Source organism: Bubalus bubalis, chromosome 10 (assembly GCF_019923935.1).
Source record: "Bubalus bubalis isolate 160015118507 breed Murrah chromosome 10, NDDB_SH_1, whole genome shotgun sequence".
Lineage (NCBI taxonomy): Eukaryota > Metazoa > Chordata > Mammalia > Artiodactyla > Bovidae > Bubalus > Bubalus bubalis.
In genome coordinates, this window is record NC_059166.1 from 79,235,694 (window position 1) to 79,307,782 (window position 72,089).

The window sequence follows — 72,089 nt, forward strand, 5'->3', positions numbered from 1 at the left end:
TTTTAGAATTTGGGGAGAGAGATAAAAGAATACAGGATCTTTTCTTCTAGTTGTGTGCAGAAAGGGGGATGTGTGAATTGGGGAGAGCAGGAGAGCCCTTTGACCCAGACCTTTATTCAGGAAGAGTGTCACATTATATTGCTTTCCTTCAACTAAAGTTATATGAATAATTACAGAGATACAATTTTAGGTAAAGAGTGCATCCTTTTATGGAAACATGCATTCTCCAATTAACTGCTCACCACTTTACATATGCATCAGTTTATCTACCCCCCAGCTTCCGATTATAAAGAAAACAGTCCAGAATTATTTGCTGCAGAATCGAGGTAGGTTTGAGTTGCTGCTATTGAAAATGCTTTAATATAGTAAAGTATAGTAAAATTAATATATAATATAGTAAAATATAGTAGCAGGCAAATGCGGTCACTGTCTACTTAATTTTCAAGATGTGGTTCTTAAATAAGCTATCTTTTTAAATAAGTGAGGATGGGGAGGAAGGGAGAAACAAACCTAGCAGCAGTTTCCACAGTGTTGCTGAACTCAGGTTGAGAAGGTGATATTTAAGTACATTGCCAGATTTTTTTAGCCAGTATGAGTCTGTTGTACCACAAAATTGGAACTGTTAGAAACTTTTCTCAAAAGCACACCTAAATGTAGTTTAAATCCATCTTTTGTCTTGTTTTGCATAAGTAAACCACATGCTAACACACCACACACTTTGAAGAGCACTATTCAAACATTACAAAGTCAGTTCCAAAGTCCAGACAATTTCCAGTTCCTCTGTCAGAAAGCAAATAACAACAAAAGACTTATTCCAAACATAAGTCAACCAGAACCTTGGAGAACCTTCACAGTGACTTGCATTACACAACTTCAGGAAATTTTGTGAATAACCCACAGTGGGGAGCACATAACCCTATAATACTCAGAACATATTGCCCAAGTTACACATGATGACAAGGTAAACATTTGCTTAAGAACTCCTTCAAAGGGGGAAGTGATATGAAATAACCAGGGGGTGCTCTTCCATCTCTGAAACCCCAAATTAGCTACAGCCTTGGCTGGACCCAACAGTCTTAAGGTCTGAGTGCTACAAATTATCTCTTCCCTTATTTCAAAGAAAACAAACTTTTCCACCAAAATACTTCCAATTGTTAACCTGCTGGAATGAAGGTAGGAGTTGAGTATGCATGAATGTTAAGTGCCATTATTTCTGATTCTTCTGTATTTCTTGGTATGTAAGCATTTGTCATCTGACTACTAGTGACTCTGTACATAGATACAATTTTTTTATGTATTAGTGCTTTTCTGCTGCAGAGTCCACAATGATTGATCACTTGTGGAGATTCGCAGCATGGATGCAATTCCCAGGTAATTGTTATAGTACCATAAAACCATGGTACACCAACTTCATTTTAGTAGTTTTACACTTAGTTATAACTCCGAATACAAGGGCCATTAAAGTTAAAATGTCCCTTGAGTTTCTTTCTAACATTACATTTATTCCAACCACTACAGATGGAAACAAAACAAAGATAATGTACTGAGCTTAAACATTCTGTCCCTGAATAGAGTAAAGCTATGGTGGTGAGACATTTTATCATAGTGCTTCAGGACTCATTCTTGCTGTGATAAATTGCCAAATGCACATTGGGTGCATAAAACAGGGAAGAGCTATTAATCTTATGTTGATAGTATGAACTAAAGTCCAGGAGAGAATCAGAGCTGTATGCACACAATAAGATACATAGAATGCATAATGTCAGGAATATTTCTGTGACAGTTTGAAAATATCGTTACTGATTCCCATAGCTGCACTCCTTGGAGGAAGAGGAAATCCATTACAGATTCTTGATGGAAGAAGTTTGTGGATAAGTAAGTGAATAAAGATGAAGCAGGAGAGGTTAGCTACTAGTGCTGTAAATGAAAATACAGTTTATTTTGAAACTTAAAGAATTTTGACCTGGTTTTAAATGTAGAAGAAATAAACATTTTATTTTCTATTGATACTTTGTTACATCTCAGGAAGCATTTTCTTTTTGGTAGATAAATAATTGGTACTTCAGTAGCTGGTCTTTTTGGGTTTCCCAGCTGTAGCTAGTGAACAACAGAATCTGCCTGCCAGTGCATGAGACATAAGAGATATGGGTTCGATCCCTGGGTTGGGAAGATCCCCTGGAGGAGGGCTTGGCAACTCATTCCAGTATTCTTGCCTGGAGAATCCCATGGACAGAGGAACCTGATAGGCTACAGTCCATAGGGTTGCAAAGAGTTGGACAAAAGTGAAGCAAATTAGCACGCACACATCTGACCTTTTTATGCTGATTGCTAATTCTGTGTTAATTGTTATTTATTGAGATTGACAAATAAATGTAATGCTGAAAAATGAATCAGCTATAGTAACTAATAAATCTACTTGGTAAGCATAGCAGCACACCAGCTTGGTACCAAGTCCTCTTGGAAGGACATGGATTATACAGGTAATAGACTATCTCTAAGGAGTCCCAAATGCATGAACCTGGAGATGGAGGTTCCCATAATCCCATGAAACAATTCTTTTGTAGCGGATTCATTTTGATATTTGGCAAAACTAATACAATTATGTAAAGTTAAAAAAAAAAAAGTTTTAAGAGTGACCCTTAAAATTATGAGGTCGAGACTTTGCCTTTTTCTCCTTGTAAGAAGATCCTTCATGGAAAATGGGTAAGTTTATGAGAAGAATACTGGAGGAGATTTTGCTAATACTCGAGCCTGAGGTCTACATTGTATGCACTTTAGGAATGAAGGAAAGATACTGGCCCCCAGTGCTGTCAGATTGGCCTTTTAGGTGAATTTATTGCTTTTGATTTTTATATGCTGTTCTGCTTCCCCTGAAACCTACACTGATTTATTCCAACCAATGTGGTCTGAATTCCATCCAACATTTTACTAATATTTATCAGTGCTAAACTCGGTATTGCTTGATAAGTCAAATTTGTTGCAAATCACTTCCAGTTGTACAAATACATTATTTACTGATAACTGGTAAAAGCTTCATGCTGACATTAAATGAGTCGACATACTCATGTAATTACCTGGGCTGGCAGTCTGGTTAAGTGTGATTATTCTGGAGAAAGAAAAATCAAAAGAATTATAGTATAATTCCATGAAAACTATAATTTTTGACAGTTATAAAGTAGGCATTTTCCAAAAATGTGTTTCATTTTATTGTAACAATCTTTATTTTTCTGTTTCTTTTTATAAAGTCCCTATAAATTGTCTGAAATTTGGATAGATAGATTTAAATATTTCAATCAGATCTTGGCAGCTGATGAACTGAACCTAGTTTCAAATGACCCACCCTCCAGTTTGAGTTCATGGGTTGTGCCACCAACCCCTAAAGATAAGGTTGAAACGACTCATTGCCAGGGGAAATGCTTGTGGCACAACTCCAGTTTGGAACAGAGACTGACAGTTGATTTAAGCTTGGGAGCAGAGGGAGAGAAGGAGCCAAACTCCACACTGAAGCTGGAATAAGGCTATCATAGTACTAAAACCGTTCTCCCAGATTCACTGGGTTGCTTTCAAATTGTGTATTGAATAAAAATAATGAGACCTCAGATCTGGTACTGATTTAATCCAGAAAGCCACCATTGAGCTTAGTGATGAGCAGTGGCCCTGCTGTTGTCTCTAACGCTGGTCATGACAGGGGTTCTGTCTGCTTAGGTTGAGCTGTCACAGAAGTCACTCAAAGGACTGAAGAGGTTGATAAGTCCTACTCTGGCATGTGAATCGTGTTTTAGGTGTCTCTATAAGGTCATGGGCAGGAAGCACTCCCTGTGCTAAGGCTAACACATCACACATAATGTGAGGTAGTGGTGGTTTAGTCGCTAAGTCGTGTCCAGCTCTTGTGATCCCATGGACTGTAGCCTGCCAGGCTCCTCTGACCATGGGATTCTCCAGGGTTTTGATTCCCTTCTCCAGAGAATCTTCCCGACCCAGAAATTGAAAAGGGTCTCCTGCATTGCAGGCAGATTCTTTACCAATGGAGCTGTGAGGGAAGCCCTCATCACATAATGTGTAGTAGGCACAAAATATTTCATTATTTAACAAGCATTTATTAAGCTTCTATTATGCACCAACTAGTATGTGGTGCAACTAGTATTCAGGGTAAACAAGTAGTGGCCTCCACAACACACTGTTGTAATAGTGGCTTTGCTGAAATTAAGGTAAGAAAAATGATTTTATAAAAAATTAATGATTTATGGATTTGTTTATTTTATTACTCCATCCATCTACAGACCACTTACACAACTATAATACTTATTAAATTTCAGTTAGTTCAGTCACTCAGTTGAGTCTAACTCTTTGCGATCCCACGGACTGCAGCATGTCCATCATCAACTCCTGGAGTTAGCTTAAACTCATGTCCATCGGATTGGTGATGTCATCCAACCATCTCATCCTCTGTCATCCCTTTCTCCTCCTGCCTTCAATCTTTCCCAGCATCAGGGTCTTTTCCAAGGAGTCAGTTCTTCATATCAGGTGGCCAAAGTATTAGAGTTTCAGCTTCAGCATCAATTCTTCCAATGAACATTCAGGACTGATTTCCTTTAGGATTGACTGGTTTGATCTCCTTGCACACCAAGGGACTCTCAAGAGTTATCTCCAACATCATAGTTCAAAAGCATCAATTCTTCAGCACTCAGCTTTCCTTAAGGTTCAATTCTCATATCCATACATGACTACTGGGAAAACCATAGCTTTGAGTAGACAGACCTTTGTCAGCAAAATAATGTCTCTGCTTTTTAATATGTTGTCCAGGTGGGTCATAGCTTTTCTTCCAAGGAGCAAGCGTCTTTTAATTTCATGACTGCACTCGTCATCTGCAGTGATTTTGGAGCCCAAGAAAATAAAATTTGTCAGTGTTTCAATTGTTTCCCCATCTATTTGCCATGAAGTGATAGGACCAGATGCCATGATCTTAGTTTTCTGAATGTTGAGTTTTAAGCCAACCTTTTCACTCTCCTCTTTCACTTTCATCAAGACGCTCTTTAGTTCTTCTTCGCTTTCTGCCATAAGGGTGGTGTCATCTGCATATCTGAGGTTACTGGTATTTCTCCCAGCAATCTTCATTCCAGCTTGTGCTTTGTCCAGCCCGGCATTTTGCATGATGTACTCTGCATATAAGTTAAATAAGCTGGGTGACAATATATAGCCTTGACTTACTCTTTCCCAATTTGGAACCAGTGTGTTGTTCCACGTCTATTTCTAACTGTTGCTTCTTGACCTGCATGCAGATTTCTCAGGAGGCAGGTAAGGAGGTCTGGCATTCCCATCTTTTGAAGAATTGCCCACAGTCTGTTGTGATCTACACAGTCAAAAGCTTTATCATAATCAATAAAACAGAAGTATATGTTTTTCTGGTATTCTCTTGCCTTTTCGATGATCCAACGGATGTTGGCAATTTGATCTGCGGTTCCTCTGCCTTTTCTAAATCCATCTTGAACATCTGGAAGTTCAAAACCTGACATGGAGAATTTTGAGCATTACTTTGCTTGCGTGTAATATGAGTGCAATTGTGTGGTACTTTGAACATTCTTTGGCATTGCCTTTCTTTGGAATTGGAATGAAACTGACCTTTTCCAGTCCTGTGGCCACTGCTGAATTTTCCAAATTTGCTGGCATATTGAGTGCAGCACTTTCACAGCATCATCTTTTAGAATTTGAAATAGCTCAACTGGAATTCCATCACCTCCACTAGCTTTTTTACATAGTGATGCTTCCTAAGGCCCACTTGATTTCACATTGTAGGATGTCTGGTTCTAGGTAAGTGATCACACCACCGTGGTTATATGGGTCATGAAGATCTTTTTTGTATAGTTCTGTGTATTGTTGCCACTTCTTAATATCTTCTGCTTTTGTTAGGTCCATACCATTTCTGCCCATTATCGTGCCCATCTTTGCATGAAATGTTCCCTTGGTATCTCTGATTTTCTTGAAGAGATCTCTAGTCTTTCCCATTCTATGCTTTTCCTCTGTTTCTTTGCATTGATCACTTAGGAAGGCTTTCTTATCTCTCCTTGCTATTCTTTGGAACTCTGCATTCAGATGGGTGTATCTTTCCTTTTCTCCTTTGCCTTTCACTTCTCTTCTTTTCTGAGCTCTTTGTAAGGCCTCCTCAAACAACCATTTTGCCTTTTTGCGTTTCTTTTTCCTGGGGGTGGTCTTGGTCCCTGCCTCCTGTACAATGTTTGAACCTTCATCCATAGTTCTTCAGGCACTCTGTCGATCAGCTCTCATCCCTTGAATCTATTTGTCCCTTCCACTGTATAATCGTAAGGGATTTGGTTTAGGTCATACCTTAATGGTCTAGTGGTTTTCCCTACTTTCTTCAATTTCAGTCTGAATTTTGCAATAAGGAGTTCATGATCTGAGCCACAGTCAGCTCCCGGTCTTGTTTTTGCTGACTCTATAGTTTCTCCATCTTTGGCTTCAAAGAATAAAATCAATCTGATTTCGGTGTTGACTATCTGGTGATGTCCATGTGTAGAGTGTTCTCTTGTGTTGTTGGAAGAGGGTGTTTGCTGTGACCAGTGAGTTCCTTGGCAAAACTCTGTTAGCCTTTGTCCTGCTTAATTTTACTCCAAGACCAAACTTGCCTGTTATTCCAGGTATTTCTTGACTTCCTACTTTTGCATTCCAGTCCCCTATGATGAAAAGGACATCTTTTTTGGGTGTTAGTTCTAGAATGTCTTTTAGGTCTTCATAGAACCATTCAACTTCACCTTCCGCATTACTGGTAGGTGTATAGTCTTGGATTACTATGATATTGAATTGTTTGCTTTGGAATCAAACAGATCATTCTGTTATTTTTGAGATTGTACCCAAGAACTGCACTTTAGACTTTTTTGCTGACTATGAGGGCTACTCCATTTCTTCTAAGGGCTTCTTGCTCACAGTAATAGATATAATGATCATCTGAATTAAACATGCCCATTCCAGTCCATTTTAGTTCACTGATTCCTAAAATGTCGATTTTCACTGTTGCTGTCTCCTATTTGACCACTTCTCATTTACCTTAATCCATGGACCTAACATTCCAAGTTCCTAAGCAATATTGTTCTTTACAGCATCAGACTTTACTTCTATCACCAGTCACATCCACTACTGGCATTGTTTTCGCTTTGGCTCCATCTCTTCATTCTTTATGGAATTATTTTTCCACTGTTGTCCAGGAGCATATTGGGTACCTACCGACCTGGGGAGTTCATTTTCAGTGTCCTATCTTTTTGCCTTTTCATACTGTTCATGGGGTTCTCAAGGGAATAATACTGAAGTGGTTTGCTATTCGCTTCTCCAGTGGTTCATGTATTGTCAGACCCTGACCCGTTCGTCTTGAGTGGCTCTACACTGCATGGCTCATAGTTTCTGAGTTAGACAAGGCTGTGCTCCCATGGGTGCACGGGACCTTTTGAAGGAGGTTGCCATTATCTTCCTTACTTCCACTGTAGTTTAGTCTCAGGTCAAACAACAGGGAGGGAACACATCCCTGCCCATCAACAGAAAATTGGATTAAAGATTTACTGAGCATGGCCCAGTCCATCAGAATCTGACCCAGTTTCCCCCACAGTCAGTCTCTCCCAACAGGAAACTTCCATAACCCTCTTATCCTTCAGAGGGTGACAGAATGAAACCCACAATCACAGAAAACTATTAAATTTAATTATACATTATTTTTCTTTCAGTTATATATGTAAAAAAATGTGGCTTTGTACATTTTCTCTCTGTTATAAAATTATATTCTATTTAAAAGTTGACTTGGTTTATAACTTTTAAATGTATAGACTATAGTGTGTTGGCTTCCATTTTTATTCTTGCTCTTGCCTTAGGGCTCCCAAATGTTGGCATTCACCAAGATAGCTAGTTATTTGGCGACAGACCTTACAGTGTTTCCAATATATTGTTTTCCATAAATTACTTCAAAATTGAAATGATTTAAGAAAAAAAAAATCTTACACTACTTTTTACTGCAGTTTTTCTAGTCCAGTTCTAATCTCTGTAAGGGTTGCCAGGGGTTATTGTGGGTGTAGAAAATTTGTCTGTCTGTCTGCACCCTCTCCTCCCCATCATTTCCCCCATTCACAGTTTCACTTCTAATCTTTTCTCTTGACTGAGCTTCCCATGCTCTATTCTACTGATTTTGCCCCAGGATCTTTCTCTCTGATTCACTCTTTGAATTGATGGGAAGTTGGCCAAGTTTTTTAATTTGGCGTCTCCTCAAAATACTGCATTTGGTACCATCTACTACACACTCTGGCTTCCCTGGTGGCTCAGCAGTAAAGAATCTGTCTACAATGCAGGAGCTGCAGTAGACGTAGGTTCAATCCCTGGCTTGGGAAGATCCCCTGGAGGAGGGCAGGGCAACCCACTCCAGTAGTCTTGCCTGGGGAATCCCATGGACAGAGGAGCCTGGCGGGTTATGCTCCATGGGTTCGCAAGGAGTCGGACACGACTGAAGCAACAGCAGAGAACTGCATACTCCTCCCATCTCCCCCTCGCCCCCTGCCATGATCATCATGATCATTGGTATCCACTTCCCATATTGGGAAGAAAGAGGTGAAGAGATAGTCTTGTAAGTAAGCTAATAAACTTCTATATAACCAGAAATTTAATTGGTAATATGTAAACATTATAAGAAATTGCAGTATAAATACATTCTTTTGAAATATAGAATTATATTAAAGGTTAACGTGATTTGGGAGCTTCCCCTGTGGCTCAGTGGTAAAGAATTTACCTGAAATTCAGGAGACACATTTTCCATCGCTGGGTCAGGGATTACTTCAGTTCAGTTCAGTTCAGTCACCCAGTCGTGTTGGACTCTTTGCAACCCCATGGAATGAAGCATGCCAAGCTTCCCTGTCCATCACCAACTCCCAGAGCTTAGTCAACTCATGTCTATTGAGTTCGTGATGCCATCCAACCATCTCATCCTCTGTCGTCCCCTTCTCCTCCTGCCTTCACTTTTTCCCAGCATCAGGGTCTTTTCCAATGAGTCAGTTCTTCACATCAGGTGGCCAAAGTACTGGAGTTTCAGCCTCAGCATCAGTCCTTCCAATGAATATTCAGGACTGATTTCCTTTAGGATTGACTGGTTGGATCTCCTTACAGTCCAAGGGATTCTCAAGAGTCTTCTCCGACACCACGGTTCAAAAGCATCAATTCTTCAGCGCTCAGCTTTCTTCATAGTCCAACTCTCACGTCCATACATGACCACTGGAAAAACCAAAGCTTTGACTAGACAGACCTTTGTTGGCAAAGTAATGTCTCTGCTTTTCAATATGCTGTCTAGGTTGGCCAAAACTTTTCTTCCAAGGAGCAAGCATCTTTTAATTTCATGGCTGTAGTCACCATCTGCAGTGATTTTGGAGCCCAAGAAAATAAAGTCTTACTGTTTCCCTATCTATTTGCCATGAACTGATGGGACTGGATGTCATGATCTTAGTTTTCTGAATATTGAGTTTAAGCCAACTTTTTCACTCTCCATTTTTCTGAATATTTGTAAGAATAAAATTTTATTTTTGGTCCATTTCTTTGGATCCATTCTTGTATACTGTGTCAGTGAGTTTACACATACGCCTGTATACCATTTTCTGCTATTTTAATGGTCTTATGCTTCAGGTAGGCAAGAGCCTTAAACAGATTGTATGCGTGTGTGCTCAGTTGCTCAGTCATGTCCAGCTCTTTGCAACCCTGTGACTGCAAGCCCACCAGCGTCCTCTGTCCATGGAATTTTCCAGGCAAGAATACTAGAGTGGGTTGCCATTTCCTCCTCCAGGGGATCTGCCTGATCCAGGGATTGAACCTGCATCTCCTGTGTCTCCTGCATTGGCAGGTAGATTCTTCAGCACAGAGCCACCTAGGAAACCCTTAAGCAGATTAGTGTTTACATTTTTTAATAGATTCGATAGCTGGACAGTGTACATCAAAGAATAATCCCCAAATTGACTGGCTTTCCCCTTTATTGTCAAATAATTTATTCTTTCATTCAATACTTTTATTTCCCCTAGTCAGTTTCTTGAAAGTCAATCCTAGGGTCACAGAGATGAATAAGACATGGCCTTGACACATTGTCTTGAAGAATTAATAGGCTGTAATAGTCATTATAGTGCATCTTGATAAGCACTATGGTTGGCATATAGATGAAGTGTGTAAAGCACAAAGGTGAGAAGCAACAAGATTTGAAATGACATTCTCCACTTGAATTAAGCCAAGCTTTTGGAATTTATGTAGTAACACTATTAAACATGACCACTAATTAAACAATTACTTACAATTTACTGTAGATAAATTACATCTTTTTTAAAAACGACTCAGTGATTTATTTAGAGATTTAGAGAAACGTAGCTAAGGAGGCTGCCCCGGTAGCTCAGCGGTATAGAATCCACCTGCAGTGCAGGAGACACAGGATATACGGATTCCCTGGGTTAGGAAGATCCCCTGGAGGAGGGCATGGCAACCCACTCCAGAATTCTTGCTGGAGAAATCCTATGGACAGAGGAACCTGGTGGGCTATGGTCCATGAGGTCACAAAGAGACGAACACAACTGTAGAAAATGGGCATGCATGTACAAGCTAAGGAACTCAGTGTCTTAACAAAAATAAATCCAAAGTATGATCACTTAATTTTAGTTATGAATTAAATAACTAATAAAATTGTTTTCTAGTTTTTATCCATATAAGTATACTCTAAACCTTTCTACTTTCTGCTAAAAACTCTATCCTAATTGTTGTTGTTGTTTGTTTGTTTTTGGTACTAACTTTCAGTGAACGCTACCAATATCTTTTTGGGACATGAAATCTATGTATCCCCCAGACCAGGCCACATCTTAGCAACTCCTCCAAATAAATGACAGTGAAAAAATGTCTAGAGTATGAAAAAGTGGTTAGAGGAATCAAATTTAAATGTAATGTACCTTGATTTTGCATACCTTAATACTGAGTGTACTTTGATTTTGGAAATTACATACAAATTTTACAGAAGAGAGTTTCTATTTTTAAACTTTGGTTTTCTAACTAAAATTAAAAACCTGTCCTAATAACTTTACCAGTTTAACCATATGATGTAACATATTAAATGCTTTTAAAGGCAATTAGTAGACTATCCTTAATGAGCATGCAAATTGAGAAAGCTAACATGTCCCTATCTGAGAGTTTTAAAGCTAACAGCATTACTGTATGGACAGATGCAAAGATGTGAATTAGTCAGTGTCATTAATTTGTTCAAGCAAGGAGTTAAGTGTCTTCCTAAATCAATGAGTAAGAGCCTTACAACTCTTCCAAGATTTACCTAAACTGTTTTGGGACTACCAATTATTAACAGGTATACTTGTCAGAATACCTAAATGAGTTTTCAAATAAAAGGGTAGACTTGATCTGGAATGGTAGTTCATATATCATTTAGAAGGGCCCTCCAAATTGCCCAGGTACTCTTTCCCAAGCGTCAAACATATTTGTTTCTTCCTTACTACTCCAATATAAACCTGAATTCTAGACATTATGAAGCATATTATCCAGACCCATCCTGACTTTTAGTAAAAAGAATTGAGTGTAAATAATATTTATTGTCATGTAGATGCCTTGGCTGAAGCTGCCTTAAAAAGACAGTTTCACTCTGCTTGTACAGCAATGTTTCACCTTCTACAGTAGCACACATGCATTATATAAAAGTACACTTGGACAAAGCCAAAAGGAAAGATGAAAGTGTAATTCACCAAGGGAAGAAATATATAAAGGAAGGTGACTAAACTGAGACTTTATACAACTGTTTATTTGTCATAAAACCATCCATGAGCTGAGATATAAGCATAAGCATTAAGTGAATGACAGTTGTTTTATTGTGTTTTCAACGTTTTTAGTTGTATCTTAAAAAATACCAGATGCTATCCACATGATGCCAAACATATGGCTTTTGGCTGTGCTCTTGTGATCTGTAGTAGATTGTTAAATAATGTACAGGGCAGGGGAAAAAAGCGATTTACAGATAGCCCTGGCCTGAGTGGCTTGCAGCTGGATCTAATTTCACTGAACTGATGGCCTCTTCCCTCCAGCACCTTCTATTTTATCAAATGCCACATATTGTTTTTTGAAGTGGTTCTTGTTGTCGTAGTGAATACCACAGATGGATAGCACACAGGACATTTGGTTGTCTGTTTTCTGACTAAGGTCAGGACCTACTGTTGTTCATGTTTGGGTGCAGGGCGTTTTTCTTGGGACGGCCCAAGACAACTAATGAGTTTCAGCTGTCTAAGAGGTAATGTATAAGACATTGCTCACTTGGTTGACGTACTTAAAGGCATTTGAATTCTTAGGCACTCTTGTGGTGTCTCCTAAGTGTGAAATTTCTTTGTGTTGTTTATGAAACTGACATGTCACCTGGAAAAACATGAAAAAGGTAAGAAGGAGAATAAATAAAGGTTAATAATTACTCAATTGCATTGTGATTGACTATATACTTCTCTGCCTCTGCTAGTAGATTTTAAGCTTCTTGAAGGCATACATATGCCTTATTCAATGCTGAATAGCCTGCACATAGCCCAGGGGCTGGTACGTAACAGGGGCTTAAATATTTGTTTAATGAATAGATGGAAAAGCAAGCATTCAAAGAATTTCCATATACTTGATAATTATGAAGGCAGAGGATTAGTATATGAATGGTAAGCTTGTAGATCTCATTCTGAAGTTTTCCCTAAACCCTATCATTTTAAGATTCATCTTTGTAGCTTTGTTTACATGATCTGTTTCTTTTAACTGTAGCATAATACTTGTGTGTGCATTTGCTACATTTTACCTGTCAGTCTCTAACCCATAGGAGCCAAGACTGCTTCCAACTTCCTTCCAACACAGGATAATTTCCAGCCATCTCTGCTGTTGCCATGACATTGCAGTGTGGGACCATATGGGAGACACTTGCAGATGGGGCTGGTTAAACTTTTTAAATGTTGCCGAAGCCATACCTTTTTTCCTTTATTAAAAGGGAAACTTTTCCATGAGGTTTATATCTCCTGAGTCTTCATTTAGTAAACCATGCATAGATTTCCCCAAGCCATTTCTAGGGATTCTGTTGCCTACCACTTCTCCCTCCATTTCTGTCTCTGAAGAAAACGGTATATTTCTCTTTTCTCTCTGAAACTCAGCCTCATGCAGTCTACTCAAACTAGTTTACATTGTGAGAGCAATGGAACTTTATGTGTGTAAACTTATGCCAATTATCTTCTTGGATTAAGCTTTTGAGTTCCATAATACCCGGCTCTAGCAAATCAAAATTGGTTTACCATAACGGTTCTTGCTATCTTATGATCTGTTTTCCACAATGCAGCCTTATTTCTCTCTCTCTCTCTCTCTCTCTCTTTAGATACATTAGTTTTTGCAGTTTATTTTTATTGTGGTAAAATACATATAACACAAAATTTACCATCTTAACAATTTTTAATTATATAATTCAGTGGTATTAAATACACACATAGTGCATAACCATCACTGCCATCCATCTTCATTAACTATTTTCATCTTATAAAACTGAACCTCTATGTTCAAGCTGGTTTTCGAAAAGGCAGAGGAACCAGAGATTAATTGCCAACATCCACTGGATCATCAAAAAAGCAAGAGAGTTCCAGAAAAGCATCTATTTCTGCTTTATTGACTATGCCAAAGCCTTTGACTCCGTGGATCACAATAAACTGTGGAAAATTCTGAAAGAGATGGGAATACCAGACCACCTGACCTGCCTCCTGAGAAACCTGTATGCAGGTCAGGAAGCAACAGTTAGAACTGGACATGGAACAACAGACTGGTTCCAAATAGGAAAAGGAGTACGTCAAGGCTGTATATTGTCACCCTGCTTATTTAACTTATATGCAGAGTACATCAAGAGAAACACTGGGCTGGAGGAAGCACAAGCTGGAATCAAGATTGCTGGGAGAAATATCAATAACCTCAGATATGCAGATGACACCACCCTTAGGCAGAAAGTGAAGAAGAACTAAAGAGCTTCATGATGAAAGTAAAAGAGGAAAGTGAAAAAGTTGGCTTAAAGCTCAACATTCAGAAAACTAAGATCATGGCATCTGGTCCCATCACTTCATGGCAAATAGATGGGGAAACAGTGGAAACAGTGGCTGACTTTATTTTGGGGGGCTCCAAAATCACTGCAGATGGTGATTGCAGCCATGAAATTAAAAGACGCTTACTCCTTGGAAGGAAAGTTATGACCAACCTAGACAGCATATTAAAAAAGAGACATTACTTCGTTAACAAAGGTCCGTCTGGTCAAGGCTATGGTTTTTCCAGTGGTCATGTATGGATGTGAGAGTTGGACTATAAAGAAAGCTGAGCACTGAAGAATTGATGCTTTTGAACTGTGGTGTTGAAGACTCTTGAGGGTTCCTTGGACTGCAAGGAGATCCAACCAGTCCATCCTAAAGGAGATCTGTCCTGGGTGTTCTTTGGAAGGACTGATATTGAAGCTGAAACTCCAATACTTTAGCCACCTGATGCAAAGAGCTGACTCATTTGAAAAGACCCTGATGGTGGGAAAGATTGGGGGCAGGAGGAGAAGGGGACAACAGAGGATAAGATGGTTGGATGGCATCACCAAGTGGATGGACATGAGTTTGAGCCTCCAGGGCTTGGTGATGGACAGGGAATTCTGGCATGCTGCAGTCAATGGGGTCGCAAAGAGTTGGACACGACTCAGCAAGTCAACTGAACCAAAGTACCTCATATAAATGGGATTATACAGTATGTGTCCTTTTTCTTATTCTACATATAAATAATATCACACAATATTTGTCTTTGCCTGATTTAATTCAGTTAGCAGAATGTCTCAAGTTCCATCCATGTTGTAGCATATGTCTGAATTTCCTTTTTTAAAAGTCTGAATAGTATTCCATTATATGTTTATTCTGAGTTTTCTGTATCTGTTCTCCTGTCAGTGAAGAATTGGGGACTTCCACATTTTAGCTGAATAATGAAGCTATGAACTTGGATGTACCATTATTTCTTTGAGACCTTGCTTTCTGTTCTTTTGGCTATATACCCAAAGTGGAACTGCTTGATATGGTATTTTTATTTTTAATTTTTTGAGGAACAGCTGTACTTTTTTCTACAGCTATAATGTTTTACAGTTCTACCAAATATACACAAGGGTTTTAATTTCTCCAGATCCTCACTAATATTTATTTTCTGATTTTTTTGGTAGTCGTAATCCTAATGGGTGTGAGGTGGTATCTCATTGTAGTTTTCATTTGCATTTTCCTAATTATTATTAATGTTGAGCGTTTTTTCATGTGCTTATTCACCATTTCTGTACCTTATTTAGTGGAGAGGTGGCTCAGCAATAAGGAATCTTTTCTCTGAGATTCTTTATCTGAGGTTCCCCTTTTACTCTGTTGATCGTTTGATGTACACATTTTAAAATTTTTCATGAAATCCAACGTCCATTTTTTCTCCTGTTGATGAGCCTTTGGTGGCATATCCAAGAAATCACTGCCAAATTCAATTTTGTAAGGTCTTGCTCTGTGTTTTCTTTTAAGAGTTTTAAAGCTTATGGCTTACATTTAGATATTTGATCCATTTTAAGTTAATTCTGTGTACAGTATTAGGTAAGAATCCAACTTCATTCTTTTTTTGTGAATATCCAGTTTTTTTTTATTTTTAATGTAACTGAATTCCTATGAACATTTTGCAAATTAAGACAAGTTATGGTTTTGTCCATTAACAATCATCTTAAATACTTATGGACACTAAAATTGCTAATAACCAAAATAAGACTCAGTGGCTGTATACCTGTGTGTTTTTCTTTGGATAATTATGCAGCCCAAATAATCATCAATTCAGTTAATATCAGATAACACAGATTGTTTATCTTCTTCTGGGTAGAACAGTAGTGCTATGAAGTCATGTTCTAGAGAAGTGATTTTTCTGGTATTTATCTCCAAATGCTATGTTCAGCTCTACATTCTAGAGTTGGAAATTAGAGTCTTGGCTGCTCTTTTGATTTTAAAATTAAAATGTGTTGAGTCTGCAAAATCTAATACTTCTTGAGGTTTTTTCATGGCTACTACAACTAAACACATTAGACACAGGAGGAATTGCTATATAAAAATATTTTTGGAATCCTAACATATTATAAAAAATTATTCTTACCTACTTTCCAATGAGGTCTATTTTTATAACTAAATGAATTACTGAATGTGGAAATAAAGTGCCATATATATAGGCTTGTGTGTGTGTGATTGCTTTCTTTTTTGCTTAGTAATTACTCTGATAGCTGAATTTGGGGTTATATTACCCTTTAAAAATATAACCACTAGTTGAAGGCTAACAGAGTATAATGCAGATGAGTTGGGGAACCTCAGAAATAGAAAAAGGTGCTAGATCCATCTTACTTGAAACTTATCACAACTACCTAAGCCAGCCATGAGAAAGCTGATGTCCATTTACTATGTTATCCTGGTCCTCACTAGAAAGAATTTTAAAACATTTATATAATTTATTTTCTGTTCTAATCATTTTATAGTCAATATAACCTTTATAAAATATCATGTATGAAACGAGTTGCCAGTCCAGGTTCGATGCACGATACTGGATGCTTGGGGCTGGTGCACTGGGACAACCCAGAGGGATGGTATGGGGAGGGAGGGGGGAGGAGGGTTCAGGTTGGGGAACACATGTATACCTGTGGCGGATTCATTTTGATATTTGGCAAAACTAATACAATTATGTAAAGTTTAAAAATAAAATTAAAAAAATAAAACAATATGATTCTAAAAAAAAAATAAATAAATATAAAATAAAATAAAATAAATTCTTTTTTTCTAAAATATAATTTTCTTGTTGCCAGCTTATCTCCCAGTGGAGAGGAAATACAGATTATTACCTTTGGTTTAATATATTAAAGCAATTATATAATCAACTGTGAATCTTTTCAAGGTTAAAAATTCATAATTTCTTTAGTATTTCCCCTAGATGAACTTTACTATCTAAATTTTGAATTCTTTAACTTGTTTCCTACTCCTCCCTTCTATATTATACTTGCTTCTGTCTAGTTTCTCTCTGTTATAAAAAAGATAGAATTACTCTTTAGGTCAATATGAGACTAATGTTAAGAAAAATGAAAGCTATTGGGTTTGAAAATATCGCTCTTGTTACTTCATCCTAGCAAATCCTATGTTTTTTTATTGAGAGTTTGTCAGTGCTCAAGTGACTTCAACTTAGCTTCAAATATAAGTCTCAAATATTTTACTATCTTTTAATATGTATAGTCATTTGTTTCCCATAATTGTACTGGATAAAGGAAAGAATACTTGGAAACTTGCACAAAAGTAGTATGTGTAACTCTTAATTATCCAGGGGTATACTAATTCATTTAATGATTAGTTAAAAGAAAAGAGTATGTTTTAAAGGAAGAAATATAAAGCTTTAATAAATTAGTATGAATATTTCTTTATTAGAAAGCATCATTGTTTGGGATTACACACCAAGAGACACAGCAAGTTATTCATCCATTCATGGAAAGTCTCTTCCCCACTGACAAGGTGAATAATAGACCTATCAAACATGGGGTGCAGATATAAGGTGTGCATGGGACACAAAAGGAGGGAGCATAACAGAATGAATTATTATAATGTGTGAAGAAAGAACATTATATTTATAATAGCATTTGAAAGAATAAAATGCTTTGGAATAAATTAACAAAAGAATCGTAAGACAAACTGAAAACTACACAGCATTGTTGAAAGAAATGGAAAACTGAGAAACTGAAAGATTACAGTGAGATCAAGATGGTGGGAGTAGGAGGATGCAAAACTCACTTCCTCCCATGAACACATCAAAAATCCATCTACATATAGAAGGGTTCTCACTGAAAACCAGCAGGAGACTGGCAGGAAGACTCCTGTGTGGCCAAGGCTGTTAAAGATACACACAGAATTTGACTGGAATGGAAGAGAAGTGATCAGTGCCCTGGGAGGGTACTCAGAAGAGAAGTGAGATTGCACGGGCAGAGAACCTCCCTGGGGAGTGAGCAGTTAGAGCCACATATTGGGCACCCCAACCCTGGGTTCTGACACTGGGAAGACAGTTCCCTTGACTGGTTGGAGGACTGGAGGGACTAATAGGAGAGCTATGGGAAGTCTGGACTCACTTGTGAAAAGTGCACACAAGTTTGCTTACACCTTGAGCATGATGGAGAGGGTGAATTAAAACTGTAAGCATAGATGATCAGTTTCCCACAATGGCCCCAGTGTGCCCCCCAGCCCAAGCAGAGCAACTGTTCCAGGTTCACTTGCTTCACAATGCAGCTCCACACTGGGGTGAGGGCTGTTGCAACTGAAGAGAGACCTTGACTGTGAGACAAGTGCAGCTTAGACTCAAGGGGTATCTGAGCACAGTGGGGGGAGCATTACTGATGCTAACACAAGCAGTATATCAGAAGCAGCCCAATCTCTCTCCATGACCCAACCTCCACAGCATGTTCCATGATCCAAGCTGAGCACCATACTGCCAGTGTTGCCCCAACACTGCTACCCTCTGGTGAGATTGCTAGTGCTGGGAGTGGGGAGAGCCAGCTCGGACCTGGCTCCCAGGGCTTCTGCTCCAGCAACTTGGTGCCTGCCCCTGTCCTAAATAGGGCAGTGATAGCTACTGAACAGAAGCAGCACCTGCTGGAATAGCTCCATCTCCACTTGCTACCAAGGTGACAGTTACCAGCACACCCTTAGGAAAGAAATTGTATTTATGTCAGATCCAGCTCTTCCACCAAAGCCGCTGGGCATTCACAAACTGTATAGGGATGCGCCCACACAGGGACAACCCTGCAAGAGCACAATAGACAACTATTGCACCTAGTTTTCCAAAGATGAGAAAGTTAAGCAAAGTAAGAAGACAGAGGGATTTGTTTCAACTGAAAGTACAAGAGAAAAGCCCCTGAAAAAAAATTAATGAACATGAACAATTTACCAGACAAAGAGTTCAAAGCACTAGTAATAAGAATGCTAAGTGAATTATGGAGAAAAGTAGATAAATATGTGAGACATTTAACAAGGAACTAGAAAATATAAAAATTAATAGAATTGAAGAATACAGTAACTGCACTGAAAAACACAAGCATCAATTCTTCGGCGCTCAGCCTTCTTCACAGTCCAACTCTCACATCCATACATGACTACTGGGAAAACCATAGCCTTGACTAGATGGACCTTTGTTCGCAAAGTAATGTCTCTACTTTTGAATATGCTATCTAGGTTGGTCATAACTTTCCTTCTAAGGAGTAAGTGTCTTTTAATTTCATGGCTGCTGTCACCATCTGCAGTGATTTTGGAGCCCAAAAAAATAAAGTCTGACTCTGTTTCCACTGTTTCCCCATCTATTTCCCATGAAGTGATGGGACCAGAAGCCATGATCTTCGTTTTCTGAATGTTGAGCTTTAAGCCAACTTTTTCACTCTCCTCTTTCACTTTCATCAAGAGGCTTTTGAGTTCCTCTTCACTTTCTGCCATAAGGGTGGTGTCATCTGCATCTCTGAGGTTATTGATATTTCTCCTGGTAATCTTGATTCCAGCTTGTGTTTCTTCCAGTCCAGCGTTTCTCATGATATACTCTGCATATAAGTTAAATAAGCAGGGTGACAATATACAGCCTTGACCTACTGCTGAGCGCCGAAGAATTGATGCTTTTGAACTGTGGTGTTGGAGAAGACTCTTGAGAGTCCCTTGGACTGCAAGGAGATCCAACCAGTCCATTCTGAAGGAGATCAGCCCTGGGGTTTCTTTGGAAGGAATGATGCTAAACTGAAACTCCAGTACGTTGCCCACCTCATGCGAAGAGTTGACTCATTGGAAAAGACTCTGATGCTGGGAGGGATTGGGGGCAGGAAGAGAAGGGGACAACAGAGGATGAGATGGCTGGATCACTGACTCGATGGACATGAATCTGAGTGAACTCTGGGAGTTGGTGATGGACAGGGAGGCCTGGCGTGCTGCGATTCATGGGGTTGCAGAAAGTCAGACACGACTGAGTTACTGAACTGAACTGAACTGAAGTGACACAGAAGAATAGATAAGTGATCTAGAAGATAGAATAATGGAAATCACTCAATCAGAAGGGCAAAAAGAAACACAAAGAGATGTGTTTAAGAGATATCTGGGACAACATAACTTTGACAACATTTACATGATAGGGGTCCTAGAAGGATAAGAGAGAAAGGGGGTGTTGAAAATATATTTGATGAAATTATGGCTTAAAATAACCCAAACCCGAAGAAGGAAGCAGATATCCAGGTACAGGAATGGCAGAGGGTCCTTGATGATATAAACCCAAACAGACCCACATCAAGACTTAATTAAAATGGCAAAAGCTAAAGAGAAAATTCTAACAGTAGAAAGAATAACAAAGAATTATATATCTCTGTTATTCTATTAGCAAGGTGAAAAGACAGCCTTCAGAATGGGAGAAAATAATAGCAAATGAAGCAACTGACAAACAACTAATCTCAAAAATATACAAGCAACTCCTACAGCTCAACTCCAGAAAAATAAATGACCCAATCAAAAAATGGGCCAAAGAACTAAATAGACGTTTCTCCAAAGAAGACATACAGATGGCTAACAAACACATGAAAAGATGCTCAACATCACTCATTGTCAGAGAAATGCAAATCAAAACCACTATGAGGTACCATTTCACGCCAGTCAGAATGGCTGCGATCCAAAAGTCTACAAGTAATAAATGCTGGAGAGGGTGTGGAGAAAAGGGAACCCTCTTACACTGTTGGTGGGAATGCAAACTAGTACAGCCACTATGGAGAACAGTGTGGAGATTCCTTAAAAAACTGGAACTAGAACTGCCTTATGATCCAGCAATCCCACTGCTGGGCATACACACTGAGGAAACCAGAATTGAAAGAGACACATGTACCCCAATGTTCATCGCAGCACTGTTTATAATAGCCAGGACATGGAAGCAACCTAGATGTCCATCAGCAGATGAATGGATAAGAAAGTTGTGGTACATATACACAATGGAGTATTATTCAGCCATTAGAAAGAATACATTTGAATCAGTTCTAATGAGGTGGATGAAACTGGAGCCTATTATACAGAGTGAAGTAATGCAGAAAGAAAAACACCAATACAGTATACTAACACATATATATGGAATTTAGAAAGATGGTAACAATAACCCTGTGTACGAGACAGCAAAAGAGACACTGATATATAGAACAGTCTTATGGACTCTGTGGGAGAGGGAGAGCGTGGGAAAATTTGGGAGAATGGCATTGAAACATGTAAAATATCATGTATGAAACGAGTTGCCAGTCCAGGTTCGATGCACGATACTGGATGCTTGGGGCTGGTGCACTGGGACGACCCAGAGGGGTGGTATGGGGAGGGAGGAGGGAGGAGGGTTCAGGATGGGGAACACATGTATACCTGTGGCGGATTCATTTTGATATTTGGCAAAACTAATACAATTATGTAAAGTTTAAAAATAAAATAAAATAAAATAAAAGAATTATATATCTCAAGACAAATAGAAAATGCAAGATTCTAAAATCCATAGAATCCAACATAAACAGTTATTAAAAAGGTTTATAGTGATACAGACCTGCCTCAAGAAAGAAAACTCCAATAAACAACCTAACTTGAAGAGGAACATCTTTTGGGATCATCTAGGTGAATCAGCTGCAGGTTTATCCTGCTGAATTCTTGAGATTGAAATCCAGAGATGCAATAGCACTCTGCACTAGTACTATTGTTTTTGTTTGTTTGTTAGTTTTGGGTAACAATTGTATTGTTTAATTTTTTGTATTAATTTAATAAAAGGTGAAAGGAAGAGAAGGAGTGAGAGAGAGAGAGAGAAAGAGAAACCAGCCAGAATTCATAAATTCAAAATGGATAGAATGAGGGGGAAAATATTCTAGTATGAAGCCAAAGTAATGAATATTGGAGAGATCATGAGTGTAAAATGTTATGAGAGGATGGATGGCAGGTGGAGTTTGAAGTACTTAATCTGAGTCAAAATTGTCAAGAAGGTTCCTATGTGAGATTTTGTAAGATCCTTATGGCCCTGGGTTTAAGTGACTGAACTGGGTTTAAGGGGAGTGATTATATTAGAATTCATGAATTGGAACAGATATTGAGAAAAACTGGTGCAAAATATTTTCGTATATGTTTTACTTAATACCTTTATTCAGATAAACTATAAAAGGAGAAATAACTAGATCTGGTCATAGAAGACTTTACCAAATTTAAAATAATAAACTGGAGTGATAAATCTGAGAGAATTAATATTCACAGTCATTGATAGAAATTTGTGTTCTGTAATTCTCTTTTTTTTAAAAAGTACAACTATAATATTGTGCTTAAATCTCCCAAATATGTCTCTTATTGATTCTCATGGTTAAATCCAGAGTCGACAGAATTTATTGACTAAACTTAGGCTTTGGGGGGGCAGAATAGCATTTCTAACATAAGTTGAATGTTTCCAAATAGCATTTTTATGTTCTTTTTTGAATTTCTCATTGACAATCTAAGGTTAAGGCTTTTTGTTGTTTGTTTCTCATTATTTCTTACTAAATCAGGATATAACCATTGGAGTAGAAACACTGGATATAGACAAGACTGAGATCAACCACTGACAATAAGATTTTGATTAAAAATAAGTGAAATCCATGAGAATAGAACTAGTGAGAATCTTCAACAAAAGATAACTTTTAAACTGAAAGCTCTTAATTCTGTCTCAGTCTTTTGAACTCTGTATTCCACCAGCCCAACTCTGGATATATATAGGCCCAGGGGAAATTATGTCAGTGGTTAAAGAAACTTAGAAATGTTGTTTTTGACATGGTCTACAGAATCCATCTCATGAAAGTGAACAAATAATGTCTCAGTCTAAAAATAGAAGCAAAATGGTGGCTATATTTATGTGCTAAAACCTACAAATATTGAGGTGTATTTTAAAATCAGTATTTCCAGGAATTTTTCACATATCCCTAGAAAAATAACCAATGATGAAATAATTTTTCAATTGCAAATAAACTCCAGATAAGGTGATGGCAGGTCCTGCACTGTTTATGCTCTAAAAAGAATTATGTCAGCTCTCCAGTTAACAGACTACATGGAGAGCTGAAGACTCAAAGCCCAACAGCATGTGCCTTGGAAAAGGATTGTAACATCTTGTCCTTTTTATAAGAGAGCTAAATCAAAATGAGAAGGAGCATATTGTTAGTACAGGAATCACTAACCATGACAATCCTCTGATACTGAGATTTAAATGGCCAATGCACTTTTATCTCTGCCAAGCATTTCTTTTTCCTTTCCCAGTCAGAAAGCATCAAGTTTGAAGTCTAGGGAAAGAATAAAATTCTTTGGCAGACAAAATGCAAATTTTGTGTTATTCACTCAATTCAATTTTATTGAGGGCTTACTGTGTTTCATGCACAGCTGTATGAATAGAAATGAGTATAAAACACAAGGCTTTTGTCCTTAGAGAGTTTACATTCTAGTGAGGAGAGACCCATGATATATAAATCAATAAAATAAGAAAGGTGTCAGAGTATTAGTTTTCTATTGCCACTATAACAAATTATCAAAAGCTTAGTGACATAAAGGGCTTCCCTTCTGGCTCAATGGTAAAGACTCCACCTGCAATGCAGGAGATGCAGGTTTGATCCCTGGGTTGAGGGTCTCCTGAAGAAGGAAATGGCAACCCACTCCAGTGTTCTTGCCTGGGAAGTCCCATGGACAGAGGAGCCTGGTGGGCTACAGTCCATGGAGTCGCAAAAGAGTTGGACATAACTTTAGCAACTAAACAACAACAACAACAACTTAACTCAAATTTATCATCTTGTAGTTATGGAGGTTACTGTCTGATACAGATTTCACTGAGCCAAAATCAAGGTGTCAGCTGAGCTATGCATTCTCTGGGAATCTAGGGGAGAATCCATTCTCTTGCTTTTTTCCAGCTTCTATATTCCTCCTGCATTCTTTGACTTATGGGCCCATTCTCCATTTTCAAAGTGCAAAACTCTAACTTTTCCCATCAGCATATTTCCTCTCTCTGGTCACGATCCTCCTGCTTATAGAATCATATAGTATTCTTGTGATTGTATTAGAGCCACTTGTTTGGAGTTCAGTCACTCTGTCCTGTCCAACTCTTTTCAACTCCATGGACTGCAGCATGCCAGACTTCCCTGTCCATCACCAACTCCCAGAGCTTGCTCAAACTCATGTCCATCCACTTGGTGATGCCATCCAACCATCTCATCCTCAGTCGTCACCTTCTACTGCCTTCAATCTTTCCCAGCATCAGGGTCTTTTCCAATGAGTCAGTTCTTTGCATCAGGTGGCCAAAGTATTGGAGCTTCAGCTTCAGCATCAATCCTTCCAATTAATATTCAGGACTGATTTCCTTTAGGATGGACTGGTTTGATCTCCTTGCAGTCCAAAGGACTCTCGAGAGTCTTCTCCAGCACCACAGTTTGAAAGAATCAATTCTTGGGTGCTCAGCTTTCTTTATAGTCCAACTCTCACATCCATACATGATTACTGGTAAAACCATAGCCTTAACCAGACGACCTTTGTCAGCAAAGTAATGTCTCTGCTTTTTAATATGCTGTCTAGGTTGGTCATAACTTTTCTTCCAAGGAGGAAGTGTCTTTTAATTTCATGGCTGCAGTCACCATCTGCAGTGATTTTGGAGCCCAAGAAAATAAAAGACTGTCAGTGTTTCCATTGTATCCCCATCTATTTGCCAAGAAGTGATGGGACCAGATGCCATGATCTTAATTTTTTGAATGTTGAGTTTTAATCCAGCTTTTTCACTCTCTTTCACATTTATCAAGAAGCTCTTTAGTTCTTCACTTTCTGCCATAAGGGTGGTGTCATCTGCATATCTGAGGTTTTTGATATTCCTCTTGGCAATCTTGATTCCAACTTGAGATTCATCCAGCCCGACATTTCACATGATGTACTCTGCATATAAGTTAAATAAGCTGGATAACAATATACAGCCTTGTCTTACTCCTCTCCCAATTTGGAACCAGTCCATTGTTCCATGTCTAGTTCTAACTGTTGCTTCTTGGCATGCGTACAGATTTCTCAGGAGGCAAGTAAGGTGGTCTGGTATTCCCATCTGTTTAAGAATTTTCCACAGTTTGTTGTGATCCACACAGCCAAAGGCTTTGGTGTAGTCAATAAAGCAGAAATAGATGTTTTTATGGTATTCTTTTGTTTTTTTTCCTATGATTCAAGGATATTGGCAATTTGATCTCTGATTTCTCTGCCTTTTCTAAATCCAACTTGAACATTTAGAAGTTCTCAGTTCATGTACTGTTGAAGCCTGTCTTGCAGAATTTTAAGTATTACTTTGCTAGCATGTGAGATGAGTGCATTTGTGTGGTATTTTGAACATTCTTTGGCATTGCCTTTCTTTGGGATTGAAATGAAAACTGAAATTTTCCAGCCCTGTGGCCATTGCTGTGTTTTCCAAATTTTCTAGCATATTGAGTGCAGCACTTTCACAGCATCATCTTTTAGGATTTGATATAGCTCAACTGGAATTCCATCACTTCCACTAGCTTTGTTCATAGTGGTGCTTTCTAAGGCCCACTTGACTTTGCGTCCCACTTGTTTAGTTCAGGCTAAACATCTTAGATTCTTAACTGAATGACATGTAGTCTTTTGCCTTATACGGTAGCATATTCGCCTACTTTGAGGATGTAGGCAACTTTGGAGGGCCATTATTCAGCCTACCAAAGGGAACTACTATTGATGGTGCTAAAGAAGCACAAACTTGCTTCTTTAGGTGGTCAGGAAAGTCTCCCTGGACAAGGATATTTAAGCTGAGATCTGTGCAATAAAAAGGAACCAAACCTGGGAAGGATTGGATGGTGGAGTGCTGATGGTGGAGCACTCCAGGTAGAAGACAAAATTAAAATGAATTTGGCTGTGCAAGGGAAATAAAGAAGGTCAGTGTACTGTTCTTTATTTACCAACTAGATATTCCCTGGTAGCTCAGATAGTAAAGAATCTGCCTGCAATGTGGATAACCCGGGTTTTCTCCCTGGTTTGGGGAGATCCCCTGAAGAAGGGCATGGCATCCCACTTCAGTATTCTTGCCTGGAGAATCCCAAGGACAGATGAGCCTGGCGGGCTACAGTCCATTGGATTGCAAAGAGTCAGACATGACTGAAGAGACTTAGCATACAGGAAAGTAGTATGAGCAGAGATGAAAGAGGTAGGTTAAAGCCAGATTAAGGATTCAGTAAACTAGAGTAAGCAAATAGAGAAGTACCTTTGCATCTGGTATCTTCTCTAGCCTTATTTCAGGAGAGAAATGTTAGGTAGGCACTGAAAGATAAACTTTACATAATTAGGGTTAAATCATTCAGTGTAGTAACTGGAAATCAAAGCTTTTGCTGGTATAGCTTAATTTGTCTTGGTAAAGATGAATATATGTCTCTCCAGTTCTTTGTTTGTTTGTTTTGAAAGTTGCTCAGTCGTGTCCGACTGTTTGTGACCCCAGGGATATACAGTCTCCAGGTCAGAATACCAGAGTGTGTAGCCATTCCCTTCTCCAACGGATTTTCCCAACCCAGGGATCAAACTCAGTTCTCCAACATTGCAGGTGGATTCTTTACCAGCTGAGCCACCAGGGAAGCCAGTTCTTTGTTGTGGTAGAGGCTACAAAATCTAGACTAAATCTTCTGCAAAGATTCACTGGAAGGTCAATTAAGAAAGAGGAGATTGACTTTAGAAATGGATATTCTGGCGTTCTATGTGCTCATCAGGAAGCAACTTTGAAGGAAAGTTCTATTGTGAGGCCTAACTGGAAAGTATTGTTATTTCCACCAAAGGAAAAGATTCACAATCAAATGGGCCCTTCGGAGGAAAAGGTATTTATTATGTGAAAATATATTAAAATAGGGACACACATCAGAGCCTAGGTTCATATTTCCAAGTCTCAAACATTTTAAAAATGGCAACCGGCTCTCTTTCTTAGGGAAGTGAGTTAGGAACCTATCATTAGCTCCTTCCTGGTATTCAGATGGCTTCTGCATGAAGGAATGAATATGAAGGAATGACTGAGTAGGTAATCCTCCTTTATTTGTTTAGTAAACATTTCATGTCTATCTGCTTAAGGGAGAATTGGGGAGATAGCTGTAAACTGCTTTCACATGCAAAGAGACTAGGGAGAAAATATTTTTGCTTATCCCCCTGTTGCTTTCCTGTTCTGAATGAATGTTTATTCTCTTAAAATTCATGTGATCTAGCTATACTATCCTCTTCTCTTCCACATTGTTACCTGTTGATGACATTTACCTATGATTATTAGCATTTTTAGAATATGACTTGTAGTTTTCCTTTTGCACTCATATACTTCAATATTGCCTCCTTGTTATCAACTGGCTATGTTTTAATAGATGGCAGTATCCTTGATCTCAACTTTAGAGAGCTTTACTTTCCTCTCCTTGAGCCACTCTTACCTCTGGCTAGATCATGAAACTTGTTGCTACCTGGAACTATTCCATTATGAAATCTTAAACGCTATATTTTTCTGATCACCACTTTTATTTTTCTAGTCATTTACAGTATTCAATTTTATTTAGAGATTCTTTTTTCTTCTAATTTTCCCAATTAAACAGTGTCATCCTTATTTATCTTCTTTTCTACTTTCCCCATGTTTTATACTCTAATTGGACTTCCATCAGTCTCTGGTCAATTGCCTCAATTTACTTATTCTTCAGTGTTTCTACAGTAACTTCCCAACAAAACTTCAATATTCAGTAAATCTGTCTATAAATGTAGCATCTCTATCGGTCAAGGACTGTGATTGAATGCATGCAATGGATACCCAAATATAATGGTTTAAATAAGATGTTTATTCTTTTAATAAGAATAATAGGTCCAGAGATTGACAGTCCAGGGCTGGTATAGTAACTCCTGTGTCATTAGTATTCTGAGCTCCTTCTGTCTTCCTGCTCCACTAGCCTTATCATTTGGCTTTAATCCTCATGGTTATCTCAGGATTGTTTCAAGGCCAAAAGCCATTTACTATTTTCAGCCTCATATACAAACAACAGGGAGGACAAAATAAAAGAAGTAATAAGGAGAAAAGTGACAATGTCTATATTAGGAAAGCAAAACAGTTTCAGAAATGCCTCAGCAAACTTCGTTTTTGTCCAGAGCCTCCAATTGTGGCCAAAGAGAGGGAATGAATATAGAAGCTGGACACATGGCTGCTGTTAAAGAAATCACATTTTCCTAGAAAGGAAGGGGAAGAGAATATATATAAGTGAGATTTACCTAACTGTGTATTTATATCTCTTTGCATTAATTTGCTAGGACTGCCTTAAAAAGAATGCCATAGAATGAGAGACTTAAACAATAGAGATTTATTTTCTTACAGTTCTGGAGCCTGGAAATCCAAGATCAAGGCATCAAAAATTTGTTTTTTCCTCAGGCCTTTCTGTTTGTGCCATCCAAGAGTCTTTTCCCAGTCCTGTGTAAGTTCTGGTGGCTTTATGGTGGGGTTAATGGTGACCTCCTCCAAGAGGGCTTATGCCATACCCAGGTCTGTTGCACCCAGAACCCCTGCCCCTGTGGCAGTCCACTGCTGACCCATACCTCCACTGGAGACACTCAAATCCAGTTCTGTCTCAGTCTTTGTGGGGTCTCTGGGTCCTATTGTGCACAAGGTTTCTTTGAACACTCTGAGCGTCTCTGGGGGTATGGGGTTTGATTCTAAATGCGATTTCACCCCTCCTACCATCTTTCTGGGACTTCTTTGCCCATGGACATGGTGTATCTCCTCAAAGTCGCTCCAGCGCCATGCAACCACCACTCCAGTGCCTACCTTCTTTCTGGGGCTTCTCTGCCCTTGGACATGGGGTATCTCCTCACAGTCACTCCAGCACCATGCAGCCACCCCTCCAGCATAACGCAGCCACAGCTCCAGCGTGCGCAGCCACTGAAACTTGTGCACACCAGGACCCAGGAGAAAGGACCAGTGACCCCACAGGAGACTAACCCAGAATTGCCTGTGAGTGTCCAGGAGTCTCCAGTGGAGGCATGGGTCAGCAGTGGCCTCCTGCAGGGTCGGGGGCACTGAGTGTACCAGTGTGAGCATGGGAACTTTTGAAGGAGGTCGCCATTATATTCATTACTTCCACCATTGTTTGAAGGTGAAGTCGCTCAGTTGTGTCCGACTCATTGCGACCCCGTGGATTGTAGCCTACCAAACTTCTCTGTCCATGGGATCTTCCCGACCCAGGGATCGAACCCGGGTCTCCTGCATTGGAGGCAGACGCTTTAACCTCTGAGCCACCAGGGAAACCCATTCCACCATAGTTTGGCCCCAGAGAAATAACAGGTTTACCCCTCAACAGCCCCACCCATCAACAGAAAATTGGATTAAAGATTTACTGAGCATTGGCGGTGGCAGAGAGGAGCAACCTCATGTCCAAGGAGCAGTGGCTGCACGGGTGCAGGAGGGCCGAGAGGAGCTACTCCATGTTCAAGGTCAGGAGGGGCGGCAGTGAGGAGATACCCCTCATCCAAGGTAAGGAGCAGCGGCTGCGCTTTGCTGGAGCAGCCATGAAGAGATACCCTACATCCAAGGTAAGAGAAACCCAAGTAAGATGGTAGGTATTGTGAGAGGGCATCAGAGGGCAGACACACTGAAACCATAATCACAGAAAACTAGTCAATCTAATCACACGGACCACAGCCTTGTCTAGCTCAATGAAACTAAGTCATGCCCTGCGGGGCCACCCAAGATGGGTGGGTCATGGTGCAGAGGTCTGACAGAATGTGATCCACTGGAGAAAGGAATGACAAATCACTTCAGTATTCTTGCCTTGAGAACCCCATGAACAGTATGAAGAGGCAAAATGATAGGATACTGAAAGAGGAACTCTGCAGGTCAGTAGGTGCCCAATATGCTACTGGAGATGAGTGGAGAAATAACTCCAGAAAGAATGAAGGGATGGAGCCAAAGCAAAAACAATACCCAGCTGTGGATGTGACTGGTAATAGAAGCAAGGTCCGATGCTGTAAAGAGCAATATTGCATAGGAACCTGGAATGTTAGGTCCATGAATCAAGGCAAATTGGAAGTGCTCAAACAGGAGATGGCAAGAGTGAACATTGACATTTTAGGAATCAGTGAACTAAAATGGACTGGAATGGGTGAATTTAACTCAGATGACCATTATATCTACTACTGTGAGCAAGAATCCCTTAGAAGAAATAGAGTAGCTATCATAGTCAACAAAAGAGTCCAAAATGCAGTACTGGATGCAATCTCAAAAACAACAGAATGATCTCTGTTCGTTTCCAAGGCAAACCATTCAATATCACAGTAATTAAAGTCTATGCCCCAACTAGTAATGCTGAAGAAGCTGAAGTTGAATGGTTCTATGAAGACCTAAAAGACCTTCTAGAATTAATACCCCCAAAAGATGTCCTTTTCATCATAGGGGACTGGAATGCAAAAGTAGGAAGTCAAGAAATACCTGGAGTAACAGGCAAATGTGGCCTTGAAGCACAAAATGAAGCAGGGCAAAGGCTAATAGAGTTTTGCCAAAAAAAAAAAAAAAAAAACGCACTGGTCATAGCAAACACCCTCTTCCAACAACACAAGAGAAGGCTCCACACGTGGACATCACCAGATGATCAATACCAAAATAAGACTGATTATATTCTTTGCAGCCAAATATGGAGAAGCTCTATACAGTCAGCAAAATCAAGACTGGAAGTTGACTGTGGCTCAAATCATGAACTCCTTCTTGCACAATTCAGACTTATTGAAGAAAGTAGGGAAAACCACTGGATCATTCAGGTATGACCTAAATCAAATCCCTTACATTTATGCAGTGGAAATGACAAATAGATTCATGGGAGTAGATCTGATACACAGAGTGCCTGATGAACTATGGATGGAAGTTTGTGACATTGTACAGGAGGCAGAGATCAAGACCATCCCCAAGAAAAGGAAATGCAAAAAGGCAAAATGGCTGTCTGAGGAGGCCTTACAAATAGCTTGGCAAAGAAGAGAAGCGAAAGGAAAAGAAGGAAAGAAAGATATACCCATTTGAATGTAGAGTTCCAAAGAATAGCAAGGAGAGAAAATAAAGCCTTCCTCAGTGATCAATGCAAAGAAATAAGAGGAAAAGAATAGAATGGGAAAGACTAGAGATCTCTTCAAGAAAATCAGAGATACCAAGGAAACATTCCATGCGAGTTCAGTTCAGTCGCTCAGTCGTGTCCAACTCTTTGTGACCCCATGAACCGCAGCACACCAGGCCTCCCTGTCCATCACCAACTCCATGTCCATTGAGTCGGTGATGCCATCCAACCATCTCATCCTGTCATCCCTTTCTCCTCCTGCCCTCAATCTTTCCCAGCATCAGGGTCTTTTCCAATGAGTCAGCTCTTCCCATCAGGTGGCCAAAGTACTGGAGTTTCAGCTTCAACTTCAGTCCTACCAATGAACACCCAGGACTGATCTCCTTTAGGATGGATTGGTTGGATCTCCTTGCAGTCCAAAGGACTCTCAAGAGTCTTCTCCAACACCACAGTTCAAAGGCATCAATTCTTCGGCACTCAGCTTTCTTTACAGTCCAACTCTCACATCCATACATGACCACTGGAAAAACCATAGCCTTGACTAGACGGACCTTTGTTGGCAAAGTAATGTCCCTGCTTTTTAGTATGCAAAGATGGGCACAATAAAGGATAGAAATGGTACGGGCCTAACAGAAGCAGAAGATATTAAGAAGAGGTGGCAACAATATACCAAAGAACTATACAAAAAACATCTTTATGACCCAGATAATTACAATGGTGTGATCACTCACCTAGAGCCAGACATCCTGGAATGCAAAGTCAAGTGGGCCTTATGAAGCTTCACTACGAACAAAGCTAGTGAAGGTGTTGGAATTCCTGTTGAGCTATTTCAAATCCTAAAAGACGATGCTATGAAAATGCTGCACTCAATATGCCAGCAAATTTAGAAAGCTCACCAGTTGCCACAGAACTGGAAAAGGTTAGTTTTCAATCCAATCCCAAAGAAAGGCAATGCTGAAGAATGCTCAAACAACCATACAATTGCACTCCTATTACAGGCTAGGAAAGTAATGCTCAAAATTCTCCAAGCCACACTTCAACAGTATGTGAACTGTGAACTTCCAGGTGTTCAAGTGAATTTTGAAAGGGCAGAGGAGCCAGAAATCAAATTGCCAACATCTGTTGGATCATCAAAAAAGCAAAAGAATTCCAGAAGAACATCTACTTCTGCTTTATTGACTATGCCAAAGCCTTTGACTCTGTGGATCACAACAAACTGTGGAAAATTCTTAAACAGATGGGAATACCAGACCACCTGACCTGCCTCCTGTGAAATCTGTTTGCAGGACAGGAAGCAACAGTTAAAACTGGAAATGGAACAACAGACTGGTTCCAAACCTGGAAAGGAGTTCGTCAAGGCTGTATATTGTCACTTTACTTATTTAACTTATATGTAGAATACATCATGGAAATGCTGGGGTGGATGAAGCACAAGCTGGAATCAAGATTGCTGGGAGAAATATCGATAACCTCAGATATGCAAATGATACCACCTTTATGGCATAAAGTGAGAAGAACTAAAGAGTCTCTTGATGAAAGAGGAGAGTGAAAAAGTTGGCTTAAAACTCAACATTCAGACAACTAAGATCGTGGCATTTGGTCCCATCACTTCATGGCAAATAGATGGGGAAACAATGGAAACAGTGACAGTCTATTTTCTTTGGCTCCAAAATCACTGAAGATGGTGCTTGCAGCCATGAAATTAAAAGATGCTTGCTCCTTGGAAGAAAAGTGATCAACTTAGACAGCATAATATAAAGTAGAGACATTATTTTGCCTACAAAGGTCTGTCTAGTCAAAGTTATGGTTTTTCCAGTAGTCATGTATGGATGTGAGAATTGAACAATAAAGAAAGCTGAGTGCCAAAGAATTGATGCTTTTGAACTGTGGTGTTGGAGAAGACTCTTGAGAGTCCCTTGGACTGCAAGGAAACCAGTGTTTCCTAAAGGAAATCAATCCTGAATATTCATTTGAAGAACTGATGCTGTAGCTGAAACTCTAATAATTTGGCCACCTGATGTGAAGAAATGACTCACTGGAAAAGACCCTGATGCTGGGAAAGGTTGAAGGCAGGAGGAGAAGGGGTCGACAGAGGATGAGATGCTTGGATGGTATCACTGACTCAATGGACAGGAGTTTGAGTAAACTCTGGGAGTTGGTGATGGAGAGGGTGGCCTGGCCTGCTGCAGTCCATGGGGTCGCAAAGAGTTGGACACAACTGAGCAACTGAACTGACTGAGTTGACAGGCCTCCTTGGCTCATTGATAACCAGCTTCTCACTGTGTCCTCACATGGCCTTTCATCTCTGTATACGTGTCCCAAGTCTCCACTTCTTCTTATAAGCACACTAATTCCATTGGATTAGAACTCCACCTTTATTACCTCATTTATTCTACTTACCTCTTTAAGGCCTTGTCTCCAAATATAGTCACATTAGGGGTTAGGGATTCAACATATGAGTTAAAGGATAAGATCTATAACATATAACATAGTCCATAAAACTCTTCCATTAAGTACAAAAAATATGTTAAATCTTCATCTCTGTTTATCAACCAGCTACACACCTCTTTTTGTCAATCTGGGGGGAAAAAAAAAATCACCCTACCTTCACTCTAACTCACTGAGAAAATAGGGCTTATGAGATAAGGACCTCTTTATCTTTCTCCCTTTCCTCTTCACCTGAAATTTTACCTTGAACTGTTTTCACACATTTAATTTTTCCACTTAAAGTTAGCCAGGTAACAACAAAAATAGCAGCTGAAAGTTTCAGAATTAAAGCATATGTGTAGAATGAACAGCATCTTCTGAGGCAGTCAAACTAAAATGATGTCAAATAATCACATTTAACTGTGTTCCCAAGGTCTGGAGCATTCTTTTCAACAGAGAATAAAGAAGTTTAGTTTTTCCCTGATGAAGGAAATGTTTTGTCACTATTTTCAAGATAATGACATTTCATTATAAAATAGATAACTAATAAGGATTGACTGTGTATATGGCATAAGGAACTCTTCTTAATACTACGTAATGATGTGTATGGGAAAATAATCTAAAAAAGGGTATATATATGTATGTGTATAACTGATACACTTTGCTGTACAGCAGAAACTATGCAACATTGTAAGTCAACTATAATAAAAATGCTTTTAAAAAGTCACAAAGCAAAAAAAAAAATTCTAAAACAGATTGTGACAGTTCATGTTTTCTCCTTCAGAAAAATTGCTTAAATCTTTACTTTTATCAGATATGTGATTATCCATCAATATTTGAATTACATCACAATGACATCTAGTGGTTATAGGAATTTCTTTCATCTCAAAGAAGGGCAGTTTTAAGTATAAGGAGATCTTTGCAAACTAAAAATAAGAAAAGAGAATGAGTCATTATAATGTAGTCATTATCATTTCAATGTATTTTTTTGTTTTTGAACCTGACTCTTCCCCTACCTTCTATATCTATTTTATTCTAAATAGAAACAGAAAGGGTGCAGAGAAATTTGCCACCTGATCAAAAGTGCCATATTGATGTCCAGTGTGGCACTTCATGGAGTCTGTTTTAAGTGTACAGAAATAAACAGATTGATATAAAATTACTGATAAATACCCTACAGAATGACTTGAGGTGAAAAATTAAGACCCACATTTATATGATTGCCTCTTTCACCCTCATCAAGAGGATCCTTAGTTTCTCTTAACTTTTTGCCATTAGAATTGTATCATCTGCACATCTGAGGTTGCTGATATTTCTCCCAGTAATTTTCATTCTAACTTGCGATTTATCCAGCTTGGCATTTTGCATGATGTACTCCGCATATAAGTTAAATAAGCAGGGTGACAGTATACAGCCATTTTGTACTCCTTTCCAAATTTTGAACCAGTCCGTTGTTTCATGTCCAGTTCTAACTGTTTATTCTTAATCCACATATAAGTTTCTCAGGAGACAAGTAAGTTGGTCTGGTACTTTCATCTCTTAAGAATTTTCTGTAGTTTGTTGTGATCCACAGAGTCAAAAGCTTTAACGTAGTCAGTGAAGCAGGAGTAGATATTTTCCTGAAATTCCCTGCTTTCTCCATGATCCAACAAATGTACAGTTTTTGCTTTTAGAGTCAAATCCAAAAAAATATTGCCAAGGCTGATGTAAAGGACATATTGCCTGTTTTTTATTCTAGGATTTTTATGGTTTTTGGTATTACATTTAAGTTTTTAATTCAGTTTGAGTTTATTTTTGTATAAGGTGTGAGAAAATAGTTCTGTTTGATTTTTTTGCATATAGCTGTCCAATTCTCCCAGCACCATTTATTGAAGAGGTGGTCTTTCCCCCACTGTATATTCTTGCCTCCTTCATTGTAGATTAATTGACCACATAAATGTGGGTTTATTTCTGGACACTCTATTCAGTTTCATTGACGTATGTGTCTGTTTTTATGTCAGAACTATACTTCTTTGATATTGTAGCTTTGTAGTATAGTTTGAAAACAAAGAGTATGATACTACGAATTTTGTTGTTTCTTAAGATTGTTTTGGCTCTTTGGAATCTTTTCTGTTTTTTTACAAATGTTCAATGTACTTGTTCTAGTTCAGTGAAAAATGCTATTGTTATTTAGTCGGAAATTGCATTGAAACTATAGATTTCTTGATTAGTATGGTAACTTTAACAATATTAATTCTTCCAGTCCATGAACACAGTATATCTTTCCATTTGCTTGTGTCATATTCAACTTCTTTCATCAATGTCTTAGTAGTTTTCCAAGTTATAGATCTTTCAACTCCTTGGTTAGATTTTTCCTAGATTTTTTTTTCTTGATGCAATTTTTTTTTTTTCTTGATGCAATTTTAAATGGGGTTTTTTTCTTAATTTTTCTTTCTAATAGTTTGTTGTTGTTGTATAAAACTGCAACAGATTTCTACAAACTAATTTTGTGTCTTGCAACTTTACTGAATTCATTGATGAGTTCTAATAGTTTTTTTGTTGGTATTCTTAGGATTTTCTGTATATAGTATCATGTCATTTGCAAATAGTGACAGTTTTACTTCTTTCTTTCCAATTTGGATTCCATTTATTTATTTATTTGCTGTGACTGGAGTTATAATATGATGGTGGATAAAAATGCTAAGAGTGGGCAAACTTATTCTTGTCTTGTTCCTTACAGTAAATGCTTTTAGCTTTTCACTGTTGAGTATGATGTTAGTTGTAGTCTTGTCATATATGGCCTTTATTATATTAAGCTGTGCCCCTCTATTCTGACTTTCTTGAAATTTTTAACCATAAATGGACTTTGAATTTTGTCAAAAGCTTTGTCTGTGTGTTTTGAGATGATCATATATGACTTTTATTCTTTAGTTTGTTAATGTGGTGTATCATATTGATTGATTTGTGAATATTGAGCTATCCTTGCATCCTTGGGATAAATCTCACTTGATCCTGCTGCATGATTCTTTTAATATATTGTTGAACTTGATTTGCTAAATAATGTCCCTATGATTCTTTTTGTTATTATTTCTTCTTGAAGGTTAATGATTATTTCCTTAGGATAAAGCCAAAGAAATATTTTTAAAATGCACACTCTTGCCAAATCAGAGTATTATCTTTATCTTCTAATTTGGCAAGTAAAGTAAATATTTTAATTTGTGTTTCTCTGCTATCCAGTTAAGTTGCCATTTTAAAATAGATGTATTAGTCATTTAGAGTTCTTCCTTTTCAGGTTTAATGTGTGTCAAATAATTTTCACAGGTATAGAAATTCCCTGGAGTAAATGGAATACAAACAATTCTGAAAATGCCCCTCTGCTGATCCCTCAAATTGTTTCCTTTTCTGCCAAAGACAACAAGAAGTATTTTAATTTTGATATGTTTTTTCCATGCCTCCCTACCTTTGACCACACTTGTACTGCCTGCAATGTCCTTCTTAACTTGGGGAAGACTTGTCTTCAAATCCCAGGGTCCCCTCTATCTGTTTTCCCACAGTATTCTGTGGCCTCTGTTATCTCACTTATCATGGGATACCTGACTTTAGGTTTGGTGACCTGTGTCTGATCTGGAATAGCTGGTGAGCTCTTTCATCCAGGGACCACATCTTATTTCTCCCTGTGCTTTCTCCTACCTCTGAATTATTAGCACAGTTTCTTGAACATATCCGGTATGCAGCACATATTAAATTTTAGCTTTCAAATAAGTGATTAAGGGAAATATAAGTAAAACTCAGTTTGGCATTTTAAAACCCTGAGTCACATGAGCCTGTGTTCAATATAAAAAGAAATGATTTGCCTAATTAAATTAAATATTTAAAATTTAATTCAGTATTATATGATTGCTTATACACACACACACAGACACACACACAGACACACACACACACACACATTGCTGTTGTTTGCTCACTAAGTTGTGTCTGACTCTTTGAAACTCCACGAACTGTAGCCCTTGAGTCTCTGCTGTCCATGGGATTTCCCAGGCAAGAATACTGGAGTGGGTTGCTATTTCCTTCTCCAGGGGATTTTCCCAACCCAGGGATCGAATCTGCTTTTCTATTGCTGAGCTACCAGGGAAGCCTATATATATATATACATATATATTCAAATAAAACATAAAATACACATTAGTATTCAAAAAATGATCATAGTATCTGGTCCTATCACTTAATGGCAAATAGATGGGGAAACAATGGGAACACTGACAGACTTTATTTTCTTGGGCTCCAAAATCACTGCAGATTATGACTGCAGCCATGAAATTAAAAGACATTTGCTCCTTGGAAGAAAAGTTATGACAACCTAAACAGCATATTAAAAAACAGAGACATTATTTTGCCAACAAAGGTCTAGTCAGAGCTATGGTTTTTCCAGTAGTCATGTATGGATGTGAGAGTTGCACTATAAAGAAAGCTGAGCACTGAAGAATTGATGCTTCTGAACTGTGGTGTTGGAGAAGACTCTTGAGAGTCCCTTGGACTTTAAAGAGATCCAACCAGTCCATCCTAAAGGAAATCAGTCCTGAATATTCATTGGAAGGACTGATGCTAAAACTGAAACTCCAATACTTTGGCCACCTGATGTGAAGAACTGACTCCTTGGGAAAGACACTGATGCTGGAAAAGACTGAAGGCAGGAGCAGAAGTGGACAACAGAGGATGAGATGGTTGGATGGCATCACCAACTTGATGGACATGAGTTTGAGCAAGCTCTGGAGATTGGTGATGGACAAGGAAGCCTGGCATGCTGCAGTCCATGGGATTGCATGCAAAGAGTTCGACACAACTGAACAACTGAACTGAACTGAACACATCAGTGTCATTTACATATTACACTATTCATTGCCTGTATCAGGCAATGTATTCATTTGCTAGGCATTGAACACATGAAGCAGGAAGAGTGTTATTTTGCACTGACTACTTCCTGATGTTTAAGCTGGCTTTAGAAAAGGCAGAGGAACCAGAGATCAAATTGCCAACATCCACTGGATCATAGAAAAAGCAAGAGAGTTCCAGAAAAACATCTATTTCTGCTTTATTGACTATGCCAAAGCCTTTGACTGTGTGGATCACAATAAACTGTGGAAAATTCTGAAAGAGATGGGAATACCAGACCACCTGATCTGCCTCTTGAGAAATCTGTATGCAGGTCAGGAAGCAACAGTTAGAACTGGACATGGAAAAACAGACTGGTTCCAAATAGGAAAAGGAGTTTGTCAAGGCTGTATATTGTCACCCTGTTTATTTAACTTATATGCAGAGTACATCATGAGAAATGCTGGACTGGAAGAAACACAAACTGGAATCAAGATTGCAGGGAGAAATATCAATAACCTCAGATATGCAGATGACACCAGCCTTATGGCAGAAAGTGAAGAGGAACTCAAAAGCCTCTTGATGAAAGTGAAAGTGGAGAGTGAAAAAGTTGGCTTAAAGCTCAACATTCAGAAAACGAAGATCATGGCATCTGGTCCCACCACTTCATGGGAAATAGATGGGGAAACAGTGGAAACAGTGTCAGACTTTATTTTTCTGGGCTCCAAAATCACTGCAGATGGTGACTGCAGCCATGAAATTAAAATACATTTACTCCTTGGAAGGAAAGTTATGACCAACCTAGATAGCATATTCAAAAGCAGAGACATTACTTTGCCAACAAAGGTTCATCTAGTCAAGGCTATGGTTTTTCCTGTGGTCATGTATGGATGTGAGAGTTGAACTGTGAAGAAGGCTGAGTGCCAAAGAATTGATGCTTTTGAAGTGTGGTGTTGGAGAAGACTCTTGAGAGTCCCTTGGACTGCAAGGAGATCCAACCAGTCCATTCTGAAGGAGATCAGCCCTGGGATTTCTTTGGAAAGACTGATGCTAAAGCTGAAACTCCAGTACTTTGGCCACCTCATGCAAAGAGTTGACTCATTGGAAAAGACTCTGATGCTGAGAGGGATTGGGGGCAGGAGGAGAAGGGGACGCCAGAGGATGAGATGGCTGGATGGCATCGCTGACTCGATGGATGTGAGTCTCAGTGAACTCCGGGAGTTGGTGATGGACAGGGAGGCCTGGCGTGCTGTGATTCATGGGGTCACAAAGAGTTGGACACGACTGAGCGACTGATCTGATCTGAAGGTTTCCTTACTGTAGGCCTTGTGTGCCTGTGTGCTCAGTTGCTTCAGTCATGTCCAACTCTTTGCAACCCTATGGACTGTAGCCTACCAGGCTTCTTTGTCTACAGGGATTCTTCAGGCAAGAATACTGGAATGGGTTGCCATGCCCTTCTGCAGGGAATCTTCCCAAACCAGGGAACCCACATCTCTTATGTCTCCTGCATTGGTAGGTAGTTTCTTTAACACTAGCACCACCTGGGAAGCCTTGGTGAGAACGAAATCTCTCCACTGATTTGGTAAGGATTTGAACTTTCTTCTAGAGCAGTGGGTGCTGGAAGAGGCCAGATGTTGACATCTGTATAGTCGATGTCTTCAGTTCATCTAGAGAATGTTTTTCAAAATAAGAAAGACCACATTTTCACTTTATCTTCCTCTCTGCTATGCTGCACACATGCACACAGACATGGTCAAGCCAGATCAAATCATTGCCTCTGGGACAAGAGAGTTTTTTCCTCCTATTTTATCTTTAGTATCTTAAGGGCAGTCAGTTGGTTGTTAAATAGTATAATATTTGGATTTTATGAGATAAATACCTGTTGATTTAAAAGTAAATAATCTTCTAACCCATTGGATGATTAGAAGGAGGGCCTTCCTTTGGGACCTGAATTTGGCATATTAAACCTTGACTTTCTCTTTTACCTCCCAAGTGTCCTGACCCTGGTGTTTTCTTTTTTCTGAATCTGCTAATGTTGGATCATATTTTTTTTAAGTGTACAATTGAACCAGTGAAATAAAACAGAACAATGTCTGAGATTCCCTCATCCTTCAAGGATTTTTCCTGGCTAAACAAAATGTATGAGATTTGGGGATTGTTTCTCCAAACACAAACTGGGGCTGATTATATGGGTAAAAAGAATACAAACACATCTCCTTGGTTACGAGTGTTAACATGTTCATGTAAATTGTCTTTTGAGTAGACCAGTTATCTGAAAGGTAGTGTAAAGACCATGGTATGAGCAAATTTAATTTTATTTTCTTCCCAAACTTTTTTCTACTTTTACCTCTACTCTCTAGGTTGCCAATCCTCACGTTTTCCCTGATTTATTTAATGATTTGTTTCTTAACTCTACCAACTACATAAGAAAATTGTCAGCATTTACATTGTAAATTGAACTTTATTTGGTATGAGGTCTTCCAGGGAAAGCATACAGAGAAAGATATGAAAATAAATGATGGAACTTTGGAGCTCATGAGCACTTAAGGCTGAAGAAAGAGAATTGAGAAGTCCAATATGGAAGGGTCAGAAATTGGGACAAAAATCAAGTTTATAAAAACCAAGGAAACTGTTTTAATAAGAAGGAAGTAGTGATTAATGTAAGAGCATTTGATATTTTAGGCAATTTTCTGATTTAATCCTCTGCTTCAAAATGAAGCTAGTTTATCAAGTAATAAATTTTATGAGCTTCTAACAAACTGCTTGCTTCAGTTGGAAATAGCAAAGAATCAGATTTTTCCTGAGTTCTTGTAACCTGGCTTGCCTGGTGCTTCAAATGAAAAAACATTCACCTGCAATGCAGGAGATCTTGGTTTGATCCCTGAGTCAGGAAAACCTCCTGGAGAAGGAAATGACAACTCACTCCAGTATTCTGCCTGGGAAATCCCATGAACAGAGGAGCCTGGTAGGCTACATTCAATGGGGTTGCAAAGAGTTGGACACAACTGAGCAACAAACACTTTTCACTTCCACTGTAACCTGAACTACTTCTAAGCCCTAGTTGATATGTATGATAAATATGCAGCCCATATTGTTCCAGGCCAGAGCAACCTGAAGGATGGTGTATGGAGATGGATTATTAGGAATTAACAGTATTCCTTAGCTCTCTTTTTCATCTGCTGTTTTGAGACTTCAGTCAGTTCAGTTCAGTTGCTCAGTCATTTCCAACTCTTTGCAACACCATGGACTGCAGTACACCAGGTTTCCCTGTCCTTCACCAATTCCCAGAGCTTACTCAAACTCATGTCCATCGAGTTGGTGATGCCATCCAATCATCTTATCCTCTGTCATCCCCTTCTCCTCCTGCCTTCACTCTTTCCCAGCATCAAGGTCTTTTCCAATGAGTCAGTTCTTCGCATCAGGTGGCCAAACTATTGGAGATTCAGCTCCAACATCAGTCCTTCCAATGAACATTCAGGACTGATTTCCTTTAGGATGGGCTGGTTGGATCTCCTTGCATACAAGGGACTTTCAAGAGTCTCTCCAACACCACGGTTCAAAGGCATCAATTCCTTGGCACTCAGCTTTCTTTATGGTCCAATTCTCACATCCATGCATCACTACTGGAAAGACCATAGCTTTGACAAGATGGACTTTCTCAGCAAAGTAATGTCTCTGCTTTTTAATATGCTCTCCAGGTTGGTCATAGCTTTTCTTCTAAGAAGCAAACAAAATGAACGTCTTTTCATTTCATGGCTGCACTCACCATCTGCAGTGATTCTGGAGCCTAAGGAAATAAAGTCTCTCACTATTTCCATTGTTTCCCCATCTATTTGTTGTGAAGTGACGGGATGCTATGATCTTCGTTTTTTGAATGTTGAGTTTTAAGCCAGCTTTTTCACTCTCCTCTTTCATCTTCTTCAAGAGGCTCTTTAGTCCCTCTTTATTTTCTGCCATAAAGGTGGTGTCATCTGCATATCTGAGGTTATTGATATTTCTCCCAGCAATCTTGATTCCAGCTTGTGCTTCATCCAGCCAAGAATTTCACATGATGTACTCTGCATAGACATTAAATAAGCAGGGTGACAATATACAGCCTTGACTTACTCCTTTCCCAATTTGGAATCAGTTCATTGTTCCATGTCTGGTTCTAACTGTTGCTTCTTGACCTGCATACAGATTTCTCAGGAGGCAAGTAAGGTGGTCTGGTATTCCCATCTCTTGAAGAATCTTCCACAGTTTGCTGTGATCCGCACAGCCAAAGGCTTTGGCATAGTCAATAAAGCAGTGGTAGATTTTTTTCTGGAATTCTCTTGCTTTTACTATGATCCAAAGGATGTCGGTGATTTGATCTCTGACTTCTCTGCCTTTTCTGAATCCAGGTTGGACATCTGAAAATTCTCGGTTCTAGAAAGATAAAGGAGGAAAGTAAGGATATACCCATCTGAATGTAGAGTTCCAAAGAATAGCAAGGAGAAATAAGAAAGCCTGCCTAGGTGATTAATGCAAAGAAATAGAGAAAAACAACAGAATGGGAGAGACTAGAGATCTCTTCAAGAAAATTAGAGATACCAAGGGAACATTTCATGCAAAGATGGGCACAATAAAGGACAGAAACGGTATGGACTTAACAGAAGCAGAAGATATTAAGAAGAGGTGGCAAGAACACACAGAAAAACTATACAAAAAAGATCATAATGACCCAGATAACCGCAATGGTATGACCACTCACCTAGAGCCAGACATCCTGGAATGTGAAGTCATGTGGGCCTTAGAAAGCATCACTATGAACAAAGCTAGTGGAGGTGATGGAATTCCAGTTGAGCTATTTCAAATCCTGAAAGATGATGCTGTGAAAGTGCTGCACTCAACATGCCAGCAAATTTAGACAACTCAGCAGTGGCCACAGGAGTGAAAAAAGTCAGTTTTCATTCCAGTCCCAAAGAAAGGCAATTCCAAAGAATACTCAAACTACCGCACAATTGCACTCATCTCACACACTAGCAAAGTAATGCTCACAATTTTCCAAGCCAGGCTTCAACAGTACATTTTGAAACTTAACTATATTCAAAGTCTTCCTTACTTATGTCTGGGAATTATTCTGGCAAACATACATATGCTCTCTAACATTGTCTCAGCTTCCTTAAGTAGCCATGGTCTCTACCCTCTCCACCCCCAATATTATTGCTTTGGGAAAAACAACCACTGCAGGCATGTGAGCTATGTGCTGTATCCCATTCCCCCCAGAGCTAGGGTACAGCTGAAATCCTATGCCCTACAATTCTGCGGGACCATTGAGGAGTAGATCTTTCTATTGTCTTAATACTATTTTTTTTCCCAGTGGGTATATACTCAAAGATTGGCTTGAACCTCAGTATCTTACAAAGTGTTTTGTTTTATTTTTTTCTTTTTAACGGCTCATCCCCCACCTGCAACTTGTAGTCTCTATTTCCGTAAAACAGGATGAGTCCAAAGGCAAATCTGATTTAGTGGACTTTTTATTGTACTCACTGTGTATCACAGTTTGTATCAACTTCATTGACCAGCTCATTGTTTTTACTATGAAAGTCTGAACTTGGCTCTCTCATCCAATAGAATGGACTGTGTCCAAGGAGGCATTTTTCTGGCTTACCCAGAGTCTTCCAGACTTGGACACATCTGTCAAGAATCTGACCTGGGCACACATCTGAAGCTTTACTCGGGACCTTCTGCATGTTGACAGTCTCTCTCTCTCTCCATCCATTTCATAGCCATTACCATAAACGTGGTTCAAACAGATCTAAAATAATAGTACACTCTATTACTTCAGATCAGAAGACATTTTATCAGGTGGTCATTTTGTGATCAAAACACATTAAAAAAAACACACTTTGGGTTAGAAGTGGTAAGAGAAAACAGTAACTTTGTATCAACTGTCCTGAATTCATGTAAATTTGCCTAGCTTGCTCATCAGAGGCCTGTCAGTCCTGAAGTCTTTGCTTTGAGGCTCATCTCTATCAATATCAATTCTACATACCAGTCTAGTAGCTTAAAACATTCATTTATGGTTTTTAGATGATGTATGACAAATTTCATTTAGGAAAATATATGATCTTATTTTTAAATAATTGCTATTCTGAGGAGAGGTGTCATTTCTATTATATTTAGCAGTTCTTCAGATTCCAGAAAATTTATTTCCATGTGTAACTCCCCCTGTCCTTCCCTCTTTTTACTGTATATTAGGTGCTGTGCCAGAATTTGTCTTGATAATTAAAGAATCCTAGGATTACCTGAGAGGTTCCAGAGTGTAAAATACTTGGCATCCATCGTAAACTCATTGGTTACTTGTGGATTAAGCATCCCTCAAGTTAACTTCACTTTCTCAGACTATTGGTTTGACACGGTAGAAAGTGGCTGGGCTGTCCCTCTTGACCTTGTGGTACCTGAAATCTGAAAAGTGGAGAACATGTTCAGATAAAACTCAAGAGAATTTCTTTAGAAATAAGAGGTGGCAAGTGGTGGGAAATAAGTAAAATGAGTGTTTTAAATATCTGGAAACCAATGTTTTAGTCAGGTAGTTTAAGAAAATGCGATGTAAAACAGCCTTTATCAAAAACTCTAATTGGACAAAAGGAGAAGCAGCAAATTTGAGTCTTAAGATTCTATGTTGTCCTAATTGAGGAAAAAGCTGAATTTAAGGAAATTTGCATAGAGGATAATGATGATGATTGTGGTTTTGTTATTGTCACTCTACTCTTTTGCTAGGGCTTCTCTGGTGGCTCAGATGGTAAAGAATCTGCCTGCAATGAGGGAGGCTTGGGTTCAATCCCCGGGTCAGGAAGATCCCCTGGAGAAGGGAATGGCAGCTCACTCCAGTATTCTTACCTGGAGAATCCCATGGACAGAGGAGCCTGGTGCGCTACAGTCTGTGGGGTCACAAAGAGTTGACATGACTGAGCAACTAACACACACACACTTTTGCTATAGCGAAAGTATTCCCTTATATGTATATAATAAACAGTTTGTACTCACTCAGCTTTATCTGGAAGTTCCCTGATGGCTTGGTGGGTAAAGAATCTGCCTGCAATGCACAAGATGTGGGTTTGAACCCTGGGTTGGGAAGATCGCCTGGAGAAGGGAATGGCAGCTCACTCTAGTATTCTGGCCTGGAGAATCCCATGGACAGAGGAGTCTGGTGGGCTACAGCCCATGGGGTTGCAAGAGTCGGACACGACTGAGCAACTAGACACACACACACACACACACACACACACACACACACACAGAGGATATCATACTTTGAAGCTGACTAGCTAGCAAAGTGGACATTTTACTTGCAGTATTTTTTCTCTGAATCCATTGGAAAAGATTTTAACAGATTTTCTTCCAAGATAGGCAAGCACTTGTAGAGGCAAAAAAGCAAAGTGCTGGTATGTAGTTTTAGAAATCTGTTGACTACATGTTCCCATATGTGTTCCAGGAAATTCACATTTGGATTTCAGTACAATTCAGAGTTATGGTAGGGCTATCCAACACTTTTTTGGAAGAGAGTTTGCTTGATACCAATATAAGGCTTGCCAAAACTCAGCAGGCCAAATTCTAGTTCTGAAATCTGTGGGAACCAAGAGATCAGCAGTTAGATCATGGGGGCTGTATCACTTTCAGCTCTCTGAGGAAACAAATTTTACCTAATGGCCCAGAAGGTCATTTTGAATATAACCAATAATCTTTAAAAAATGAAATGTCTTCTGTGGCATTTTATAGGGTATGTAACATTTAATAATGAACACATACTATTACATTTCTTTCTCTGAGTATTGACTAAAATGTTTCAACTTTTCAGACTTAATTATATCTGGCCAGACATGTGCAATTATGCTTACCTTTAGAAATGAAAACCCACTAGTATTTATTGTGTGTATTAAACTAAGTTAGAAATTCAATCACTTTATAGCTAACCTGTGTCAAAACTGCTCTGGTTAAAGTGATTAGTTGGCATTAAGCTCATTATTGAGTACAGAACTTCTCATCTTCCTTTAAAATATTGCTATTAACTTTGCAAAAATGGTGTGTGAGAAGTACAATAAGTGTAATAAAATAAGAAATTGTAAACCACAGTCAATCTGAGAATGTCCGTTTCTTTTCCTAAGACTAAACTATAAAATGTAAGTACTGGAAGTGATCTCAAAGGTCAATGTTCAAGTACCCCATGTTTTAGCAAAGGTAAGGCCAAGCAATTCCAGATGAACTATTTTCTTTTCTTAGAGGTCCTAGTTATATGCCTTGTCATAACAGTCTGTTTTAATGCTTATCCAAATAGTGAAACATTGTAAAATAATCCCTATTGTGCTAAATTTTACAAGTATCTCTGCTAATGTTTTAAAACTCTTTCATTTTATAGTATAGACTGATTGGTTATATCCTCTTCAGAATGAACTTTTACATTAAGACAGTGTGTTAAATCTTCCTCTTCTTCATCTTAAACCATCCCAACTTTATGTGTAATAAGGATTGCTTTCTGTCCTATTGAAAGTAGTTTTCTCTTGGCCTTTGAAAAGTTTGTTTTTAATACCTCTTTCAGAAGGGGGAAAACTAAAATTTGATAAAGCTTTTAAAATAAAAGTGTAAAAAGTGACAGGTACATTATCTTTATCTTCTTTGAAAATCTGTATATTTATTTTCATATTGTGCTTGCTTTTTGTACCAATAGAGTGTTTAATCTCTCAGCTATTATGATTATAGTATCTTATGTTTTTCTGAATTTCTGATGTGCTGCTAGGCTCCATTTATCTGGAGGGAGAAATTCTAGATGCTTTAGTTAAATTTTGTGACTTCTCAGAATACCATATCTATTGTGGAAATTAGGTAGTTAACTTAAGGCCATATCCTGCTATGGAGTAAAATGGTGGATTTTATGTTTTTATGACTTTTGCAGTTTGTATTATTTATGCAATGAATTTTCTCAGATAGCTATTATTATTCCAATTTCACTGCTTAAAAATAGTAAGTGAGAGGCCAAATCATTTGCCTAAAGTGTTATGACTTATTAGTCAGAGTCATCTGGAAATCTTGGACCACTGCTCTTCCCACAAGGCCACATTGCTGATATTTTACCTTATTTGTGTAGATTAATATTTATACTCTAAGTGATTCATTTTTATGTTCTTATAAAAATGGTCTAACAAATGCAGTGGACATTTTGGGGAAATAAATACTACTTTTTTTCCTACATAAAAATGTTTCAATGCTTTTGTGTTGACATTAAACACTTGGCCTGTAAATGACTGTACAGTCAATTGAAATGATTCATCCTAGGACCAACCCTACTGTCCAGACTTTAATGTTTTGGGGTTAGTGTGGATAAGAAGACTCATAATGACATGTACAAAGTATTTCCTGACAATGAAATTTCTGGGACTAGAAATGATCATAACTAATTTGATGTATGTTCTCTACTTTTTTTCCCATCAACTACAGTCACTAGAAAATCTGCACGCAATCCTACCTGGAATCAGGTAGGCATACTAATCACTTTTGAAAGACTTTTTTGGTTTATGGTTTTATTAATATAAAACAGGATAATCAAGGAAATGGTAATTTTAGCAAGATGCTTTCAATCCACTAAAATTAATATTTATTTTTAGATTGTCAGTGCTCCATAAATATAAGAAACAATCATGATCCTGTGAATTGAAACATATTCATAATTTCTATTATGTCTATATTAATAATATCTTTTAGGGGCCCCATCATTAGGGAGGACTGTAAACCCAAGCTTTACTAGCCTCCCCCAGATATGCTGTATCTTTCTAAATTTTATGCATAGATTTGGCATTGTAAGGATATCTAATATTTAAAATAATTCCATGTTGTTGGGATACAGATTGAAGATCAAGCTCCCAAAATGTGAAGCAAAACACCAAATGTGACCATCTGGGGAAATATTTTAAAAGATCTATAACTTCATAAAGTGATCGAACCGAGGCCTTCTGAATTGCAGGCAAATTCTTTACCAGCTGAGCCACCAGGGAAGGCCAAGAATACTGGAGTGGGTAGCCTATCCCTTCTCCAGGGGATCTTCCTGACCCAGGAATCGAGCCAGGTCTCCTGCATTGTAGGTGGCTTCTTTATCAGCTGAACTACCAGGGAAGGCCTATAAAGATTTCACATCAACATAAATCCGCCACGGGTATACACATGTTCCCCATCCTGAACCCCCAAAACCAATACAATATTGTAAAGTAATTAGCCTCCCATTAAAATAAATAAATTTAAATTAAAAAAAAAGATTTCACTTTAAAGTATTTAAAACCCTGCTCATATTTCTTAATATCTAGTAATAATTCTCCCCCTTTTTTCACCATATACCATTAGGCTAAATGAAAAAAAAAATTTTTGTTGTTGTTTAGTTGCTAAGTCGTGTCCGACTCCTTTGCAACCCCATAGACTACAGCCCATGAGGCTCCTCTGTCCGTGGAATTCTCCAGGCAAGAATACTGGAGTGGGTTGCCTTTTCCTTCTCCAGGGGATCTTCCTGACCCAGGGATCGAACCCAAGTCTCCTGCATTGCAGGTGGATTCTTTACCATCTGAGCCATAGGGATTCTAATGTTATCTGATGTAAAAGTCTATAAAGGATGTTAAACCTTTTTCCTCCATAGTGTTTAACTTATTAATTAGTAAACCACATGCACAACCTGTATATGAAGAAGTCTGCAGATAGTGACTTTGTTTTAATGACAAAAGTTTTCCCTTAGTGACTGAATGACTCATTTCCTTTAAGCAAACTTTCATGAACAAATATGTTTAAAATTGCCTGGCATGACAAAATCAATTTAAATTTGTTAGAAAATTAAAAAATGATGTGAAGCCAATTTACCTTTAAATATCTCTCCGAATCTTTCCATACCATGAATTTTTGCACAAAACAATCAGATGTTATCAGTATTATGCGCAAATTTTTAATCTGACCCAGTTGAAATTGGTTTTCTACCAACTCAGCTGAAGGCCAACATAATGGCTCCCCTTACTTGAGCCAAATCAGACAATGAACCGTCTCTTTGTCTCCTTTGCTGGTGGGAAGATTTGTAATGTTATAACTTTCGTTTGAGAAGAAACACAGTTTGAAATTATGGTGTCTCATAGATTTTTTTCACCCAGTTTTGTCTACAAATGGAAAGAAATTTATGTATCTACTGAGTAACTGAGACATACTTTAGTAAAATATGTTTCCAAGAATAAAAATGATTGTAGCAGTTATCATAACAATTTTAAGTGAATTGATTTTTTTCAAATTATAAAGTTTGGTTTTGTTGTAATCTCATTTTTTTTTTCCTGTATGAGAGTTGTAGTGAAGTGACTGAAAGTCACCCAGTTGTGTCCGACTCTTTGCGAGCCCATAGTCTATAGAGTCCATGGAATTCTCCAGGCCAGAATACTAGAGTGGGTAGCCTTTCCCTTCTCCAAGGGATCTTCCCAACCCAGGTATCAAACCCAGGTCTCCTGCATTGCAGGCAGATCCTTTACCATTTGAGCCACCAAGGAAGCCCAAGAATACTGGAGTGGGTAGCCTATTCCTTCTCCAGCAGATCTCCCCGACCCAGGAATCAAACCGGGGTCTCCTGCGTTGCAGGTGGATTCTTTATCGACTGAGCTATGAGGGAAGCCCAAGAGAGTTGTGGACTGAAATGTAAATTTTCTGGTGTTGAGTATGTAGCTTATAATGCTAATATTTCTAGAAGATTCAGAATACAATAGGGGATTAGCCTTAGAAAACATTGTGGTAATTGCCTCTATTTATACAACTATATTGCTCTGGAGTATAGAGTCAGTAAATACATTTTAAATTAAGCTATACAAACATTTTTATACAGTGATCATGTATTGATCAATTAGCAAACCATGAGAGACTGACTGTTTTTATTTCATGTTTTCTTTCAGCAGAGTGACTTTAAAAATCCTCATAATTCATTTAGGGTTTGTCTTGCTCTTCTATTATCAATAACCATTATGGAAGAAATTATGTGGTGTTAACATCTAGCAAAATGTAGTCTTTATTGTTTTTTCTCCAGACATTCACTTTGTGCTTAGTTTCAACATTTATTTTATAAATTTCAAATAAAACATCTTATTTAAAAGGCCCTTTTTTATGGAAACCTAGATTAGATTGTTCTTAACAAAACAAGAAACATAAATGAAGTCATTTCATTTGGATATAAGCTTTTTATAGAGTGTAGTTGAATGATAAATGACTGATTGAAAACTAAATAAAGTAAGGGCTACAAATGACTAAGGTAAAGTGTAGAAAGGGTCTTATCTAATCTCAGCATGACACAGAAAGACATCTATTTGCTGATAAAAAGAAAAAAATCACACATTAACATCTGGACTTCATGTGGATGTTTTCTCAATAATTAGCAGCAGCCCTTGTTCAGCTACATTCTTCCATCTGGGAACAAAACATCATAGGGACTAAAAATAAAGACAAGGAGAAAAGTTAAAAAAAAAATGCTTGCTGCAAAATAGTGTAGTTCCCCTACACTGTAAATTAAAGCAATCATTTCACCCTCTTTGGGTGTCAAATATACTTTCATCAGTATACTACCTAGACATGCCTTATAAACTGACATTTTCTTTTTTATATTCAGAGGAAAATATTATGATTTAAAATTATGCTTGTGATTTAGGACTTAAAGGATAATTGAAAATATTATTAAAGGTATTTGTATACTGATGGATTTTAAATAAAAAGTATATCAACATCAGTTGATAGAATCATTATCGCATATGTTACTTCAGGACATAAGGAACAAAAATTGTTTAAACTTTATTTCATGCTATGAAGAAGGTGGCTTATATAAGTACAAAAGAGTGTTTTTGTTTAGTCGTTAAGTCATGTCCGACTCTGCGACCCCATGAACTGCAGCACGCCAGGCTTCCCTGTCCTTCACTATGTTGCAGTGACTTAAACTCATGTCCATTGAGTCAGTGGTGCCATCCAACCATCTCATCCTCTGTCATCCCCTTCTCCTCCTGCCTTCAGTCTTTCCCAGGGTCAGGGTGTTTTCCAAAGAGTCAACTCTTCACGTCAGGTGGCCAAACTATTGGAGCTTCAGCTTTAGCATCAGTTCTTCCACTGAATATTCAGGATTGATTTCCTTTAGGATTGACTGATTTGATCTTGCTGCCCAAGGGACTCTCAAGAGTCTTCTCCAGCACCACAATCTGAAAGCATCAATTCTACGGACCTTTGTCAGCCAAGTGATGTCTCTGTTTTTTTAATGTGCTGTTTAGGCTTGTCATAGCATTTCTTCTAAGGAGCAAGCTTCTTTTAATTTTGTGGCTGCAGTCACCATCTGCAGTATACAAAAGACTGTACATTGGTTTTATATTATTACTAACAGAAGAATAGTTAATTTGGGGGGAGGGGGCTCCAAAATCAGTGCAGATGGTGCTGCAGCCATGAAATTAAAAGATGCTTTCTCCTTGGAAGAAAAGCTATGACCAACATAGACAGCATATTATAAAGTAGAGACATTCCTGTGCCAACAAAGGTCCATCTAGTCAAAGCTAGGGTTTTTCCAGTAGTCATGTATGGATGTGAGAGTTGGACTATAATGAAAGCTAAGTGCTGAAAAATTGATGCTTTTGAACTGTGGTGTTGGAAAAGACTCTTGGGAGTCCCTTGGACTGCAAGGAGATCCAACCAGTCCATCCTAAAGGAAATCAGTCCTGAATATTCATTGGAAGGACTGATGCTAAAGCTGAAACTCCAATACTTTGGCCACCTGATGTGAAGAACTGACTCCTTGGCAAAGACCCTGATGTTGGGAAAAATTGAAGGCAGGAGGAGAAGGGGATGATAGAGGATGAGATGGTTGGATGGCATCGCCAACTCGATGGACATGAGTTTGAGTAAGCTTCTGGAGTTGGAGATGGACAAGGAAGCCTGTTGTGCTGCAGTTCATGGGGTCACAAAGAGTCAGACATGACTGAGCAATTGAACTGAACTGAACAAAAGAATGTATTTCTCTAGTCTTAAAGGAGAAAAACATACAATATACTAATTCTACTCAATGGTCTGCAATTTTTCGCCTTTTAAGAATGGCAAAGTAAAACAATCTGATGCTGGCAGGTTTCATGCAACTATAATTCAGATTTTTATTCTCTGTTACAGTGTAGATTCTATGGAAGATACATTGCATAGCTTCTCTAAATTATTGTGGAATATATACCACATGTTTTCTGAGGCTGCTTATCTTTTCATTGACTGAAGACTAAACCCATATGGTAAACACAAACAGAGCCTGTAGTTCATCATAAGGATGGAAATAGTCTCCAGAGATTTGAACTTTGGTTTCCAGACCCATCTGGGTCAATTTGAAAGAGACTTGTCATTGTTTACGACATTGGCCCAATAATCTTAGAGCATGAAGGAAGCCTGAAAATGGCCAGTCTTTTTCTAGCCTATCGAAAGTGGTTACCATCGATGAGGGTGGCTCTGGGAGTTCTCAGGGCCAATGACTGTACCTCATAATTTTGTAGTTTTCTTCCCTCCCTTGATTTTAATGATTATTTCTTTATGATGTTGGCTAGTTTCAGTCCATCAACTAATTACTACTGTTCTGAGCAAATATTAATATTTATTAATACTTTTCATGAATATTTGTACAAAAGTGGTTATTTGTCCACTTAAAGCGGCCTATAGTTATCAAAACTGGAAAATTTTGAGACATACCTGTTTTAGGGCAATGGAGCCAAAAGTTTTCTAACCACTTCTTATAGTGCAAGATGTTTCAGAATTTTATAGCCAAGATCATTTTGTTCTCCTGGCATTATTAAACCATTTGCTCTTCATTATCTTCTGTGTCCTATTCAAACCACTCATCCTTGCCTTCAAGCAGTTCCTTCACTCCTACCATCATCTCCTTCCACACTTTTCTATCCTATAATTCATGGTCCTCAATAGATTTTATTTTTCTACTGTTTCCTTTCCCATTTTGATTGCAAAGAGAAATATGTAATTTCCAAGTCAGGTAGGCAAATGTAGACGAATGATGCATTTATTAACTCACTCTCCTTAGTAGACAAAAAGTCCTTCATCTTTCATTGAGATGATTTATACTTATGTGTATATAAGGTGTTGGAAAAAATTAAGGAGACCTTCAATAAAGGGTGAGGACATGAATAAATATGTTTTGTTTCTTAAGCTGCAAAAATAGCCATAAGCAGTGAACACTGAGCTGAGATGAGAAGGACAGTGGACCTTTCACTTTAAAGAATATGAATTTTGAAACTTGGCCTTGAGTTTTAGCAAAACAGTCATTTGGGGGTTATTATTTTTGAAAAAATAATTTGGTAATACATATGCTCTTTTAAGGGTTTCTCCAGTGACTCAGTGGTAAAGAATCCACCTGCAATGAAGGAAATGTGAGTTCAATTCCTGGGTTGAAAGATCCCTTGGAAGAGGGCATGGCAACCCACTCCAGTATTCTTGCCTGGAAAATTCCATGGACAGAAGAGCCTGGCAGGTTACAGTCCATGGAGTTGCAAAGAGTCAGACATGACTGAGACACAGAATATAGGGACAAACTTGATAACATTTAAAGAGAGGATTTAAAAAGACTGAAGAAGCCTAGTAAAGATAAAGATATTCAGAAAGAATAGCTCCTTTGGGGAGGGTCAGAGGAGTCAGCAGATGTTAAATTAAAGAAGGAACACATAGATTGAACTTAGGTATTTTAGAAAAATGGAAGACATTTATTTTAGTTTGCTTATTAATAGTAAACATTGACTCCCTTTTAGCATAACTTTTGTACAGCAGAATCTAGAAGGCTAAAGATGTATTTCTCAAAATCCTTTGCAGCAAAGGTTCTACTTGTGTAGAACTGTTGTACTAAGCAGATACTCTCAGCTAGTACAGAAGTGAGCAGTAATGCTTTTGTTGAAAAGATCAGATCAGTTGACAATCCTGATAATGGGAGCACTTGGCTCTAAAGGCAAACTAGAGTCAGTTTCTGGAGTCTCTGGCAACAGACCCCTGGTGTCTTAGGTGTTAAGAAACAAGATGATATCTGGCTAGCTGTCGTGGGTACACTAGAATAGCTGATGGAGGTTTGTGCGTTTTTCTTTGATGCTCTTCCTGGCTCTGTAATATTCAAACTCCATTCTTTGATTCTCCCTGAGATTTGTAAAATGCCTAACTTGATTTTTTCAATAACCTTCTTCATCTGAAACTAGCTACTGTGAAATTCTTTTTCTGAGAGTAAGGATCCTGCAGATACAGCTATTAATACTTTTTTTTTTTTTTTTTTTTTTGCACCGTGCAGCTTGCAGCATGCTAGTTGCCCCACCAGAGATTGAATGTGGGCCCCGGCAGTGAAAGCACCAAGACCTGACTACTGGGCCATCAGGGAATTCTCCAATGCCAACATTTTAAGTACCATCTCACTTAAACTTTACATATACTCTTTGAAGCCCTTTCTCAAATCCATCTAGTGATCACTGACAAAAAGTAGTCAAATCCATGTCTGTCTTGATATGACCATTTTTAAGGAAGCCAAGTAAAGGAAATGGATTCAAAGGTAAGCCAAAGAGGGCTCATTTTAGACACGTGCACAAAAATAATTTAATAGAGGACCAATTATGTCTATATAGATTAATTCAGTTCAGTTCAGTTCAGTAGCTCAGTCATGACCAACTCTTTGTGATCCCATGGACTGTAGCATGCCGGGCTTCCCTGTCCATCACCAACTGCCAGAGCCTGCTCAAACTCATGCCCATCGAGTTGGTGATGCCATCTAACGATCTTATCCTCTGTTGTTCCGTAATAGATTAATTAGTGAACTCAAAAGTTGCATCATGGAACATCCTTAAAGTGACTAGATATTGGGTTAAGCAATCATTTATTAGACCAGATCTCATCTGACAAACTTTCTATTTCAGTTTGTTATTTTAACCACAAGACTTCTAAATTACTACTTAATTGTAATATGTCAATGGCCCCATGGTGCTGTTATAATTTTATGTTAGCATATTGGTAGGTTAAATAATGTGATTATGTGATAGATAAGGAAGAAATTTTTATAGTCAGTTGTTCATTGTTTTCTAAGAAACAGAACTACAACATATTTAAAATCCCCCATTAATTTAAAAATATCATTATATGTCCATAGAGTGTTCAGATTTCCTCAATTGCTTCATAATTATTTTTGAAGATTGTTCAAATCAAGATTCAGCAGAGTTTCTACACTGCAGTTGTTTGACTTGTATCTTAAGTCCCTTTTGATCTGTGCACCCACTTGAATTTGCCTTGGAGAATTTTCCACAGTCTGGATTTTGCTCAATGTATGCTTGTGTGGTTATTTAACATGTTGTTCCCGCCCCTGCCTGACCCCATATTCTTTATTTTTATCAAATAAAGGGATTTAAGACTTTCAAATTCAGGTTTGATTTTTCTTTTTTATCAGACACAAACATATGTCACTGATGGTCATGTGTACTTTTATCAGGAAGCACATGTTGTCTGGTTATTTTTCTTTTTATTGTGTTAACTGCCATTAATGTTTGTTGTCTATATGCATTATTTCATGAAGGTTTAGTGATACTCTAACTCTGTGATACCTCTGTTTATAGAAGCTATGTAAGGTAATTAGCAAGTTTATTTTATTTTCTGTAATCTTTTCTGTCTCCCTGTACTTCTTAGTAATTGTGCTTTGTACACATCATAGGAACATGTAGCCATTATATACTACAACGTTTTCCTTGTATCTGTTATTTAGTTTTAGTTTCTCAGGTACAATGTTTTTTCTTGTATTTGTTATTTAATTTTAGTTTCACAGGTAAATATGTATTGAATTCTCACCACCAGTCTTCATGCTATGGCCTGTCTAGTCATTTTCACTATATGAAGTTTCTTCTCTAGTAGATTACTCAGGAAGGGCGCCATGGGATAATATTTCCAGAATCCTTGTATGTTCTTAGAAAGTTCAGCATTTTCATTTTGAAGGTCATCTTGCATATAAAAAATTAGTTCACACATTCTTTCCTTGAGTATCTCAAATATGTTAAGATATTTCATTGTCTTCTGTCATTAAGTGCTCCTGTTAAAAAGCATGAGAACAATCAGGTTTTCTCATCCTTATAAAGAACTGTCTTTTTTCTCTAGATACTCAAAAGACTTTTTAAAAAATTAGTTTTACTATAATAATATGTAGTCTCCTTTGGTTAAACTTTACTGGGTATGGGTTTGCCGTTTCAATATGTATATAAAGATGGTATTTATTTCGGAAAACTTTTCCTGAATTATACATTTCAGTATTGAATCTATTCTCTTGCTTTATCTGTCTTCACTGGGGACTTCTGTTACATAGGCGGTGAATTTTGCTTGCCTTTTTCTCTCTGTAAATTTCTTTTAATTTGTTTCATTGCTTTATTTTTAAATTTTAAATCTTCTTTTACTTTCTTCTTTCCTATAGCCTATTTTTCAAATATATCCAAAGGCATTACCCATTATCCAAATCCATTTATTTTTTCCTACATTCCTTCTAATTTAGTCATCATTTCTGAAATGATCTTTACTTTTGTTTCTAAGTCTTTCTTGAGTTCTTTTCCTCTTTTCAAATATTCTTTTTCTCCTCATCAGCTCATTTCTGAGTGTTTCTAATTCTTCTGGTATTCTTTCATAGTTTCTATTATTTTCTGAAATTCTTTTAGCTTGTTTTGAAATATTAGGGAATATTTTATCAATTTTGTGGGATGTTTTCTGGCATGCCTTTTTTGTCAACATGAGTATTATTTTGCTCATTATTCCTTTTCCTTAGAAAAGCTTTACATGGGTTCTGTCCACAGTTCATTCCTCTTGCTGGTTTTAAGTGATAAGTGTTTCCTATTACTCAAAAAATGGAATGGTCCAGCAAGATTTCTTAGCCTCATGCCTTGGGCCTTCTCCTCCATACTTTTGTTCTGGAACTTCTTTTTTTTGTGCCTCAGTGTGTCTACCCAGCTCTGTTTAGATTCTCGTCTCAGAGGTTCTCCTTAGGTCAGGCGGTTGTTTGAAAGGGACCTCAGGTTGGTCAATTAGGATAATTCTTAGTATGGAGATGCCTCTGTACAAAAAGCCCACTCTGTGATCCCTTGAACTCCCCCATGAATCACAGCCTCTGAAGGAACATCCTAGGCATGTCTGCTATTTTTGAAATGACTCACTGAGCTTTTTACACAAAAATGAGGACTCATTTTGGGGGTGAACCCCTCTTAGGAATTTGTTCCTGGATTTCATATTCATCAGAAGTCCTATTTTTCTTCCCTCCACTGTCTTGCATGCAGTCGCTAGTACCACGTGGGCCTGATGGCAGATCCAAGTCTGGGAGTTGCAGAGATGCTCTTTCATCAAATTTTGCAGTGGGTGTTGATCATAAAATTTTATTTTGTTATTCTAGCTTCTCTTGTTATTAGAGGTTTGGAAAGATTAAAAACTAGGCCAAGTTTGCCTATCTTGTCTTTCTAGAAAACAGTAATCAGTTTACTCTCCATCTTATCACATGACTGCAAAAGGATTTGAACTCCTTTCCTGAAGAGGTTTAAAAGCAAGCTAATTAGCAATCATTTTGTATTGATATATTTGGGACACTCATCTGCTAGGAGTCTATGATTTCAACCATAATGCTCTTTTCCTTTGTTATATCTTACATAATATAATTTAGTCACTTTACAAGAGTAGTAGATAAATTCTTAACTAATAAAAACTTTATTAATATATTTCTATTATTTATAAATTTATAGTTATAAATTTATAACTATATATGTTGATATATATCCATACATTTACTGTATGTAATATATGTTTATGTAGTATATACTAAAAAGCATATCAAAAATTACTAGATATAACTTTTTTAAAATAAATGTGTTTTTTTATCAGAAAAAGAATGTGTGGATTTATTTTTGCTTATAAAAGACTAAAGCAATGCAGTCCCACTTTAATCAGTTTTGCTTTTACTCTAAATGTTTTCTTCTCACCTAATAAAGAAGAGAAAGAATGTTTTGCCTAACTCAAGACCCATTTGGATCTGTGGTTTCTAAAATGTCAAGCCCAAATTGAACACTCTGGAGTTTAACCTTGTTTGCTTTTGGCTAAAGTGACTTCCTGTTTCTAAGAAAGGAAAAAAAAAAATGGTCTAAAACTCTATTAGAAAGATCACAAGGCTTTCCTAAAATCCAGTGGCTCACACAGCAAAATACTTTGATGAATTAAGTACAAATAAATCCTAAAATGTAAATAAAATTTACCTGTAAAATATAGTTGACTTTATATATTCAGAAAGAAAATAGTAGACTGAGACAAAATGTCCTTGGGAAAAAGGCAGCTAAGTTTGGCCAAACCCAAGTGTTTGAAAAACATTGTTGCTGGAGATGCATAATGAACCCAAAAATTTTTGCAGTTTTTGTGTTTTTCCTTCTCATAATTTTGTTGTGCTTATTCCCACAGCCAACTTCAAGTGACCCTCACCCCAGCCCCACCCCCTACCAGGGGAAAAAACAAGGCCACTGAAAAGTTTGCTTAAACTTCTTAATACTTTTAATCCTTACTTGTTATAATTTGATTACTGAGACATTTTCTCTGTGGACCTCCTATTAAATCACTTTCAACTTGAAACAAACCAGAAATCCTTTTAAATAACAGAGCTAGTATTCATTTTAAGCTGCTCAGAATTTATACAGAACTGTAGAATGTCTCTTCTAAAATGCTGTAAATGTGCCCAGAAGCTACTGTGATGGGCTTATCCTTCCAACCTAAGCAAAAATAAATAAATAAATGACTGAATGTGGTGTTCTGGGTTACAAAATAGAGGGCAATGTTACTCAGCCTTGTAGCTACTTTTATTCATTGTTTTGTGTTCTTAGGTATCAGTGTTGATGGTTGCCTCAAATTAACAGAGGTAGTTTTTCACTTGATATACCCAATAATATAATTTGTTTTTTTTTCTTTTTATAAAAAGCATTTTATTTTGTATTGGGATAAAGCCAATTAACAATGTTGTGATAGTTTCAGGTAGGCAGCAAAGGGACTCAGCCATACAGATAGATACAGGTATCTATTCTCCCCCAAACTCTCCTCCCATCCAGGCTGTGACATAACTAAAGACCTAAATGTGAGCCCAGAGACTATAAAACTCCTAGAGGAAAACCTAGGCAGAACACTCTCTGGCAAAAACTACATCAGTATCTTTTTCGATCCATGTCCCAGAATAATGGAAATAAAAATAAGCAAATGGGACCTACTTAAACTACAGAGCTTTTGCACAGCAAAGGAAACAATAAACAAAATGAAAAGACAACCCACAGATTAGGAGAAAATATTTGCAAATGATGTGACTGACAGGGATTAGTTTCCAAAAGTTATAAACAGCTCATGACACTTAGCAGCATTCAACAAACAACCCAATCAACAAATGGGTAGAAGATCTAAAGAGACATTTCTCCAAAGAAGACGTATGGCTGGCCAAGAGGCACATGAAAAGATGCTCAACATTGCTAATTCGTAGGGAAATGTAAATCCAAACTACATGAAATGTCTCTCACACCAGCCAGAATGGCTATCATCAAAAAATGCACAAACAGTAAATGCTGGAGAGGGTGTGGAGAGAAGGGAACTGCCCTACACTATGGGTGAAAATGTGAATTGGTACAGCCGCAATGGAGAATAGTACGAATATTCCTTAAAAAAACTAAAAACAGAGCTATCATATGACCCTGCAATCCCACTCCTGGGCATATAGCTGGAGAAAAACATGATTCAAAGAGATACATGCTTCCCAACATTCATTGCAGCACTGTTTACAACAGCCAAGACACGGGAGCAAGATAAATGTCTATGGACAGAGAAAGATGGATAAGAAAGATGTGTTACATACATACAATGGAATATTACTTAGCCATTAAGAATGAATGAAATAAGGCCATTGCCAGCCAAATTGATGGACCTAGAGATTGTCATACTGAGAAGGCAAATCAGACAGAGAAGGAGAAATATTGTATGATATCACTTATATGTGAAATCGACAAAGAAATGATACAAATGAACTTATAAAACAGAAAGAGACACAGAAAGAATGAACTTATGGTTCCAGGGGTGGGGTGTGGGGAAAGAGATAGAGAGTTTGGGATGGACAAGTCCACACTGCTATATTTAAAATGGATAACCAACAAGGACCTACTGTATAGCACAGGGAACTCTGCTCAATGTTATGTCCCAGTAATATAATTCTATTTGGGCAGATATTATGAAGATATGTTCTGAAACAATCTTTACGTTGTATATTTTACATAAAAAAATTAATTGTGTTTTTTAATGTTACTTCCCCTTATTTTTAAGGAGTTTCAAGATATCCAGGAATGATATAGATTTTGTGTCTTTAAGAATCTATTTTCAATCATTCATCTAAAAGGAATAACTGAAGTTACTAAATTTATAACAGCTGAGGCCCACCCAGAGGGGAGAAAGAGCAGAAAAAGCAATCATTACAGTAATTCTCAGCCTTTTGTGTGCATAGATATTTCAAGGAAAACCCCTTAAAAATGCATGCTCAAGGGAATCTGCCCCAGGAGATACATCTGATAGGTGATGCCTAAGAATCTGCATTTTAACAGTGTGATGCTATAGGTTGTCTTTAGACTTTAGTTTGGGAAATAATTCTAATTTTAGCCACGTAAAATATCTAAGAGCAATTTGGGAACTTTAATGTCCAGGATAGAATTATTTTTTGAAAAATATCATTAGCAATTGTGTTCTAAACATCAGAAAAAATATTGGGACAAATAGAAACTAAAGTTATGAAAATGACAGGTAGCTTGATGGGTGAAGAAGGAAGACTGATTAAATAGAGAATGGAAGAATGTTTTGTAAACTATAAGGATTTTCAAGTTAAAGCAGAAAGAAGGGTGTGCAGGCATTAGTGTCTAGCGAAATAGATTTACTGTTTAGTCGCTCAGTAGTGTTCAACTCTTTTGTGACCCCATGGACTCTCTCCCCTATCCATGGGATTTTCCAGGCAAGAATACTATAGTGGGTTGCCATTTCCATCTCCAAAAGAAATGGATACCAAGTTTTGAAAGTCTACATCGACCTGTCTCAGCTCTTCCAGGTAAGGCGTAAGGCCAGCCAGTATAACTTACAATTGAATGTCTGTCCCAAGCAGCTTGCTCTGAACTACTTTATACTCTTGTGTTCCAGATTCCTTAGCTTGTCGCCCTACAACTCATTTTTCTGCTAAGTCCTCAGATCTGGCTTTGTCCTTTGGCTTCCCATCCCACTGCCCACCACTACTGAGCCAGGTCATGTATGCTTTGAAGTGCTAGAATTTTGGAAGTGGAGTCAAGGTCAGCCTGGCTCCTTTGTGTTCGTGCTCACCTATCATCATTCACTGTTCCACTTCTTGTATTGTTCCTTCTGAAATTGACTGAAGTAACACCTGGTTTTGGGGGTTATGCATATCTGCTGCCTGATCCAGGGTCAGTCTCTTTAGCCAAGTCAGTCTCTGTTGGCTTTATGGTTCTCAAACTTTTATCTTCACTGTAAGCATTAGGGAAGCACGTTAAAAACGAGAACACTTAGATCCCAGAAGTTCTGGAGAGCAATCAAGATCATTGTTATTTAAAGTGTGGGCCTCAAATAAAGAGCATCAGCAACAGCCTGGGAGCTTGTAAGGAATATAAATTGCTGGATTCTATTCCACGTCTACTGAACCAGGCTCTCTGTAGGGAAGCCCAGCAATCTGTGTTTTAACAAGGAATGCCCTTCTATGACTTACTCAACTTGAGTGTTGCTAGCGCTGACGTTTCATTCTTAAAATATAATCTGATTCCAGGCCTATTGAAACAGAATCTGTACTTTAAAAAAAATACCCAGGTTTTAGAAGTTCTGGGGCTTCCCAGGTGGCACAGTGTAAAGAATCTGCCCGCCAGCGCACCAGTGCAGCAGATGCAAGAGATATGGGCTCGATCCCTGGGTTGGAAAGATCCCCTGGAATAGGAAATGGCAACCCACTTTAGTATTCTTACTTGGAAAATTCCATAAACAGAGGAGCTTGGTGGGCTACAGTCCATGGGGTAGCAAGAGTCCAGCACAACTGACCCCTGAGCACTTAAGAAATTCTGGCCTGATAACTGTGCTTTTAGACAAATTGCATCAGTGGTTTTTAGGCAAAACAAAGGTGGAGGGCATTGGCACTAACACCTGCTCTGCTCACAGGAGAGGGGCAGTCCTCAGCTTGATGTTCAGCCTCAGCTTGATGTTCCCCAAATGACTGTCTAAACATATATCTCCTCATGCCTCTCTGGTTCATAACACCAACCCTGTGTAATATTCATGTTTCAGAGCTGATGTGAGAATTGACCACTTCGTGCCTATTAGAATCTGTTGAGATCCTCTGGTTAAATCCCAAAGTCCCCGAAGCATCTGTAGGGACTTTTCTGATGGTCCAGTTGCTAAGACTCCATGCTTCCACTGCAGGGGCTATGGTTTGATCTTTGGTCGGGGAAGTTCCACGAGCTGCTTGGGGTGAAAAAGTGTTAGTCACTCAGTTGTGTCCCACTCTTTGTGACCTCATAGACTGTAGCCCACCAGGCTTCTCTGTTTATGGAATTCTCCAGGCAAGAATACAGGAGTGTGCAGCCATTTCCTTCTCCAGGGTAGAGGACCTGGGTCTTCTGCATTTCAGGGAAACTCCTCACCATCTGAGCCACCAAAGAAGCCTGCTGCTCTGGGTGCTGCCCCCAAAGTATGCATATATTGTAGGCTTTGCTGTCACTGGTTCTGTAACAGATTTTAGCATGACAGTTATATAGCTCCCTACAAATGATGGCTTCACTCTCAAACAGGTGCTAAGACAAAAAGAAATAAGCCAAATAATAGAAGTAAAACAACACTAAGTCTACACCCATTCCTTTTCCCAAAAAGTAAGATAATAGAGGCAACAAGAGTATCCATATGTATTCTTTTATTATTTATTCAAATAGACTATTCAAGCTGAATATTCAATTAAAACTATCTTTCTGGTAACCAAAAGCTCAGCTGAGAAAGTCTGTGATGTTTTATTTGTCATCAGTATAAATTCCCAAGCATAAACTACAATTTCTGAATAATGAGTCAAACTAATGCAATGTTATCTCTAGAGATTTAAATTGCAAATATTTGCCTCATAATCTGTGTAAGAAACAAATCTCCTTTGATCTCTTTTAAAGATATCACAACTTTTATTGGGTTTTATTAAAAAGAAAAATAAGAACAAATATATTCCAACTCCATGGATGCTGCTTGAATGAGTAGACACATTTTTTTCATTAGAAACACTACCAAAATTATAACCCTTATCACACATACCTTGTAATGTATACTTGTACATATGTCTGTTTTTCCACTAAATTGTTAGCCTCTAGAGAACAAAGATGGGATCTTATTTATATTTGAAATCCTCATAGTGCCTAGTGGTGCCGTGCAAAACCTCAATAAATATTTACAAAATGAAAAAATGGATCATTTCCCCGCTCCTTCCAAATACTGTGACTTTGTTCATCCTGTCTGCTTTAGTGTATTGCTAACCAAACTTCTGGCTAACCAGTAAAATAACTCAGTGTTCAAACCCTTAAGGAACTACTTGACTGATATAGCAGGGACCAACTAAACCCCATAGATTTATTCATTTTTTTCTGCTCTGTCAGAAGAGCCCATGGATTAGGTGAAACTAGCAAACAACTTCACAAAGAAAATAACTAAAATTGATCTTAACCCCACTACAAACATACCCTTCTCAACTTTGACAAATAATGACCTTAAAACCGCAAAATAATTTCCTATCCATCAAGCCTTCTGATAAACAGTCTTACTCACCAGTCTAGGAAAAAGGAAAGAAATACTGAATGAGATTATATCTACTAAATTATGGGAGGTGGCAAACTAAAGGAAAATGATCTAAGTTGAATTATGGGAAATTATTATTTTTATAGGTAAAAAATTATTGAATATTAACAAATTCCTATGATTCAACCTAATAATTTTTTTTTGCAATTCCCAGGCATACTATGTTTGATATCCTCACAATGCCTAATGGTCGTAAAAAGTCTTTAAAATACAAGATGATTTCTATCAACCCCAAGAATTGAGTTCAGGAGATTCATTTGCTTTGTGAACCAAGTTCCAAGGACACTGGTGGTTAGAGGCTCTGTGTATTATTTTTTAAATTTTAGCCCTGCTTTTGTTTGTTTTCTAATAAACAGGCTTAGGATAAAACCAAAAGGAAATTGGAATATTTGACTACATTTTCTAAATTGTAGTTGGTAAAGAACACACATTAGATCACTTTGAGTATTTGTTAAAATGCAATTATGTAGGCATCACTTATTGAATCAAAATCTTAGGGAAAACCTCTGAAGTAAGCTTTTGACTATGTATTCAGGATGAGTCTTGTTGTTCCAAATCTGACACCTTTTTTTCTATGGACAAGATAACTGAAGTCTAAAGACAAGTATTTGATATGTCCTGATGCCAAGGTCAGGTCAGGAGGGGCGGCGGTGAGGAGAACATCTTGAGAGTCCTTTGGACTGCAAGGAGATCCAATCAGTCCATTCTAAAGGAGATCAGCCCTGGGAATTCTTTGGAAGGAATGATGCTAAAGCTGAAACTCCAGTACTTTGGCCACCTCATGTAAAGAATTGACTCATTGGAAAAGACTGATGCTGGGCGGGATTGGGTGCAGGAGGAGAAGGGGACGACAGAGGATGAGATGGCTGGATGGCATCACCGACTGGATGGACATGAGTCTGAGTGAACTCCGGGAGCTGGTGATGGACAGAGAGGCCTGGCGTGCTGTGATTCATGGGGTCGCAAAGAGTCGGACACGACTGAGTGACTGAACTGAACTGAACTGATGAAGACCTACAAGACCTTCTAGAACTAACACACAAAAAAAGATGTCCTTTCATCATAAGGGGCTGGAATGCAAAAGTAAGAAGTCAAGAGATACCTGGAATAACAGGCAAGTTTGGCCTAGAGTACAAAATGAAGCAGGGCAAAGGCTAGCAGAGCTTTGCCAAGAGAACACACTGGTCTTAGAAAATAACCTCTTCCGACAATGCAAGAGAAGACTCTACACATGGACATCACCAGATGGTCAATACCAAAATCAGACTGATTATATTCTTTGCAGTCAAAGATGGAGAAACTCTATACAGTCAGCATAAACAAGACTGGGAGCTGACTGTGGCTGAGATAATGAACTCCTTATTGCAAAATTCAGACTTAAATTGAAGAAAGTAAGGAAAACCACTAAACCATTCAGGTATGACCTAAGTGAAATCCCTTATGATTATACAGTTGAAGTGACAAATCATTCAAGGGATTAGATCTGATAGATAGAGTGCCTGAAGAACCATGGAGACATTGTACAGGAGGCAGTGATCAAGATCATCCCCAAGAGAAAGAAATGAGAAAGGGAAAATGGTTGTCTGAGGAGGCCTTAACAAATAGCTGAGAAAAGGAGAGAAGCGAAAGGTAAAGGAGAAAAGGAAAGATATACCCATCTGAATGCAGAGTTCCAAAGAATAGCAAGGAGAGATAAGAAAGCCTTCCTCAGTGATCAATGCAAAGAAATAGAGGAAAACAATAGAATGGGAAAGACTAAAGATCTCTAATCCAAGAAGGTGGAAACTCCCTTTCCACTAACCATCATCCCTCCACCACCATCAATTTTTGCCCTCTCTCCATCCTTTTTCCACTTCACTAGATGTCAGTGCCATCACAGAAGTGTGTGAAAGGGTTGAATAACTAAAATTCCACCTTTCTAGTGAGAAGTGTGAACAGGGAAGCTCAGGGAAATTGATAAGTAGTGACAAAACCCTGGAAAAGGAGGTGCTTTGGAAAACGAATCCATAAGCTGATTCCTGGGCTCACCCTGGAACTGTCCTTATATGAATCTGAACCTAAAGACTATACTACAGACTTTGAGAAGCAAATTTATCAACAGACCACCATCCACATTTCAATTTGCATAAATGAAGACAATCAATAGATATCAAAACAGACAACAAAGGTGTTGGAATGGTCTGACAAATACTTTAAGCATCCTATTATAAAAATGCTGCAAACAAACAACTGTAAACACTTTCACAATGAAAGGCAAAGTAGAAAGTTTAAGTGAAGAAATAGAAGATATGTAGGAAAAATACCAATTGGAAATCTTAGAAAAGAAAAAGAGAGTAATCATTTTGAGATTCATTTTGATATTTGGCCAAACTAATACAGTTATGTAAAGTTTAAAAATAAAATAAAATTAAAAAAAAAAAAGAGAGTAATCAAAAACAAGAAGAGCTCTTATTAGCAACAGAAGAAAGAGTCAGTGAAATTGAAGATAGGTCAATAGCAATTATGTAATCAGAAGAACAGAGAAGAAAAATATTTTTTCAAAGGAATAGTGCCTCAGGGACCTATAGAACAACGATAAAGTGTTGAACATTCACATCATGAGAGTCCCCGAAAGAGGAAGAGTGCAGTGTTGAAAAAAGTTTGCAAACAAAGGAAAAATTCTCAAGTTTGGCAAATGGCATAAACCTATAGATTCAAGTATTTTAGTTAACCTCAAGCATGATAAGCCCAAAGATAATTGAGCTGATGAAAGATGAGGAAAAAATTATTGGAAAGAGCCAGAGGAAAAAAATGATGTATTACCTATAGAGAAATAATGATGTGAATATTTATGAATTTCTTATCAGAAGCCTACGAGGCCACAAAGAAGTGGGCCATTTGAAATGTGCTAAAAGAAAATAACCCTCAATCCAGAATTCTATACTCAGCAAAAAATTACTTCAGAAATGAAGGTAGAATAAAGATATTCTCAGATGAGGGAAAACCAAGACAAGAGCCACCAGCCTTAAAAGAAGTGTAAAAATAAAGGAGAAAAAAAAGAAGTGTGAAAATAAATTCTTCAGAAGGGAAATAATCTGGAATGAAACTTGGAAGAGTAGGAATGAAGAAAGAACAACAGACAGAAAAGTCAGTCTTTTATAACCTAATCTCATGACATTCCATCTCCTTTGCCATATTCTATTTTTTAAAGAAAATTCTATGCCCCACCCACACACAAATGGAGGAAATTACACAAGGGAATAAATATCATATTGTAGGATCACTGGGAACTACTTCAGAAGCTGACTTCCACACCAGTAGTAATATGAGAAAGCCAACATGTTTTTATTGATAACAGAAAAGCAGACTTCAGGGACAAGAAAATTACCAAGGATAAAAAGGAATATTACATAATGATAAAATTTTAATATATGAAGAAAGCATTGTTGTCATCGTTCAGTTGTTCAGTCATGTCTGATACTTTGCAACCCCATGGACTGCGGCATGCCAGGCTTCCCTGTCCTTCCCTATCTCCTGGAGTTTGCACAAACTCATGTCCATTGAGTTGATGATGCCATACAACCATCTCATCCTCTGTCATTGACTTTTCCTCCTGCCTTCAATCATTCCTAGTATCAGGATCATTTCCAATGAGTTGGCTCTTTGCATCAGTTGGCCAAAATACTGGAGCTTCAGCTTCAGCATGAGTCCTTCCAATGAAGAAAGCATAATGATTCTAAATGTGTATATAGCCTAAAACAGAGCAAAAATGGGCAAAACTGAAAGGAAAAATACACAAATCCACAATTATAGTTGGAGACTTCAATGTTCCTCTGAATAATTGATAGAAATACAAAATTAACAAGGATGTAGAAAAACTAAACAATACCAGCATCCAGTTGGATCTAATTGATATTTTAAGATACTCTGTCCAACAACATCACAATACACTTTTTTTTTTCAGGTACACATAGAACAGTCACCAAGACACCCCATATTCTGGATCATACAATCTTAATAAATTAAAAAAAATTACAGTGCACAAAATATGCCCTCACATTATAGTGGAATTAAAGTAGCAATCACTAGTGGAAAGATTATAGGAAAGTCTTATAAATAAATAAATATTATAATTTGTTATAATTATAAATTATTATAATAATATACATTATTATAAAAATTATAATAAAACATAAATAAATAACGCTTTGAAATAATCACAGGTCAAAGAAGAAATCTAAAGGTATATTACAGGGGCTTCCCTGGTGTTCCAGGGGTTCAGATTCTGCACTCCCAATGAAAAGGGCATAGGTTACAATATTTTGAGGAACTGAACATGAAAATGCAACATACAAATCTTTGAAAACAGCTAAATAATGCTTAGAGGAAATTTTATAGCATTGAATGCTTTCATTAAAAAAGAGGTAAGGCCTCATATCAATAATCCAAGCTTTCATGTTAGGAAACTAGAGTAAGAAGAGTAAAATAAACCAAAAACAAACAGAAATAAGAAAAGAAAATAAGAACAGAAATAAAAAAATAAACACAAAAAGCAATATAGCAAAACAATAAAGCCAAATATGTAATTTGAAAGGATCAATAAAATTGGTAAACTTCTAACAAGATTGACAAGGAATAAAAGAGAGAAGGCATATTACCAAGGAACATATAAAATATGTTTAGTACCATTTATAGTCTATAAAGAGCTTCTCCAGGGGCATGGTGGTAAAGAATTAGTCTGCAATACAGGAGAACTGGGTTTGATCCCTGGGTGGGAAAGATTCCCTGGAGAAGGAAGTGGAAACCCACTCCAGTTTTCTTGCCTGGAAAATTCCATAGACAGCAGAGCCTGACAGGCTACAGTCTATGGGGCTGCAAGAGTCAGACATGATTTATTGATTATATTATTATTATTATAGTCTAGAAACCATGAATTAAAAGGAGATACCATTAAAGGAGATACCATTTTGCTTTCTCATCAATTATAATTTTTTTTTAAATGTGGCATTTAGTATTGAGGAGGCTATTGTTAAAAGCACAGTCTATACTGTTAGGACTATGAATTACTACAGTTTTTGTTTTTTTTTTTTGCAAATAACTTGTTAATATTAAATTTTTGAATATGCAGTTTCGACCTCTTATCCTCCTTGTGGGATAAAAAAGAAGCGTACGAATATTGTTCAGTCTCCTAGTTGCGTCCAATTCTTTGCAACCCCACAGACTGCAGCACACCAGGCCTCCCTGTCCTTCACCATCTCCCAAAGTTTTCCCAAGTTCATGTCCATTGCATCAGTGATGCCATCCTGTCATCTCTGACACCTCTGACACCTTCTTCTCCTTCTGCTCTCAATCTTTCCCAGCACCAAGGACTTTTCCAATGAGTCAGCTGTTCATGTCAGGTGACCAGAAGTGCACGCATATGCACATATAAAAATGTTCACTATATTAGGGTTTCCAAATATATATATATTTGGTTTCCATATATATATATGGGGTCAACTTGAGTGTCCAGGGAAGGACTGGATATATATATATATTTCAGAAAGATGTTCATGTTATTTTGTTAATTAATAAGCTAATGTAAAGATTTTAAAACAAAGCCCTCAAATTCTTGGATGCTCTTCCCATCAAGTGGTGGGATCTCTACTGGGTGGGTGATTAGTCTTTTAGAATCTGACAGATTCCATTTCCTGTCCCTTGAGATGTTCAACCTTGGAACTCAAGAACTATACCATTCTTGACAGAGAGGGTTGGGCAGTTAACCACCTGTTAGGAGGCTATGTTGAAACTTTTCCTTATAAAATTGGCAGATATTTGTCCTCACTGGAATAGAGACATATTCTGGATATGGATCTACCTTCCCTTTCTGTAATGTTTCTGCCAGTAACACCATTTGTGCACTCAGAGAAGGCTATATCATCTGTCATGACATTCTCCATACCATTGTGAAATGAACACATCTCACAGCAGAGGAGATACACTGATGGGCTCATGCCCATGAAATTAACTGATCTTACCACCTTCCCCAAGTTTTGAACAAGACATAGCAAACACCCTCTTCCAACAACACAAGAGAAGACTACACATGGACATCACCAGATGGTCAATACTGAAATCAGATTCATTATATTCTTTGCAGCCAAAGATGGAAAAGCAGCAAAAACAAGACCAGGAGCTGACTGTGGCTCAGATCATGAACTCCTTATTGCAAAATTCAGACTTAAATGTAAGAAAGTAGGAAAAACCACTAGACCATTCAGGTATGACCTAAATCGAATCCCTCACGATTATACAGTGGAAATGACAAATTGATTCAGGGGATTAGATCTGATAGATAGAGTGCCTGAAGAACTATAGATGGAGGTTCATGACATTGTATAGGAGGCAGGAATCAAGACCATCCCCAAGAAAAAGAAATGCAAAAGGGCAAAATGGTTACCTAAGGAGGCCTTACAAATAACTGAGAAAAGGAGAGAAGCAAAAGGCAAAGGAGAAAAGGAGAGATATACCCATCTGAATGCAGAGTTCCAAAGAATAGCAAGGAAAGAGAAAAGAGCCTTCCTCAGTGATCAATGCAAAGAAATAGAGGAAAACAACAGAATGGGAAAGACTAGAGATCTCTTCAAGAAAATTAGAGATACCAAGGGGACATTTCATGCAAAGATGGGCATGATAAAGGACAGAAGTAATATGGACCTAACAGAAGCAGAAGATATTAAGAGGTGGCAAGAATACACAGAAGAACTATACAAAAAAGATCTTCATGACCCAAATAACCACAATGGTGTGATCACTCACCTAGAGCCAGACATCCTGAAATGAGAAGTCAAGTAGGCCTTAGGAAGCATCACTATGAACAAAGCTAGTGGAGGTGATGGGATTCCAGTTGAGTTACTTCAAATCCTAAAAGATGATGCTGTGAAAGTGCTGCATTCAATATGTCAGCAAATTTGGAAAACTAGCCTTTGGCTACAGGACTGAAAAGGTCAATTTTCATTCCAATCCCAAAGAAGGGCAATGCCAAAGAATGCTCAAACTACTGCACAATTGCACTCATCTCACATGCTAGCAAAGTAATGCTCAAAAATTCTTCAAGCCAGGTTTCAACAGTAAGTGAACCATGAACTTCCAGATGTTCAAGCTAGATTTAGAAATTGTAGAGGAACTAGACATCAAATTGTCAACATCTGTTGGATCATTTAAAAAGCAAGAGAATTCCAGAAAAATATCTACTTCTGCTTTACTGATTACGCCAAAGCCTTTGACTGTGTAGATCACAACAAACTGTGGAAAATTCTTCAAGAGATGAGAATACCAGACCACCTCACCTGCCTCCTGAGAAATCTGTATACAGATCAAGAAGCAACAATTAGAACCGGACAGGGAACAACATACTAGTTCCAAATTGAGAAAGAAATATGTTAAGGCTGTATATTGTCACCCTGCTTATTTAACTTATATGCAGAGTATATCATGCAAGATGCCAGGCTGGATGAAGCTGGAATCAAGATTGCCGGGAGAAATATCAATAACCTCAAATACACAGATGAAACCACCCTTATGTCAGAAAGTGAAGAGGAACTGAAGAACCTCTTGATGAAAGTGAAAGAGGAGAGTGAAAAAGTTGGCTTCAAACTCAACATTCAGAAAACTAAGATCATGGCGTTTGGTCCCATGGTAAATAGATGGGGAAACAATGGAAACAGTGACAGACTTTGTTTTCTTGGGCTCCAAAATCACTGCAGATGGTGAGTGCAGACATGAAATG

At 38.0% G+C, this 72,089-nt stretch overlaps 1 long non-coding RNA gene and 1 other non-coding gene across 2 annotated transcripts; one reads left to right on the top strand and one right to left on the bottom strand.

Annotated features, from left to right (window-relative positions):
- Positions 1 to 29,301: 29,301 nt before the first annotated feature.
- Positions 29,302 to 29,373, bottom strand: TRNAW-CCA. The gene has a single exon. It is a non-coding gene; the product is annotated as a tRNA-Trp (tRNA).
- An 18,527-nt stretch (positions 29,374 to 47,900) lies between these two features.
- Positions 47,901 to 55,864, top strand: LOC123327877. Its single transcript, XR_006542553.2, has 2 exons — positions 47,901 to 47,940; positions 54,753 to 55,864. It is a non-coding gene; the product is annotated as an uncharacterized LOC123327877 (long non-coding RNA).
- The last annotated feature ends 16,225 nt before the right edge of the window (positions 55,865 to 72,089 follow it).